We start from the raw sequence: 67412 nt of genomic DNA on the forward strand, positions 1-67412 counted from the left end.
GACTGATATCAGACACCCAAGAAGGGTCAACATGGCTATGTAACTGTGCCTTCCCCATTTCAGAAGTAGCATCCCTTTCTCTAGATGTTTCTCTTTTCTCCTGCTTGATTTCTAGGAGTTATCTCACTTTCAAAATTCCCCAGGCAGATCTCTTTGGGCCAGCTAGTCACCATCCAATATGGAGTACCCCTTCTAGGTACAATTCTGTCACTAGGGTGACTCATGGGACGCTCATCTCCAGCCAATTGACAGCTTCCTTGGACTCAAGTCCTGATTCCTGGCCTGCCAGTTGTGGCCAGAGGAGCTGAGTTCTAGACCACAACACCCAGAAATCACTTGCAAGGAACTGCCCAGGGCTGCCTTCCCTGGAAAGGCATGATGGGGTGATAGGCTCTTAGAGTCCTAGAGATAAGCACTTCAAATACCCAGTCTATGAAAACAGGGCGTTTGGGGCTTGTATAGGAAATTTGGGATCTAGAAGTAGACATGACTGTTCACTAAGGTTGGGGAGGGGAGGTGCAGTCAACTCATTACAGGCAGGAAGTACGACTAGACCAATAGAAAGAGAGCAAATCACATCCAATACTGCCCAAGCAGGGCCAGCCTAGAGAGACCCCACTACAGGGATCAAAGAGAGGAATGTAGTGATAAGTACCTGTGGGCACCCCAACAGACCCGGCAGCCAGGTGCAAACCAGCAGCCATGTGGGGTTCACTGGGAAGAGGAGGTGAGTGGACTGATAAGGTCAAGGGACAGATCAACGCCTAGATGGACTGGAGTTCCTGAAAGCACCCAGGAGGGACAGAAGCCCAACAACCCTGTGGACCACCTATCAGATAAGCAAGCCCTTGTCTCTGGAAGTGAGATATTAAGTCATAGTAAGGCCGAAAGCAAGAGGCAACAGCACTGCCTTTTACAGTTGCAGACCTAGCTCCCTATGTTTCCCCCAACCTCAGTTGGGATTTATTCCTGAATCAACTCACAGATAGCTGGACAGCTACATGGACTCATTTGTAGGGTAGGAAAAAGGGCCCTGAGAAAGGGGGCCCAAGAAAAGTCAGGTAATTCCAGACTGTGGACCCCCATTGGGTACCCCCAGAATGACTCCAAAAACTCTAGGTGAAACAGATATGCCTGTCCCCCAACCCCGACCTCCACTTCCACCTCCTAATTTGTAACCCATTAGAAATGAACATGAATTTCACAGATCTGTCAAGCAGAGCCAGTTGGGTTCCTGTTGGTAACCATTTTCCTTTCTACAGATTCACAATCTGTATTTTTATCTACCCACTCAAAGACCCTACTTGGATTAGGTGCCTTCTCTCACAATCCATCTCCTCTTCAGTTCTTAAATTCAGAATGTCTCTTGTCCAAGTGTCCTGACCCTCTCCCAGGTTCCATGAAAATTTGGCAGTGTACAACTGCACAGTTCTCCCCAGGCCTGCCAATCAGGACCTACTACTTACCAACAGGTTATCGGAGGAAGATCGATTGAGTGCTCTGGGGTGATATTGAGTACTGTCTGAGTCATCAAAAATGCAGTGATGGAACTGAACATCTGCATTGGCTCAGGAACGTTCACCTATGAGGTTAAATTCAGCCCAAGGACAATAGGTGGAGTCCCAGTTTGCTGTACAGGAAGGCTCCTGGGGGTGGTTAGCATATGAGCCAATTCCACACTCATTTTGTAAGGTCAAGTCCAAACTCCTCAGCCTCATAAGAGGAAATGACTACACTAGACAGCAGTGTTTCATTGTATCGCTACTGTGTATTTTGAAATATGACTATAAAGCAGTAGAGATAAGGTACCAGAAAAATTCTTCATTGAAAAGCCGGAGAGAGCCCTTGGGTATTGGAGAAGGCTGATGAATGCAACTGAAATTGCTCATCTCTTCCCTCTAAATGTGCTGGAAATCAGAAGTGGCCCTAGGCTGGAAGCAGGAGATATGAAAGTCCTAAAAGGACCATGAACTTGGACCAGGTATCTCATTCTCCCCTGGACCTTCAGCTTCTCCCTGCAACATGAAAGTTTCCAATAAACAAAACAAAAATAACTTCACAGATAGGGAAAAGGTTAAGTAAATTATAAAATTATCTCATATACGTTTAATTCATTCTTATTTAAAAATCAATAAATATTTAATATAACATGGTATAATTGCATCCTGCTGTTAATATTCAAGTTTTAAGTAGCATGATAGCTTTCATATAAGCATTTCTAAACCAACGCCAGAAATGTAGGCTTAAAAGAATCCAGTTTTTAAGTTTTCATTAATGCTCCCTTTATTTTTCATTCTGCAGAAGTCCTTTATTAATTAATTGTCTAGCTCACTGTCTGTTAGCTTTTCTTATTGTTTGGCTTTTTAATTTAATTGCAGTAGTTTTCAAGTCTCTGAATCCCTGGTCAGTCCAGTTTCTCTCTCTCTCTCTCTCTCTCTCATTGGGATAAATGAGTTGCACAAAGGGTTTTCATTGTGATATTACAGTCATGCATGCAATGTACTTTGATCAAATTCACCCCTCTATCACTGTTTATTACTCCCTCTTCTCTCTTCTTGCTGCCATCTTTTGTCCCCTTCCCAGCCCCCTTCTCCATAGTAGAGTCAGGCTTATTGCCTCCACCTCCTACATTCCCTGCCTCTATCACTCCAGAAAGACTGTTCTTCAAGGTCACCAAGTGTCCCCAGGTGCTTAATTCAGTAGAGGCTGTCATGCCTCCTATACATGACTTCTCTGTTGTGTTTTACACTTGGCTTCTTCCTGCTTCTTCTAAGGTCCCCTCCCTTTAATTCTCATCTCCTCTCTTGAATTTCTCCCAGTCCTCCCTAAGGCTCCCTCCTCCCAGGCCAGCTTTATGCTCTCTCCTAAGCACTCTTTTCCTGCAGCTTCTTCTCACAGATTCAATTCCATTGAAAGCTTATCCAAACCCCCAAGCACCTCAAACCCGAAAGGTTCAATACCCAACCCATTATCTTCTCCCCACGGCCACCACCTCTGCTGCTGGTGGTTCTACCCCCCCCCCCCGCAACTAGCCTTTGTGTTGGGTTGGAAAAGTGGGAGATATTCTTGTCCCTCCCTTTCCTTTACCTCCCTCAACCAACCATCTCCATTCTGTAACTGTCTCCTCTCTAGCTCCTCCTAAGATACTGTGTGTTCTCATTTCACCAGGACATGGTGTAGTCTCCTAAGTGGTCATGTTGACCGTCTCACTCTCTCTTCTCCCCATTTCTACCCTCACTTCAATTCATTCTCCACACAGGAATAATTTTTTTGTTAATAGTACTAGGGTTTGAACTTATGGCCTCCCATTTGCTAGGCAAGCACTCTATCACTTAAGCCATTCCCCCAGCCCTTTTTCACTTTATTTTTCAGATAGGGGATCAAGCTTTATCCACAGGACTGGCCTCTGACCTCAGTCTTCCTACCTACACTTCCAGATTAGCTTGTTAAGAAGGGAGTCTCACTAACTTCCCCCACCCCAGCCCCACACTGGCTTTCTGATCTCTGACTCCTAAGTAACTGGGATAACAGGTGTGAGCCACCACGCATGCACAGCTCAGAGTTGCTCACCTGTGCTGCATCAGGTCTTGCCCCTATTCAATCTTCCTCAAGTCCCCTTTAACTCCTCAAGCAGGAAATGGTATTCTCTAAGCCTCCAGGATTATTCCCAAATCCTATAATTGTGTAACCTTTGATGGCCAAGGCCTCATCAGCCTCTGGGAACAAACAGTTCACTCTCTTGAATTTCTTTGGTCCATGTCATGCAGGAATCTGTCATCTTACAATCTCTACTCTCAGGACTTCTATGAGGCCCTAGGAATGTCTCATTTGTGTCCACACGTAAGTCCAGTTGCCACCTAGTGGTCTGCTGGGCACTTGTCGAGGTTACAGTGTTGCCTTCCCAGCTTCCATTTCTCCCTTGCCCACTGTGTAGTAGACAAACTGTCTGAATGGTCCTGACCCCACCTCCACGCTCGGGGGTCCCGATTGGCCTGAGCCAGGGCTTTTCAAGCTCAGCACCACTGATGTTTTGGGGCAGGTGGGATGGGAGTGGGGTGTCCTGTGCATTGTAGGAGGGTTAGCAGCATCACTGTCCTTTATCCACTTGATGCCAGACACACATATATATCCCTCTGACGAAATGTACCAGACATTGCCAAATGTTCCCTGGGGTGCAGAACTACCTCTGGGTGAGCACCACTGTAGAACATTTTTAAAATGACATTTCCTTCTACAGATATTGGCTAGATTTGGACATATGACCTAAATTAGTTGAATTTGAATGAAGTTCAGGAATTATGTTCTGTGTTCACTGTTTTTTTTCTTTCTCACCTGCTTAATATATCATCCTGGGAACTGAAAGCAGCCATCTTGCAAACACAAGGTGAACCAACTGTAGGAAGAGACTAATACCATGGAAACAAAATAGAGAGATAAAAAGAAACAAAGTCTTGAGTGACATCCTGGACTTCAAGCTGCCTTAAGCTCACAGCCTTGCTGGACATCTCTAGACACTAAACATACAAATCCTCTTCATTGTTTAGAGTCTTGTCACTTGCAACTGAAGCCAGGATTGCTGCATGCTCTGTTTGGGCCAGCTCCACCAAGGACCCTGCACAACCACTGGGTACCTGGGTACTACTGCAGTTTCCCACTATTTCTGAGCTCCACCTCAAGTGTGGTCCTGCATGCAGCACTCACAGTGGGCAGAGCCACCAACATCCTGGATTGCTCAAATGCAAAGCCATCAAAGGTTCCAGGTGAGATGGAACCTTCCCTTTGAGTTCCTATCTGAGGGAGGATATCAAAGTTCAATGTTCTGGTCACAATAGCATTCAGAGTTGTAAGAAAGCAGATATTTGAGGTTTACTTGTATTGCAGCACTCCTCCCCAACGACAAGAGATCTTGGAACATGGCCAAGAACATATTTAAATAAGACTCCACCCTATATTAGACTCCTGTAGCCTCACCAAGGCAACTAAATCACACATGGATCTCTCTAATCTGAGAATATCATCTTTCACAGAAGGCTCTTCAGTTCCTCACTCAAATAGGCTCTGGTTTATTAGAGTAATATCAGCTTATCAATGAGTTTGTGCTAGTTTAGACCACAGTAACAAGAAATCCCAAGGTTTTTCCATTGTAATATTACAAACATATAAATACAATGGTTTTAGATGTAAATTTATCCAAGGTTCATCTTCAACCTTTGGGCATAATGGTTTCTCCATTCCAGAGTTCTTTATTTAGAATCATCTTTTGGTTAACTGCATTCCACTGTGAGGTAGTTTTTAAAGAAATATTTATGGGTGCAACAGTCCCATCATATTTTCTTGCCCGTGAAAGACTATTGCCTTTAGACTTGAGTGACCGCTTGACTGAATGACAACTTGTCAGGTCATACAACTCTCAAACCTCTGAGGATGACAATACCTCACTACCTGTTGCAAGTGAGTGTCACTGGAAATGCCAGAAGCCAGTGGAGAGTGCTTTCTCCTGTGAGTGACTTGTTTTCTGCCTGGGTGGCCATGTGATTCTTTACATTTATTGAATACTTAATTACTTCACAGGGATGTGCTTTTTTGTAATATAATGTACCCTTTCAAATTGTCCCTTTGGGTCTCCTTTTATAAAACAATTTTCTTTTTTTCAAATTTCGTCTACTTCATTTACTCTATCTGCTACAGAAGCAATAATTGGGTTTATGCTGGACTGCTGTCTATCTCTACCTTTGTTCTTCTCATAATTTTATGAGATTTTCCTCTGGCTTGCTTATTATGTATCTTATTCCACTTTCAAAAATCAATTCCACAGAACAGAAGGCCTAGATATGAATCCACACAGCTATACCCACCTGATTTTTGACAAAGGCACCAAAAACATACAATGGAGAAAAGACAGCCTCTTCAATGAATGTTGCTGGGAAAATTATGCATGCAGAAAACTGAAAGTAGATCCATTTCTTTCTCCCTGTCTAAGTATCAACTCAAAGTGGATTAAGGACCCTGATATAACTTTGAAGCTAGTTCAAGAAGGAGCAGGACTACTGGAATTAGTAGGCATAGGCAATGACTTCCTAAATAGAACTCAAATGGCTCAGCAACTAAGAGAAAGGATTCACAAATATGACTACATGAATTAAAAGGCTTCTGCACATGAAAAAAATGGTTTCCAAATTGAAGAGGCTGCCACAGACTGGGAGAAAAATCTTTGCCACTATGCATCTGACAAGGGATTAACAACCAGAATATACAGGGAACTCAAAAAAGTAAATCCCCCCCCAAAATCAATGACCCAATGAAGAAATGGGCAAATGAACTAAACAGCTTTTTCAAAAGAAGAAGCCCAAATGGCTAAAAAGTGCTCAATAGTCTGGCCATAAAAGAAATGCAAATCAAAACCAGTTAAGATTCCACCTCACTCTTGTTAGAATGGCTACCATCAAGAGCACAAACGACAACAAATGTTAGCAAGGATGTGGGAGAAAAAGGAACCCTCATACACTGCTGGTGGGAATGCAAATCAGTACAACCACTATGGAAAGCAGTATAGAGGCTACTCAAAAAAACTAAAAATAGAACTGCCATATTATCCAGCAATTCTACTCTTAAGGATATACCTGAAGGAATGTAAGTCAGGTTACAATAAAGGCATCTGCACACCCATGTTTATTGCAGAATTATTCACAATATCCAAGCTATGGAAACAGCCAAGATGCCCCAGTATGATGAATGGATTAAGAAAATGTGGTACTCATACACATGGAATTTTATTCAGCCATAAAGAAAAATGAAATTTTGTTTGCAGGAAAATGGGTGGAACTGGAGAACATCATCTTAAGTGAAGTTAGCCAGGTTCAGAAGGCCAAAAGTAACATTTTTTCTCTCATATGTGAAATACAGACCTAATACAAATACAAGAAATATTCTAAAAATTAGGTCATGCTAAGGGGAGTTACATATGAGAGCGGAAGGGTAAAAGAAAGAAGTTAAGGAAGTGAATATGGTTGATGTACTCTCTATACAAGAATGAATATAGAATTTTTAAGTCTATTAAAACCACCATAAGAAGAGGACTAAGGCAGAATGAAGAAAAACAGAGATGAACTAATTCACATTATAATACATATATACATGGAAATGGAAACTCCCTATGTAGCTATCTTAAACAAACGAAAATGTCACTTCTTTTCTTTTACAAAATAGGAGAACAGGAGGGTGGAACAGGTCCTGCCAGGGGAGTTAGCACCAGTGGAAGGGAGGAGGCTGTGGAGAAAGAGAGTAGGAGGGTGAATATAGTGCAAATACTGGGTACACATGCATGTAAATGGAGAAATGATACCTGTTCAAACTGTACCAGGAATGCAGAGGGGATAAATGAGAATGGTGGAGGGAGTCAATTCAAGTATGATATATTTGATACATTGTAAGAAGTTTTGTAAATGCCATAATGTACCCCAGCACAACAATAAAAATAAATAAATAATGTATTCCATTCTTGTAATTGCCAATAAGGTTTGCCTTTGTAACATATTAATTATTGTCTTACATTTCTGTAGCTTGTCAGCCTGCCTTTGACTCTGTCCACTCTCTTCAGGCTGCATCTTTAATCTCTTGTATCTCTTCTCTGAGTTCTTCTATGTTAGGAGCTCATGTTCTTGTCCATTCCTTTGAGACGATGGACAGGATATTTTTTTCTGAAACATTCCTCTGCTTCTTTTACTGATAAGCATTCTGCATTAGTTTTTATTTGTCAGGCGTCTTTTCTCTGTTGAAACACTTTTCTTGGTGGTTCCTCTCTGTTTCTTACTCATCCTTTTTTTTTATGACATATGTCATAATGTCTCTTTTGGAAATCTTTATGTAAGCCAATGTCACAAAGATTTTCTTCTGAGGGCTAGAGGAGTGGCTCAAGTTGTAGCACACCTTCCTAGCAAGCCTAGCAAGCATGAGGCCATGAGTTCAAGCCCCAGTACTGCTAAAAGCAAACAAAAATTTTCCTCTGGTATTTTTCTAGAAGCTTTAAGAGAGGTGGCATAAGCACCTACCTTAAATTTGCCTGTTGGCCTGAAGTATTTTTTATCCAGTCCTTTTAATGGAGAGAGTTTCTGGATTCCTGCTAAAGAATTTAAGCTTCAGCTAGAATTGGTATTTCACTCCTGGGGTGGGGAGGGAGGTTTATGACCCATTTAGAGTTAATTTCTGGATATAATGAAAGGTAAGGGCTGGGATTTATTCTTTCTACATAAGTATCCAAAACTTCCACTTGTTCTTAAATAAATTACTGAATGATTATTTAAGTAATATGTGGTCTGTATAGAGAATTCAGATATTCATACCTGACAAAAAAGAAAAAGCCCCCACAATCTCACTGACCAAAATTTAATACACTCACCTGTGGCTTATGAGCACCTTCTCAGTGCCCAAGACCAGGTATTCTCATCATTTTTGCTTTCAACCTGATAATGAAACTTACCTTATTTTAATCTGAATTTTATGATTGATATTAAAGTTTTCATGTTTAAGTCACTGTATTTCTACATTTGTTACTTTATGTCTTTACCTGATTTTCTCTTAACAAATTCTTATTTTTCTTTTTGATGTATACTGGTTTTTTATATATTAAAGATTTTTGTTTATGTGATAACAATATTTTCTACTATATCATTTGTTTTATATTTATCTAATAAATAACCATTGAGTACCACCTGTGTGCCAGGTACTCTATTAGATACAAAAAAATCATTGGGGAACAAAATAAGATTTAAAAAACATGTCTTCATAAAGCTTTAATCCCTCTCTCTTTTTTCTTTTCTTTTTTTTTTTTTTTTTTTTGGTGGTATTAGGGATTGAACTCAGGGCCTCAAATTGGTAGGTAAGTGCTTTACCTCTCTAGCCATAGCCAGTCCTTTTACTTTTAGTTTGTTTTTCAAATAGGGTCTTAACGTTTGCCCAAGAAGTTGGCCTTGACCACAATTCTCCTATCTCTGCTTGCCTGAGTAGTTGGGCTTACTTCTGTAAACCCAACTAAAGCTTTAACTTTAAGCCCAGCTACAGCTTAAACTCTTTAGCAGGAATTCAGAAACTTTCTCCATAAGAAGACCAGGTAACAAACACTTCAGACCAACAGGCAAATTTGAAGGAGGTCTTTGCATCATAAGGTAAAGAAATCTTGCTTCTCTCCACTTCTTTTTGGTGGCCTGCAAAGGGGCACATCTATGCCTAAGCATGTCTCCTACAGTCACTCTTCGGAAGGGAAGTACTGGGCTGACAAAGAAGGGCTGGCAGACAAGAGTTGGGGGGCAGCTGCAATGGTCTGTTTCAAAATTTCCCAGTGACAACAAAATCCTAACATATTTTGCTCCTCCAAAGGAGACTTGCTACGTCACTCAGGCAGCCAGTTAGAAGGGAGATAACTTTCTGACTTGCTGACTAGAAGGTGGACTGAGAGTCTACCATCTAATATCTGGCAGTTGTCAACACCGCACAGGTAGCAAACAGAGGATCCCAGGAGATGATATGGGAGGAAAAGAGTCACAGGAGGACCTTCTGACAGTAGCTCCCAGCACTAACCTGCCTGGGCAGGTCCTCCAGCTATGCAGAAACAGAATGTGGGCTGCATTTGGCTCATATGCTGCCAAACTCTCTCTAGATGAGTGAGACATGCAAAGAAAAGATAACTGAATATATAATATGTCAGATTATTGATGTAATATAGAAAGAAATGAAGCAGGGAAAAGGGACAAAGAGCTGGCAGGAAAAGAGGGATTTTATCTTTAGACAGGAAAGACCTCACTAAGAATGGCCCATCAGAGCAAACTTGAAGGAAGCAAGGAGACAAGCCATGCAGATGTCTATGGGAAGACAGGGAACAGAAAATGCAAAGGCCCCAAGGCAGGAGCATTCCTGGTGTTCTAGAGAGATAGCACAAAGGCTTTCTTGGTTGAAACATGGTAAGAAAGGGAGAAAGGAGAAGATTTTAGGGGTTAAGGATGAGATGTAATGGGACAAATTATATGGAACAGGGCTTCTCTGCACATTAGGACCCTCAGGAGCCTTCATGCACTCCCAATGCCAGGCTCCATCTCCAGAGACTCTCATTTAATTGATTCATGTCTAGGTATCTCTACTTCTTTTTAAATTTCCCACATTTAAAATTTTCCAGGTGATTCTAAGTGTAGACAGAGTTAAGAACCAATGGTGATGGGCCATAAAGGCTGTGGTAAGGACATGGGCCTCTCCAAGAGGAGAGCCACAGGGGACTGTGATGGAGGAATGATGAGATCCAATCGCATTGGCTGCTCAGCTGAGGACAGACTGTAAGGGGCCAGGGAAGAAGAAGGGAGTCTGCTGAGGAGGCTGGATGGTGATCCACATGAAATGTTCCAAAGTTGTGATGATGGGGGATGAAAAGTGGTCAAACTTGGATATATGTTTAATATAAAACTAACAGAATTGGCTATTTGATTAATGATGACATGTAAGAAAAAGAACATATTTGAGAATGACTCTAGAACTTTTGATCTGAGTAGCTGGAGGGATGAATATGCTGTTCATTGCATGGATAAGACCATGGGAAGAGTGAGCTGCGAAAGGGGAGGTGTTTGTGATGCACAGTGGACAACCTAGTAGAGATGTTAAGGTTTGAAGTCCAAAAGAGAGATCAGGTTGGAAATGCGAATTTGTTCATCCTCAAAGCATGAACAGTCCTTAATGCCATATTGGATATCATCAAGGGAGGGGATGTGTACGTAGAAAAGAAGAAATCCAAGGACTGAGCTCTGGAACCTCTCAACATTGTGCTGATGATGCTTCCTAAAGAAGTTCCTAAATGCGTGGAGAGTTAAATCTATGGATTTTGCCTTTGATAGTATAGTAAAAAGTCCTTTCTCACCCAAAGATTCATAGCTTTCATCTATGGCTCTTTTATGATGTAATTTTTTATTTAATTATGTTCAGGTCTTTATTTCTCAAAACCATTTCCAAATCAAAGGAACCTGAGTTCCTTAGAGAAATGATTGATTCCAAATCTAGGACAGGGAATACAAAATAAGTCTGGAACATCTTGTTGTGCCAGAAAGCAAAGAAGTGCTCAGAAAATGATGGGAACAAGTCAAAAGGGCACAGGCCCCACTTGCCAAATCTGGGACAATTTGAGCATTGAAATGAATGGACAGTAATGGGTGACAGACATTGAGTAGCCCAAGAATCCATGAGTCCATACTGAAAGGAAAGAAAGGAAAAGAGAAAGAGGGAAGAAGATAAAGCTCTTTCTTATAATAAAATGCCAACTAGTAAATAAAGAAGGGATAATAGTGTTTTAAAAAATCAACTTACAACAATCCTAGTAAAAGTTAGTAAAAAAAATTGGTAACAATAGCAATACTAATAATAATAGGCAAAAACAGATAACAGGATATTCATACAACTCCAAAGTACCTCCCCCAAACAGATTTTTTAGTCCCCCCAAAGCAAAGGGACTAACTTCACAGCAGAGAAATGTGTCAAACACTGTTTAACCAAGTATTCAAAGTTAACATCACCAATGACAGAAGGAACCTTTCAAGTGCCTCCTGGAACGATGCACTGAGAAGGACACCACAGACCTTATGCTGTGTTTCTGCAAAAGTGCATGGCCTGATTCTAATTAAAAGAAAGACCAGACACACACAAATTGTGGGAGATTCTTCCAAACAAATGACCTGTGTATTTCCAAAAATATTGGTGATATGAAAGACAAAGAAAGGCTGAAGGTTTATTCCAGATTGAGGGGAACTAAGGACCTGACAACTAAATGCAATGCATGAGCCTTGACTGGATGAGGGAGAGGAGATGCCTATAAAGGATATTGTGGGGAAACTTTGCAGAATTTGAGTATGGACTAAATATGATATAATAGTATCATGTCAATGATACAAATTTTGAATTCGATCATTGTATTGTGGTTGCTTAAGAGAATGCTCTTGTTCTTTGGAAAATCTCACTGAAGTCTTTCAGAATAAAAAATAAACATTCCTTGAAATTTTCAAATGTTGCAGGAAAAAATATACACATGTGTATAATGTATACACATATACACATATGCATGTGCACATGCATGTATAAGAAAGCAATTGTAATATGACAGTAATTGATGAATCTTTGTTAAAGATATGGAAAGAATTGTACTATTCCTACACTTTTTTGGTAAATTTGAAATCTTTTCAAAGCAAAGAGTTAAGAATAAAAATACACATAATTAAAAGCTAAGATTTTGAGCCAGTAGTAGTGGCACACACCTGAAGTCCCAGAACACAGGAGCCTGAGGTAGGAGGATCACCAGTTCCTGGCCTGAAAATAGCAAAGAAAAAAAAAAGAAAAGCTAAGATTTATTTTTATGTGAATTTTGAGAAAGGAATCTAACAAGACTTTACTTATTGACTAGTCACTTTCCACTTTCCAAATACATGGATTACCTCCATAATCAACAATAAATCCTCACACATATTTGGGTCCATTCCTGCCCTTCTAGACCTGCTTTCTTCCCCAGTAAGTCTATTTTAGTTGGAGCCTTTCACTGTATTCGTTATCTCACAGGACAAGCCTATCTACTTTGTTCTTATTCAACATGTTCCTCTCTGCACATCTTTTCTTCCCAAGAAACTTAGAAAACTTTGCCAAGATTTTCAGAGTTACTGATTAGAATTTTGTCATTTATAGATCAATTGGGACAACTGGAATCTTATGTTACTGATTCTTCTTTAAAAAAAAAAAAGACATTTCTCCTTTTTTGAGTCTCACTTTGGTTTACTCTGTAAAATCTTTTTCTGTTTTTTACATAAATTTTGTATATTTCTCGTTAAGTTTATCCCCACGAATTTTGTTGCTGTAGTACATGCAATATATTTTCAGGGTACACTCTAACAGCTTGCTCATTATCATGGAGAAGGTATTGGCTTTTATAACTAGATGTCTGTATTTTGTGACTACCACCTTTTTAAGTTCATTTGTTAGCTATGTGACATTTTCAGCCGATCTTTTGAGACCAAATCACAAAACCATATCCCCTGAAAATGATGGTAATAATATTTTCTCTTTGGGAATAGTTATGGCCCTTATGTTATCTTCTTATTTAATTCCATTGCTAGAACTTCCAGAACATTAATGAGTAACACAGCAGATAGAGGCAACCTTATCTTGTTCCTGGACTTCACTGGGATGTCACTATTGTTTTCACAGTAAATGATGATGTTGCTTTGGTTCAAGGGAGATGATCTTTGCAATGTAAAAGGAATGTTCTTCAATTCTTCTATTTACAAAAACATCGCCAGGGATGGATGGCAATGTCTGGGAATTTTTCTAAAACTCTGATTTACTGGGCTCTGATTTGGTGCCCAACTCTGTGCTGAGAGTTTTGTATTCATTATTGAATTACTCTTCATATGACCCTGACTTTCGATATCATTTTCCAAATTTTAAAATTGGAAAATAGACTAAGAGTCCACAGTTGGAAAGTGAATAAAGACAGGACTTGAACTCAAGCCTTCTGATTTCAGAACCTAAGCTCTAATACTCTGTGACAATGATAATAGGGTTTTCCACCTTAATCTATTCATATAATTGATCACATTAAGAAATCTAATACTGAGCATTTGCTTTGCTAAAATCAGCCTGTTATTGTTTGAAACATACGGCTGTGTTCAATTTTCTAATCTTTTGAGTCTGTGTTTGTGAAATTGGGCTGCAGTTTCTTTTGCCCATCTGGCTGGTTGGCTTTGGCATTGGGCAATACAAGCTTTGTAAGATGCTATGGGAAGCTGGCTGTGTTTGCCCAGGCACCAACACTGCTTAAACAGCACAAAAATGGTCTACTCATTATGCCTTAAAAAAATTTGTCTCTGAAACAATCTGGGTTTAATACTTCTTTATAACTTTTTCAGCTTTATCTAGGATTATTAGTCTCTTCAGCTTTTCTCCTACCCCTTCTGTCGAATTTAGTCACTTACATTTTCCTAGAAAACTATCCACTTCATTGAGATTTTCAAGTCGATTAACATGAAGTTATAAAACCCATTTCTTCATATTTTTCATTTTATTCTATCATTTCTCATTTTTACACTCTCATATTTTCTCTTTCTCTTGATTAGTCTTGCCAATGGTTTCTGTAATTCATTGGTTTTTGTAAAGAGCCAGACCCTGGTTTTATTTATCAATTTATGTTCCTATTTTCTAATCCATTAATTTCTAGGGCGTTTCATTATTCGCTTTTCCTAGTTTCCTTGGGGGTGGGGTGGCTGTTTGCTTTGCTCTTTTTCTGGCAGCTGGAAATAAATGTTTGGCTCATTTATTTTTCTGTGTCACCATCATTATCATTATGTCCTATTCAGCCCATTATTGACGTCTGCACTCCCTCGAAGAGTCAAGACTTACTTAGAGGAGGGATTTTTAATTTCCCAAGTGGCTTGGTGTTTTTGTTCTTTGCTTATCCTTTGGTTTTAAATTTCTAGTTTTCTTGAGTTCTGGTCAGAAAAGGTGCCCTGTATACTTTACATAACAGATTATTGATAACTTCTGTGACATGGTATAAGCAGTTTTTGAAAATGTTCTTAACAGTGACCATAAAGAATAAGTTTCCTCTGTAGAGTTCTCTCACATGGCCCCCTGAGCAACCTGGAAAGATGAAGCCTGGCCAGTCAAGTCCAGACTCTCAACACCAGAGAAAGGAAAATCGAAAGAGAGACTAGGGATAATGGATGGGCTCTGTGAGAAGCAAGATATAACAGTGACACCACCCGTGCTGTCTTGAGACAGGAATCAATGGTGACCTAGCAGCTCTCCTTCTGGATACTTATGGCAAGTATTAGGTGAGGGTACCGGGATCCCTCTAGGAACATTGTCTGACTACTTACTTAGGGTCTTGATTTTGTATTTGAATGGGAAAAGGCACAGGGACCACGTGGGACTCAAAGCATCATCCAAACCACTTGTCATTCACCATAGCCCCTCACCCCCTCCTCTCTGCTGGGAACATGCCTGCTCCTAGCTGACACAAGCTTCTTTCTCAAGGTGTGACGTTAGGTGTGGGGAGGGAGAGATTTAATCCTGACACAGACTCAGGGAGAAGAAAGCCTCACTGCTGCTGGATCAAAGGCTATGTTTTGCATAGAAAAAGAGTGCAGAAACACAGTCCTAGAAACCAAAAACGGGCATGATCGTGCACACACACACACATGCATGTTCAGGGTGCTTCCTCATGAACTCTCAGGTCAGCACCCCCAAACTCTCCCAAAGCATGGCCACACACCACCAAGGACCCCCCCGCAGTCCACTGCTGTCTGTGACCCGTCTTCTGGCTTTCTGCTGCCCTCCCAGTCCCTTATCCCCATCTCTTTCTGTATCTCTCATCTTAGACCCCACACATCTCTTGAAACAGAAAGGACTTAGCTGTCTGTCCAAAGACGACCCTTTGCAGACAAAGCCCTGACATTGAATGAGAAGGACTCTTGGGATGTCATCAGAAGGCTCCTTTATGTTTCCCACTGTCTCACTCCACACCTGCTTCTAGAACAAATTACCTGAGACTGGGTGATTTATAAATAATAGAAATTTATTTCTCATAGTTCTGGAAGTTTTGAAGTTCAAAATCAAGGAGCCAGCAGATTCATTTCGATCAATATAAAATAATTCTCTCTTAGGACTGGTGTGGTGGCCTACACCTGTAATCCCGGCTTCTTAGGAGGTATAGGCAGAAGTCCAGTTTGTAAAAAAAAAAATTGTACTCACGTTGGGTGCTAGTGGCTCATACTGTAATCCTAGCTACCTGGGAGGCTTAGATTTGGGGGCAGGGGATCATGGTTCAAGGCCAGCAAGGCAAATAGTTTGCAAGACTCCATCTCCAGCAAAATGGACTTAAGTGGTAGTGTACCTGCTTTGCAACTACTGAAGGCCTGAGTTCAAACCCCAGTCCAACCAAAAAGAGAAAAAAACAAATCATCAGGACCCTCTCTTAAAAACAAGCCAGACATGGTAGTATATGCCTGTAATCCCACCTACAAGGGAGGTGAAAGTAGGAAGCTCTTGGTCCTAAACCAGCCCAGGCAAAAATGTGAGTCCCTATCTGAAAAATACTAAAAGTAGGGGGGTGGCTCAAGTGGGAGAGCACTTTGCCTAGCAAGTGTGAAACCCTGAGTTCAAGTCTCAGTACCACAAGAAACCGCACTCTCTTCCCTTGAATTCCACCTTGTACACTGACATTACTATTATTGTACATCTGCTTTCTTTTATTTGCATTTTCTGAGTCTACTATTTCTCATTTCATTTGTCCACTTTTCCATGTCATTGCATGTTTCTGAAAACAGTATATATTTTGATATTTTTTACACAATCTAAAAGTTTTCATTTACTCACAACAGAATTTTAGACGTTCATATTTGTGGTGAGTCTAGCATGTTTAGCCCTGTTCCTGTAATATTTTGTGCTTGATTGTTACATTTCCTTGCTGATTCTTTTTCTGAGTTTTTTTAATTGGTCATTTTTCCTTGGCTCTTTCTTCAGTAATAATTTGAAAGTTATGTACCTGTGAAATAAGGCAAAGTATTAAAAGCAAAAATATTCTGCAGATTCCAAGAAGTGTACTGGAACAAGATAAGAAATTTAGTGCACTTTCACTTCTTTCTTTGTCTTTCCCTCATCTTAAATATTTGTCGAAATAATTATAGGTTTCAAACTGACATTTCTTTTCCTTCAAGATTTGTTTTCAATGTTGGCATTTGGTTTCATAACCATGTTCTAAACTGTGATTTAGACATTAACCATTCTTTACTGGCTTAATTACTCATGCTTATTTCTTTGTACCGCATATTCCATTCTTGAGTTCTTGATTTGACTCATTTCTTGGTTCATTGGTGGCTCTTTTAGGGCATTGTTTTTCAGACAGTTTATGAAAGTCCTGACATGTCTGAGAATGTCTTTCTTGACCTATATATGAGTGACATCATAACTATGTACAGAATTCTTTAGAATTTTGTTGGCCCTCAAAATTCAGCAGACATTGCTTCATTGTCTTCTGAAGTTTAAAGTTGCATAAGTGAAGTCCAGGAGAAGCCATTTTTCCCTCTGTGGGTAACCTGCTTCTTTCCTGCCTAGATAATGAAAGAAAATGCTTTTTCCTTTATCCTTGAAGCGTGAGATTTTATAAAGCTATAAGAATGTGAGTTCCTTTATATTGAGTTTCCCTTTAAATCTAATGGTTTACACTTTTTTTATCAGAAAATTTTTCTTCTATTATTTCTTTGATTAAAAAAAGTAAACATAAATACAAAAAATAAATGAAATTTTAAGTAGAAACTTCAAATGAGTATATAAAAGCCCATTAGTAAACACTAATGGCTTATAAGAGGCTCAATAAACACATGGCTTATTTATTGGTTGATTGATTGGGATTTGTTTTGTTTTGGATTTTTTTTAATTTTTGTTTTTCTTTTTTTTACAGTGCTGGGGATCAAACCCAGGGCCTTGTGCAAGCTAGGCAAGTGCTCTACCACTGGACTATGTCCCCAACTACCCGCCAATATATGCTGAATAAGTCAATAAACCAATACGTAGATGAATGAATCTTTTTACTCTCCTTTTCCTTTTTTCTCTCCATCTTCCTGTCATACAAATGTTGTACCACCTGGGTTCTCTTATGTTTTCCCTCGAATTTTTCAAGCTAGGTTTCTAATTTCCTTTGGATTAGTGCTATTCGTGGCTTATACTTTTAAAACTTTCTAATAGTGATTCTTCATGTGAAAGGATTTTTTTCTCATTGAAAGGGTTCCTTTTCATAAGTGTAATGAGTCTTATAGAAAGTGTAAAGAGAGCTAGAATATTTTACTTCGTTTCCTCCTATTTTGTTATCTCTTATTTTGTGCATTAACTCTTTTCCTCAGGGGAGCATCTGTTCCATTCCTTGCCGTGACCATCTCCAAAATGTTCCCCAAGGGCCCTGCCTTCTGCTATTCCTGACTTTCCGAATTGTTTTCCCCCAGGGAACCAAGGCTGACCTGAGAGACCAGCGGAGTCTCACCATGATGCAGAAGTGATGGGGTGTGGCTTTGGAGGCTAAACTAGGACCTTATAAGGCACTGTGGTTTCCCCTTGTGCCCTTGAATCGCTCACTCTTTGGAAAGATACCATCGTATCCTCAGGACACTCAAGCATCTCTGTGGAAGGGTCTACCTTGCCAACACCCAGCACCAACTTTCCAGCCATGTGAGTGAGTCATTGTGGAAGAGGATCCTCCTGACCAGTCAACTTGTCAAGCCTTCTTGGTAACAGCAGCCCTAGCGGTGTGTTGGAGGATTGTCACCTCATGAGGGTCTCCAGGCCAGAACCACCCTCCTCAGCATCTCCCAAATTCCTGACCCCCAAACTATTAGAGAGCAGACTATTTGTTATTGTTTGAGCCCTCTAGGTTTTGAGGCAATTTGCTAAGCAGCAATAAATAACTCATATTCTCCTTTCAAACAAAATAATTATTTCAGTACATGTCACTTTTTTTTAGTTTACTCACTATTGGGAATTTTCATAGGTTCTGTCAAAGACAGTGTGGATTTAAAATCTTTCATCTCTAAAAGAAGAGAAAGGCTGAGCTATGCAGTAGCTTTATTTCACCTGTCCAGAGGTCTGTGTGTCCACAGTGAGCAGAGCTTTCTATGGCTTGGAAGGCCTGGTGCCTTCACAGTGTAGGAGGGTTTTCTGTATGAGATAGTTGAATGCCAGCAGTAGCAGGGTCTGTCTACTCCAGCTGAGATTAAGCTCATCAGAGCCAGTGGATTCTCTTGGGCTTGAAGTCAGCTCCTCCAGGCTACCTTGAACATGAGGCAATAAAAGTCCTCCTTGTGCATAAGCTAGTTTGAGTAGGTATTTTATCATTGCAACTAGAAGAATCTTGAAGGGTACATAGGGCTTGCTTATTGAACATTTCTCCAGAGGCACAAGGCCCATTCTACATGTGCTGGACGATCTGGGAATCTTAGCTACATCCTTCAAGTGCTGGTTCCAGAGTAAGTGACTTACTGACTCAATACTCAGGACAGCATGGGCGAGTGGCCAGATGCTGGCCACAGGGGCCGGGGAAGCTAGGTTCCATAACTAACAAGCTGGCTGGCTATGGAGAAGTCACTTCTCCTTCCTGGGACTCAGGCATTTCAACTGTTAAGTGGAAAGTTTGGACCAAATGAAGTTCACATCCATAACTTCACTGTCCCTACAGTCACTAAGAAAGATAATGAGGCTGTGTCCCCTGGGAAGGCAGGGCCGCACATAGCACATAATTAGAGGGCATATGGGGGAGGGGTCAACTTGAGGACCAAACTCCCTGGCACAGGGGCACCAAGCATAGGCACTGAGAAAGGCCACCCACAGAGGTTGGGCCTGGGAGCACCTGAGGATTGGGAGGCACCAGGTTTATCCCCAGGAGCCACATGGTCCTACAGATTCACAGAAGTTTCTTCCATCTAGTTTCTGGCACACGCCTGGAAGGCCCAGCTGGAGTTATAAGTGGGTTATAGGAGAAGTGAGACTTTAGAGTTCCGATATGGAAAGCAACAAGCTGGAGAATTCAGAATCAGTCCAGCGGGGAACAGGGACACGTGTGGAGCTCCAGGGTGGAGGAGTTTGTGAAGCACGCCAGCTTTCTGAAGGGGCGCTGTGTCCTCCCCAGGTAAGACTCTACAGCATAGGAATTAAGGTCACCATCAGATTCTCCTCAAAGGCTATTACTTCTGTAGAAAAAGCTCAAACATGTTCTAACATCAGGTCTCCATTCCCCACAGCAGCTGGGCTGGGTTTGACCCCCAGTGGAGCCCAGCACTCTGTTGCTCAATTACATCCGCCCCCTCTATCCTTGCAACTGGTGGGATATCTGTACGGTGGGTGGTGCAGAGTGGATGGTTTGTGCCTGAGCCAAAGAGAGGAACAAGGTAAGGATGGATTTGCCCAAAACTGACAAATCCAATCCCTGCTGCCTGGTCTCCCAAAAGATAGGCTGGCTTCCTTCAGGGCTTCCCTAAATCTAGCCCAGCGCCCATGGCAACCAATCCTGGCAGGAGTTGGGGATGGAGTGGGTTTTCCATGCTGAGAGCAGCAGTACTCTGGCCCTGCCTGGTGGCATGGATGTTTTCCTGACGTTCTCTGCGATCAAACACACCAAAAGGCCGTGTGTGTGTGTGTGTGTGTGTGTGTGTGTGCGCGCACGCGCGCGCTGCCAGGTGACATGACACAAAGGGAAAAGACATTTCTCTGTGGGAGGTCTTCTGTTCTGAATTCTATTGAAATCTTTCTTATCAAAACACCAGTTTTGCCACAGTCTCCTACGTCCATTTAGGACTTCTTTCTGCCTTTAAATCCCAGCCTGCTGCCCTGTCCATAAAGCACCCTAAAAGAAAAGCTTCTCCTTCCAGTCCTTCACCAGCAATCCCAGGGAAAACTCGGACTGGCTGTAAAGAGGGACTAAGCTACATGATTGACTAGTGGGGCCAACTTCCTGCCCCATGGGGTAATGGCGGATAGAGCCACCACTATGTGTACCTGGAGTCAGCCAGGAAATCCCCACTGACCAGGAAGGAGGGTGGGACGGCAAGTGAGCTGAGCCAGCCCTTCCTGGGACACTCGACTTGCTGCTTCTCTGGGCATTTTGCAACTCTGGCTACAGCTTTGGCCCAGTCTAGCCAATGACCAGGAAGTCCTGACCCTTGTCAAAGAAAATTCCCTACCAGTCCTCCTCCCAGGGATTGAGAGGTTCAGGAATGAGGAGGAAGAGGACAGTGCACTAGACAGAGGGTGTTCCAGGGCCAGCCTTGGAAGGATCCTCACTCACAGGGGCTCTCTGGGGAAGCGGGCACCTTGGCTGCCCTCAGTACCTCCTTTTCCCAGCACTTTCACTGACTGTGGGTCTCCTGTCTGTCAGTCAGGAGCTGAGTCAGAGATGCCCCGGGGCTGGGGGCTGCCTGCCAGAGGCCTGACTCACAGAGTGGCTGACTGTTTTCCCCAGCCCCTGCCTCTCCCTGTCACAACACGCAGAGGGGCTGAGGACTGAGGAGGCATGTGGGCACCCCTCTTCTGGATGGCTCCTCCAGCACAAGGGACATTGGGGCCCCTCTGCCCTTGACAAGCCGACCCCCCGTCCCTGAACCTGGCCCCCAACCACCTCAAGTCCCTCTGCCTGGGTTTCTTCCTGTCCAAAGCCCAGCAAGAAGAACATATGTGCTGGGTACTCTGGGGTGCCTAAAAGAGCAAAACCCCTCACTCGTAGCTTAGAACTACACCCCAGCCCTCCCTAGTCCACACAGCCCCTCAGGCCCCCATTCTCCTCAGTTCCACAAGAAGTTTGGAAAATACACTAATGTTTACGCCATGCCTCAAAGAGGCTTTTCCCTGACATGCCACTTAGCTCTGAGTTGACATTTTATTTGAGTGAGAAATAACTCACAAACTTTCAACCTAAAGAGATAACAAGCCAGAGGCAAAGCTGAGTCTAGAGGTGGGGCCTGAGGACAGAAAAGGGCACTTCTCAGTCATAGGCAAGGGAGCAGCCAGTGGCCCCCCTACTCCAGAGCAGACATCACCCTTCAGAGGTCAGGCCCTGGGTGAGGTGGGGTTGACGCTGAGGCCTAAGCGAAGATCACTTCCTGAACCTCAAGCCTTCCACGCCCTGTCAAGGGCCCCACCCCATAACCAGTTCTCTTTGAGTACTGCTCACTACCTGCTTGAGGGGCCAGCCCTGACCCCCAGGTCGTTTTCTTAAGCATGTGTGCCTCATCAGCTTCCCCCACCCTGTATTAGTGCTGCCATTTGGCCCCTCGGGACACTTTAGCTCATTCATCCAGTGTGAGTCCACACATGCCCTGACTCTTCTCTGTACTCAGTCACCACTTCCAGCCTCCAGGCACAGCTCCCAGCCTGCTACTGTTAATGAGTTCAGAATGTCCCCAATCCCAGGGCCATCTAAATATCAGAGAAGGGTTACCTGGTGCTGTTCTTCCTTTAGTGATCTCTGAGTTCTGGGGACTACTTTACCCTTATTCTGTCTACTAGAGGGACAAGGCAGGCCATGTTTGACAGCTTTCTCTCCATCCTGGAGATAAGGCACCAGTGTCCTGGCACCAAGCAGCCACCCACTCCCACTTTCTGGCATTTATATTGAGCCAAAAAGGCCTAAGCCTTCCTGCACATCACTACCCAGCTCTACTCCACTCTGGAAGAAAATCCCAAGAGACGGCCTATGGAAGAGGGATTTGGTTTCCAGCTGTAGGACTCTGGGAAAGTAGCTTTCCCAGAGAAAGCTTCAGCCTCCTCATCTGTAAAAAGGGACAATTGGGCCTAGGACAGAGGGGAATGATAATTAAGTGGTCTATTACTATTTTGCTATTTGTGTCCAAAATGTAGAGCACTGCTTAACCTCTCTAGGTCTCTGGATCCCTTTGAAAAGCTATGGAAGCTATGAACTCTCACTTCCAAGAAGGTGCATATGTAAAAAATGTATGTGCAAATGGGGGTGCAGAAGGTAAAATACCCATGAGTCCCAGGTTAAAAACCCCTATTCTACAAATGCTGTCTGAAGCTAGGCTCAGTGTTTAGGGCTCAGTTCAAGACCGGTGTTCATGGGCACAAAGCCACGTCTCTGCAGCTCTGTCGGTCCATCCAGAAGTGGTGCTCTCAGGTTTGGGTAAGGGACAGGAGTCCCTGTGCTACTTTGATCTTAATGCTAACCAGGGCCCGGAGATGAAAGCAGCTCTCCTGGAAGAGCCATGGAAGCCTGTGGGTATGCAGCTCCCCCACACTGCTTTCCAAGGGTCGAAGTCTCCCTGCAGGCTATCTACCATCCCACAGCATCCTACACAGGTGCCTCAGGCAGCGTGGATACCCTGAGAGGAACAAAGTTCTGTTAACCATGCCTTATCTCCCTTGCATCTCTTGCCCAAGATAAAGCCCATGTTCTTTCTCAGTTTTTAAAGCTTTGTGAGTGTGAAACACACACAAACAAACCCATGGAAATGAGCATACAAAGACAAATGTAGGGCAGGGAGTAGGGTAGAGCACTTGTACAGCATGCATAACATTTTGGGCTCAGTCCCCAGCCAAAAAAAGGTGAGTGTATAATATTAAAAGCAGTTATAAAGCTGTTTTAAAAAATAAACTTGAGGCACAAAAAAATTTAAAGAATTTTTTTCAGTGACAGCCATTTATGAATCAGGCAGCTCCAAACCAGAAGTAGTTTGGGAGCTCCATAGAGAGAAGTGGGGTACAGGGTGTGTGGGGGGCGGGGAGGTTACAGGACAGACACAGAAAAACAAAGAAAAACCTGATTGGTCACAGTTATGCAGTTACCTTGTTTGGTTTATCTCACTGTTGACTTCCCACATATCATTGGACTGCTTCTATTGGTTGAGCTTAAGTTCTGATTTTTTCAATACAGACATTTACAAGAAATAGCTCCAGTTTTTTTGCTAGTGTTTTCAAATCAAGCAAGTTAGGTTACTTGTGAGGGCTAATAGGATATATCTGCTCGGGGGTTTTCAAGCATGGGCTCTGTTTTAATTTATTTTAACAAAGCAAACACTTATGCAACACTTGTGCAAGTACCATCAGAACCCAGAAGAGGCGATTCTCACGGGAAGCATGGCTTTCCTCCTAAGTAGAGTTTGCACACCTAGGAATGCATTCCTAATAATATACTTCATTTTGTCTGCTTCGAAATCATGAGTGTGTGTGTGTTTATCTCAAAATTTATACCTGGCTTCTTTTGATCAACCTTTGAGAATAATCCATCACAGCTGTACTTTGTTCATGGGCCATACTATGTAGCTGTGTGGAGAATTCTAAGACAGCCTGGAAAGATTCCTGAACTGTTGTGTACACCACGTCCCTCTTGGATGTGGGCAGGACTTCTGATACAATGTGATGTCACTTCAGTGATGAATTTAGGTTTTCTAACAAAGGTGAAGGAACTTTGTAATTAAGGCTCCTAATCAGTTGACTTTACATTGATCAAGATATGTGTGTGTGTGTGTGTATATTATGTATTATATATATATATGTATATCATCCTGAGTGAGCCTGACCTAGTCAGTGGTCTAAAGGTCAAAGACAGAGCAGGAGAAACACCTCCTGTTGGCCCTGAACAAGCAAACTGCCATGTTGTTACAGGACCATGTGGCAGGGATAGCAGATGGCTTTTAGGATCTGGGCCCTCTGTCCCAGCTTTGAGGATTTGAATTCTACCCACAACCAGTGAACTTGGAGAGAACCCTGAGCTCCAGATCAACAAAGTAAAAAGGTAACTCAGATAACGTTCTCCGTTCTCCATTCAATTTCCAAATAATGTATCTGACAAGGGGTTGACATTCAGAATACATGAAGAACTACTAAAAGCAACAACCAAAAATGAAAGGTCAATCCAAAATGGGTAAAGGACCTCAACAGAAATTTCTTCAAAGAAGATATAAAATGACCAAAAGCACACGAGAAGATACTCCACATCAGTAATCACTAAGGAAGAGTAAGTCAGAACTAAAATGACGTGCTACTTCACTCCCGTTAGGATAAATATTGTTAAAAAAAAAAAAAACAGAAAACGGCAATTGTTGGCAGGGGGTATGGTGAAACTGGAACCCTGTGACCTGCTGAGACATGCAGGTGCTATGGAAATCAGTATGGCAAGTTCTCAGAAATGAAATATCCAATTAGCATATGATCCAGAACTTCCATTTCTGAGTATAGGCTCCAAGAATTGAAAGTGGAGACTCACAAATATTTGTACACCCATGTCTATAACAACATTATTCACAATAGCCAAAAGGTAGAAATAACTCAGGTGTCCATTAAATAGATGAATGAGTAAACAAATTGGCATATACATACAATGGAATACCATCTGTCTTACAAAGGAAAGAAATTCTGACACATGCAACATAGATGAACCTTGATGACATTATACTAAGTGAAATAAGCCTGTCACAAAGAGCAACTAGTGTATGATTCCACTTATATTAGGTACCTAGAATAGTCAAATTCATAGACACAGAAAGGAAAATGGTGATAGCCAGGAAATGGGGGCAGGAGAGAATGGAGATTTAAAGTTTAATGAATAGACTTTCAGTTTTGGAGTTTGATGGGGGGTGATGGTTTTACAATGTAAATGTGCATAAAGCCTCTGCACTGTATACTTAAGAAGGATTAAGATGGTTTTATGTCATGTATGTTTTGCCACAATTTATACATATCATTAAATTACATATTAGCTATCTATTAAATCAAAATTAATAATGTATAAAATTAGACATCGAGTGTTTAAGGGTGATTCAACATTCAAAAATAACATAAATTACCATTTCAACAAGCTAAAGAATAAAAATAATTTGATCCTATCACTTGACAAAGAAAAAGCATTTTACAAAATCTACCACCCATTTTGATTTTTAAAAAATATCAATGAGGCACAGTGGTTTATACATCTAGTCTCAATTATTGGGAGGTTGAGATGTGAGAATTGCTTGAGTCCAGATGTTTGAGGCCAGCTTTGGCAACATAGCAAGACCCCATTTCAAAAAACAACAAAATTTCAGTAAGATAGGAATAGAGAACTATCTCAGTTTGATAAACAGCATCTATAAATACAACTAATATCATACTTCATGATAAAGCATGAAGACTTTTACCTAAGATTGAGACTAAGGTAAGGATATCCACCCTTCCCGTTGCAATAAGGCAAGAAAAGGAAATTAAAGGAGTATAGGTTGGAGAAAAAAATAGAACTGTCCACATGCTCAGATGGCATAGTTGTCCACAAAGAAATTCCAAGGTGTGGCTCAAATGGTAGAGTGCCTCCCAAGCAAGTGTGAAGCCCAGCATTCAAACCCCAGTAAAACAAATTAAAAAACAGTACAGTAGACCCTTGGTGTCCACAGATATATGGTTCCAAGGAGACTGCCATTGAAGGAAAATTGCAAATGCTCAGGACTCAAGAGTTCAGTGCTGTGCTGTGGATGCTTGATTCATTTTCCCCATATGCTACCAACTTCCATTAAAGAAATGCCACCTTCCAACAAATCTAAAACTTTCAGTTTATCACTTAAATTAAGCACACAAACTTTTTACCTTGCTTTTGGGGCACAATTTGCTTTCAAGGAAGCATATTTTCACATAATTAAGGGCAGGGTAACACTCAGCAGATTACATAATGATTTAAACACAATAATAGACATGATATAGCTATGATAATAAACAGGTAATGGGAGACTAAGAGCTTCTCTACATCAACTGAGCAGCAGGATATGCACAGGGGAACTTGAATTTTTTAGCTTTGGAATTTCTTTTGACTTTAAATTTTTTTTTATTTTTTTGACCACTCTTGGTCAAAACTGTGTGTAAAAAACCCACAAATAAGGCAGGCTTACTGTAACCCTAAGTCACTTCATCAAAGTTGCAGGGTATGAGAGCAATACCAGATATCAACTGCACATCTGTCTACTAGCAATGAACAATGACCATGTGGAAACTAAAAGTTTGAATATATAGCTTCATTGATAAAATTTGTTAATAATAGGGAAACGGTGAGAAGTGTAGCCTATGAGAACATGCTGTACTTCCTGCTCAATTTTTCTGTAAATCTAAAATTGCTCTTAAAAATTGTCTATTAATTGTTAAAAACCCATGCACATAGCATTTACAATTACACTAAGGGAAATTAAATACTTAGATAAATACTTAATGAAGCATATATATGACTTGTATGCTGAAAATTGTTAAATGCTGATTTAAGAAATTAATGAATACCCAAATAAGTGAAGTGGTATACCATGTTCATGGAATTCAAATAGTGAAGACATTAATTCTCCCCAAATTAACTTAAAGTTTTAATGCAAGTACTATAAAACTCTTAGCAAGGTTTTTGTCAACATACACAATCTTATTTTAAAATTTATATGAAAAGGCACAGAGTCTGGAATAACTAAAAATAATGCCTAAAAAGAAGAACAGAGAAGAAGAAATCACTCTACTTGAGGCTCCTTACATAAAAACAATAACTAAAGTAATGTAATATTAGGAAATAGGTAGACACGTAGATCAATGAACAGCAAGACAACCCAGAAATAAGTCCATGCAAATACACAGCTGACTTTTGACAATGGTACAAAAGCAATTTAATGGAGGATAGATAGGTAGCCTTTTCAACAAATGGTGCTGTAGCAATTTGATATCCTTAGGCAGAAAGGAAGGAAGAGAAGGAGGGAAAATGGGAGGGAGGGAGGGGGAAGAACTTTGACCTAAGCCTTGCATTCAAAAATTGTCTCAAAATGAATCACAAATTTGTAAAGTGTTAAAACTCTAAAACTTGTGAAAAAAATCAGAAAAATTTCAGGAGCTAGGGATAGGCAAAGTTCTTAAATTTGACATAAAAAGTTCAATCAAAAAAAGGAAAATTGATAACTAGGACCTGATAAAATTAGAAACTTTTGTTCTGTGAGAGACCCTGTTAAAAGAATGAGAAATCCAGCTACAGAGTGAGAAAAATATTTGCAAGACTCACATACAACAAAGGATTAGTTTTGGATTATATAAAGAACTCCCAATGTTCAGCAGTAAAACAAATAATAAAATTAGAAAATTAGCAAAACATTCATATCATCTGCTGTACTTTGGTTAGTGTATGTCCCCCAAAGGCCCATGTGTCTTGGTCCCCAGTCTTTAGTGCTATTGGGAGGTGCTTTAACAGGTGGGGCCTAGTGGAGGAAGTTGGGTCACTGGGGCATGCCCTTTAAGGGGATGTTGGGACAAGAATCTCTCCTCTTTCTTTGCTTCCCAGCCACCATGCGGTAAGCAGTCCTCTTCTGCCACAGACTTCCACCATGATATACTGTGCCACCACAGGCCCAAAGCAACAGGGCAAAGCAACCATGGTTCTGAAACTGAACCAAAATAAACCTTTCCTCTTTTTAAGTTGATTATCTCAGGCATTTTGTGACAACTGTCTAACATCACCCACGATGATTTACAGGTATCACATAAGCACATGAAAAGATGTTTCATATCTCTAGCCACTAGAGAGAAGCAAATTTAAATCATAGTAAGATACCACTATGAAAATATCCAAATAGTAAAAACAAAAAATAGTGACAATACCAGATGCTGATATTTGGAGAAACTGGATCTCTCATACATTGCTAGTGGGAATGGAAAAAAAGAAAAAAGAAAAGAAAAAAACACCCACTCCAGAAAACAGTTTGGTCCTTTCTTACAAATTAAGCATATAACTGCATGAGTGCAGTAATTGCACTCTTAGACATTTATCCCAGAGAAGTAAGAAATGTCCACACAAATACTTGTTCACAAATGTCAATAGCCCAAACTATAAACTACCAAAATGTCCTTCAATGGGTGACTGGTTCAACAAAACTGTGTTACATCCATTCCTTAGAACACTACTCAGCAGCAAAAGAAGCAAACGATAATGCATGCTCTTCAAGGCGTTATGCCATTATGTTGTGTGGGAAAAACCAGTTTCAAATCACTGCATATTGGATAATTCTATTTGTATGACCTTCTTGGCATGACAAGATTATAGATAGGAAGAACAGATCAATAGTTTCCAGAGAGGGAAGGGTGGCAATGCAACAGGGCTGCATCTCAACTGAGGTAGTTCTGTGAATTTACAATGTGCTAAAACAGCAAACTTAAACATGTACCTTGCATCAGTGTCAGTTTCCTTGTTTTGATATTGTGCTGCAATTATGTAAGAAGTAATTGAAGGAAACTGGGTGAAAGGTAGGATATCTAGTACAAGGATCTCTCTTGTACTATCTTTTTAACTTGTGGATCTATAATTATTTCAAAACAAGTACACACAGAGAGAGAGAGAGAGAGATGGACAGAGTCAGAGACACAGAGACAGACAGAGAAAGCAAGTCATACAAAGCTTTTGGGAGTATGACAGGCATTGTTTTCACCGCGAAGGAGTTGACATCATCGTAATACAAACCACCTCACATGAAGTAGTAGGGGCTTCCACATAGAGTTTCTTCATTGTCAAATGTCACTCACTGCTCACCTTCCTCCTCCTCTGTAGTCCCCACTCATGACTTCAGCAGCCGTGGTCTCTCCCCACCTTTTGAGCTCCTTCCCCTCCCACCTTAACTATGCACTGGAGAAATTTTTAGTTCCACTTGCTCCCTCCCATACTCTCTTCCCATCTCTACTTTGGGTTGCCCATTTTACACCATCCCTCTGCACCAAGGTGATCAATCAGAGGAAGTCATCTTCCCAGCCAGGGTATGGGCATGTGACTCAAATTGGTCAATCATAGTCCTTGCAGGGTGTTTCTCTTAGGCCTCTGCAATTATGGACTTGGTATGAAGCCCCCAGTGCACACTGCAAGGAGGCATGATTCATAAAGTGTTCTGTATAGCGTTTGACTCCTAGGAAGTCTAAGCCTGAGTCCCTGATGAAGAGGCTGTGAGGAGGGCCATACCAACCTGTCAAGTCTATACCAGGCAAGGTGAAAAGGATTTCTATGGGTGCAGACCAGGTGGGAAAGATGAGCTATAACCAAGTACCCTTACCTTCCAGGCTACCCACACTCCCTTCCAGGTGGGCCAAAACCCTGGCCACATGGCTATTGCCAGCTAAGGAGCTTCCACTATGCCTTAAACAGCCTCCAGGGCAGACCCAGCTCCCTGTGAGGAGGAGAGGGTCACAGAAACACAATTCATGGGAGCCTTTCTGGGCTCCCTTGTCATTCCCTGCTATGCAGGGTGTGGACTCCATTAGAGGGGGCCAGGCACTTAGAGTACTAGGGATTGGGAAAGTGGGGAGAGGATGCTCTTTGCGGGAGGAGGCCAAGGTTGAAGGGGCTGGAATAAGGGTCTTGGGAGGTCAGAGTCTGAGAGTACACAAGGCTAGTGGAGGCCAAACCCTGGGCCAGACCAGCCTCTTCCGGGAAAAGAGAAGTGTGATGGGAGATGGAAGAGCTGAAACAAAACACAAGCCTGCTATCCATCACGTCCTATGCCATGGTCAGCTCCCAGAGCCTTTACCAAGAACAGAGCCTGGCCTGCGGTGCCTAAAAACTGAGGCAGGGAAAGCTTCTTCTTTTATGTCCCAGCACAGACATGCATAGTCTCTCTCTCCGCCTCCCTTCTTCCTTGCCCCTCCTCCTTTTCTCCCTCCCCCTCATTCTTCCTCTTCCTCTTTCTTCCTCCTTCTTCCTCCTCTTCTTCTCCCTCCTCTTCCTCATTTTTCTCCCTCTTCCTTCTCTTCTTTCTTTTCCCTTCCTCCTCTTCCTCTTTCTCTTCCCCCTCTCCTCCTTGTCTCTCCTTTCTTCCATCCCTCCTTTCCCAAGGCACGTTAAGCAGAGTAGACCTGGCAGAGCTCTGCCCATGACCTCCCCTGATCACTTCACCCTGCCGGCCCCAAGGTCCCATTTCTCCCTGCCCTCTCCTGGCCTCCAGCCCCCTGCTGTCCCAGGCTGCCAGGCCCAGCCAAGGCTAAGCTGTTTTGGAAAAGTGCTAGGAGGTGGCAGAATATGCGGTCTCCAAGTTCCCTCCAAACTGGCGCCCCAATTCCTGGACAAACAGTGTCAGTGTTTGCCTGTCCACAGGGGCTGTGTTCTCCTTCCATGCCCGGCAATCCCAGGGCAGGCGGCTGGCTAGAGGGCAGCAGGCAGGCAGGCAGGCGGACGTCATTGACCCACTGGGTCCACAGGGGAGAGGCAGGGACAGACGGGTGATGAGAGGGCCAACCACCCACCCGCCTACCCACCAGTCAGTGGCAGGGTGGTCAGGCCAAGGGCAGCCTGGGGACTGTGCTTCCTTCACCTCCACCACCACACAGGACATTCCACCAGGAGGATTGGAATTTACACCCCGGGAAACTTCCCTGGCTTGTTTCCCTCACAATCTGGGCTTCTCACTGCTGCTTCTTGCTGTTGCCGAGGCCTATCTGAGGGAGCCAGGGCAGAGGCAATGGAGTGGGGCTTCATTAATGCCACTTTAAGACTCTGCATTTTATGGAAAATAGGAGACTCCCTGTATTCCTCCCTGCCCTGGGAATGCAGGGAGTTAGGGTTAGGACTCAGTGGGATAGGGAAGAGAGGAGCAGAAAAAGGACACAGAGTGGAGGAGAAAACAGTCAGGGCTTGACGCACCTCCTGCCCTGGTGGCACTGTCAGATGTCTGGGTGGCCAGGCTCTATGACCCAGGAGGGCGAGGCCTGCACCATGGGGTGTGCCTGGCAGGGTGAGCTGAGCTGTGGTCTGACTATATTGAAAAGGAACACTGCAGCCACAAAAAGACTTTTCTCAGGACAGCTCAGGCATGCACCATCCCGCTCTGGCTGGGATGGGGACCAGGGCATGGTCACAGCTAGGAGCAACCTGAATGTCTGAGGTTCTTCCTGGCTCCTAGTGTACAGCTTGGAGACCAAGGCTTTATCCCCACTGCTCCCACCACCACCTAAAGCCCTGGTCCTTGGAACTGTGGTGGGTGTTGCTTGCCTCAACAAAGGAGGCAGTGCCTCCACAGGTTCCCACCTCAGGCCTCCGTGACAGTCAGGCTGTAGAGGAGCTGTTCACAGAGTGTAACAGTTGGTGACAAGGTTTCAGTTGTCAAATAGGCTTGCAAAATGCAAAAACCTGTGTTCAATGACCATGTAGTACTCCTTAGGCGACAGCATCTGGGCTCAAGAGAAGTCCTGCAATGCAGGTTTATGCTAGCTTTGTTTAGCATATTTCCCAAAAGTATTTGACCATGGTATCTATTTGGTCCCCCAACACCCACGAAAAAGGCTTTGACAAGTGCCAACATGGGGCTCGAGGCTGGAAGTCAGAATGGAATCCTGCTCCATTTGTCATGTGGACATCAGTGTCCTTGCTCAAACAAGATGGGCTCTAAGGACAGGCCCTTGGAGCTCTGGGTCACCAGATCCAGCCCAGAGATACTTGGCACATCCAGTCATGGCCATATTCATCCAGAGGTAGTGGCTTCCCAGCTGCCCCACCCCCTCTCCAATAGGACAACCAGGGACATCTTTCCTTCTCCTGTGAACCTACTCTTCTCAAGTCCCTGCCATGGCCTTCTCAGTGCCTACAATACAGGGACGGTGGGCTGGCCTCCCAGGACACACATTCTAGGGAAGAACTGGACAGGATGGACTGAGCATTGCTGATAGGAACACTGGTAGCCCCAGAAGCCCCATTCAGTGAGGCTAAAAGGCAGAGACCAGAGAGGCAAAGGAGGCAAGGGTGAGTCCCCACGGTTTATTATGGAAGCCTATAAAAGAATCACATTGAGTATTTCCAAAATCACAAAATGCACAACATTCATTTTTTTAATATGCAACATGTAATATTATATACAGATTAAAACCACATGACAGCCAAAACACTCACACGGCACCAGTTCATATCACAACAAAACACAAGTGCTTTTTCAATATTAAAACAACTGTGATAAAAACATATTAATATTTTGAACCATGTTTACAATAGAGAAAAATCCATATTTTACTAAATAACAAATATTTAACAGCAAAAACTTTATACTAAATATCTATTTTGAATTACAACAAAAATAGCACTTATAATAGTTTATAAAGACAGACACAAAATTATAACATTTAAGAAAAAAAAGTTTTGTGTATAAAATAATATTATAGTGTTCTGGGCAGGGTGGGGATGGTGCCCAGAACACAAACGCCAGCGCCAACATCAAAAGTGCTTCATTCTGCAAGCCCGTCAGGAGGAGTTTGTGGGGTTTTGTCTTTCGTGTCAAGTTACAATAGTTACCAATGGTGAGGAGACATCATCCATCTAATGCTACCACTATGAAACACACACGAGAACACAGGGATACCAAGACCACAACACAAATCGACAGAGCAGAGATGGAGGCTTTGCAACAGTGCAATCCTGACATCCGGGCAAGAGCTCTCCTCCCTCCTCCTCTGTTGCCTTTGAGACCCAGTGGGCCAAGTGATCCATCCTTCCTTCCTCTCTCCCAGGGATCCCCTCAGCTCTTCCTTCTCTACCTCTTCCCAGGCTGCCCTCCCTCGCCACCAAAGGAAGGCCACTGAGGCCTCCCAAGCCCTCCAGCCCCTTGCCCCTCATCAGGCCAGACTTACTGTAAGCTACTTAGTCTGAAACAGTTGGTTCAGGGCAAGTAGAACTGCTTAAAGGAAAAACGAACCTTCCAGACACTGGGCTTTTTTGTGTGTAACAAATTCTGGTGCACCATGCAGCTATTTTGAATTCTTTGATGAGTCTTTACACATTTCGGCTTGTTTTTCAGAATTGGAAAGGGGACATTGAGGTATTGTACTGATTTTTAAAAATTTTTCAAACTATTTTTGCCAGAACTGTTTGTTCTGCACTGTTTTAGTTGTGAAAAGGTAGGAAATACATGAAACATTCGGGAGTTGGTGGTTGTTGTGTGCCCCATTTCTGTAAAGTCCTCCTTTTCAGGGGGGAAATGTAGGGTCTGCCCACTGGTCACCATGGGGGGAACTGAGCTGCTCATGGTGGAGACAGTTGGGGGGTCCATCATGTGCTGAGTTATTGTGTGTGCTTTGGGTTTTCTTATAAAGAGAATCACTGCATTAATAACATTGAAATGAATAGAGAAACACAGAAAGCAAAGAAAAATCTGAAACCAGTCAAAATTGCTTAGAGACTCACCAAAGGCCCCCAAACCATTCAAAGGAGGCATCCCAAATCGCCAACACTGAAAATGCCAGGGGCAGGAGCTACTCCTCTTTCACCCAGTCATCCTGACTGGCCCATTTGCAACCAAATCACTTCTGACAAATCTCACATACATCCTGCTCTTGCTGCAGCCTCCCTCCTGCAGTGTCTCTGACCACATGTGGTCCGAGTCAGCTCTGAGGGAAAACTGTCTCTACCTCACCTCTCTCTTGCTTTCTTCTCTTCCCACACCCCTGAGCTGGGCTTATGCAAACAGTGGCATAGAAGTGGAAGGGGCTTCAAGGACACCTTTCCAAGGCTAAGGGCAACGGGGAAGGGTTAAGGAAGGGAAGACAGAGACCCTCAAGCCCCATCAGAAGAAAGAACCCGTATCCTTCCCCATCCTCACTAGTGGATTTGGGGGGGGATGGGGTAAATAGTGGCCCAGAAGGAAATTGTGACAACCTCTAAATCCACATGACCAAGGCTTTGACAGGACAGAAAGGTGGCAATGGGCCACTTCCCCATCTCCACCAGGGGACATCAGGTCCAGATGCTGGATTTCAGCCACTGAGGTTAAACCAAATCATTTGTCTGGAGCCCAGGAGGGCTGTTGAACCTTCTGCCAGGGTGGCTAGGTTTGACCAGAGACCCTCTCCTCTTCATTTGCCCAAATCCTGCAGGGGACAGCTGAGGGGAGGAGATGCTTGCTCCAGACCTCAGGATGGCCAAAATCAGTGAATAAATACAAGCTGGGAGGGAGAGGAGGTGGCCCACGAGCCAAGGGCCTCAGTTAGGTACATGTAGCAGGGAGTGGCCTGGCTCAGCGGTCGGTTCCCTCCTGAGGGTGAGACAGGGATGTCAGTGCACCTGCCCAGGGCCACCAGGGAATGTACTGGGGAACAGAGAACAAGTAGCAGCAATAGGTAATTTCAAATGTCCAAACTGGTGGAGCTGGGTAGGGGGTGCACTCCAAGCTAGTGGCAGCCCCTAGCCCACCCAGGTTGACTAATGTCAGATTACCCAGGATGCTGTTCTTCAGCAGCCACAGCATAAGGAGCACTGTCTAAGCAATGGCAGGAGGAGGTGACAAAGGCTAAAGAGAGTGCCTAAAGAGAGTGCCAAGAGGGTCCCTCTTTTCCTCTCTCCCCTGCACAACCACCTGACCACCAAGGAAAAGACAAGGGAAGGAAGCGATTGATCAGAAGGTCACAAGCACCACAAACACACACTGCAGCACAGGGACTGGCACTAACACTGTCTGGGCATGCAGAACCCCAGCCAGGCCCTTTCCCAGAAGCTGAGCTGGGGGAAGGTAGGGAGACTTGGAGAAAGCAGGAGCCAGGAGTAGGGGCTGCCTTTAGGAAGGACAGGGCCTTTTTGGCTTTGGGTAGGGTTTTCCAGGGAAGGGGGTCAGGGAGGGCAAGTATGGGGACTGCTTGTCCTCCCATTCCAGCCCCTCCCACACACAGGTTTCTACCTCTGTCACCCCACCCCTGCAGGGCTGGGCTGAGGTGGGGTGAGGATCTAGAGCTGCTACACTGTAGCGCTCAGCATGGCCTCTGTCTCCGGCAGAATCTTATTCTGGTTGGAGTCCAGGCCAAAGAACTTGACACTGAGGCCATCAACTGGATGCAGGACAGGGACCAAGGTGATGCGGGGGAAGGTCCGGGTGGCCAGCTCAAAGCGGCTGGTGCTGGCCAGCTCCACTGCCAGCACCTTCAGGAACAGCTTGGCCAGGTGCTTGCCCAGGCAGGTCCGGACGCCACCACCAAATGGGAGGTAATGGAAGCGACCGTCCTTATCTTCACTCCGCGCCTGGCTGAAGCGGTCAGGGTCGAACACAGTCACGTCTTTGAACACAGGGGCTGTGTCATGGGTATCCCGGATGCTGTACATGACACTCCAACCTTTGGGGATTTGGAAACCCTGGAAGAAGATGGGGTCCAAGGAGTGCATTGTGAGAACCAGAGGAGGATAGGAGAGGGTCCAGGACTGCCCACCTGCTTGTCCTCACCCTCAGGTGTTCAAGGCCTGCCTCTTCCTAGAGACACTCCCTGGTGTCCCCCAGATTGGTACATATCACATGTACCTTCACAATGTGACACTCAGGTTGGCTTTACCCCACTCTGCATTTGGGGCTCTGTCTCTCACACAAACTCCCTGAAATCAAGCACTGTTCCCCTAGCACACTGAGTTACCCAATGAGCGTCCTTCCCACAGATCATCCCAAACCCCAACACTCAGAGCTTTTGACCCCAGCCGCATGGGACCCAGCCTTACATCAAGCTCGAAGGTCTGCAGCACAGTGCGGTAGCCACCAGAGATGGGTGTGAAAAGACGCATGACCTCCTTGATAACACAGTCCAGGTAGCGAAGCCCACCAAGCATGTCAAGGCGTAGGGTGCCCTCGCAGGGACAGCCACCACTATGCAGGATGCCCTGGGCCCGCAGCTCCTCCCGCAGCTTCTCCAGTACTGCCGGATGCTTCAGCAGCTGCATTATGAGTGAGGTGCTGGCACTGGCCGTGGTAGCATAGGCTGCGAAGATCAGCTCCAGGGTCCCATCCTGCAGTGGCAGAGAAGAGAGGTGCTATTGGCCATCTGTGGCCAGCCAAGTAGGGTGGCCAGTGTCCCCAGGGCCCAGGGCCACTAGAGCTGGGTCCTGCCTGCTTCCTGCTGCCAGTTCTGTTCCTCTGAGCCTCCTGTGCTGGAGCCTTAGAGCCATTGTAGGTCAGAGGCACACTGCTGTAACCCAGGGGAGAATCACTAGCCTGTAAATTCCTTACTGATGGATTCCTAGCCAGATGGGCAGAGGTTGTAGGACAGAGCTTAAGGTGTCACTAACTGGAAAAGGCTAGGGTGGTAAAGGAGGAGAGGCCTGAATTAGATCTAGACTTCCCCTGGGACTGAGGCTTACTCAAGCAAGCTCCCCTCTGAGCCTGGCTTCCTGCAACTGGGAGCACAAAATGAACTGGGTCCGTGAGTCCGTGAACTTTTACGGGGAAGCTTCAAGGGGACAAAGAGTCAACACAAGCCACTAACATAGCCTGTTCAGAAGGCTAAGGACCAATTTTCAGCATCTTCTTAAACACGGTAAATATGACTAGGGGCAGGACTGAGCATGTGACACCTGGCCCACTGTGGGGATTTTGCTCACCCCAGGACTGTAGTGTGTACAGCCCAGCACTGCCTGATGGATGGACCAGAATGGGTGGCCCTAGGGAAAGCCCCAGAACACAGTGTGGGTGCCAGTGCTGCCCTCTGGAGGAGTTGCCCCCACCAACCTTCAGTTCCTGCATGGTCATCTCCTTCCCATGCTCCTTGCTGCTCTCGATGAGGATATCCAATGCGTCTGAGTAGTCCTTGCCCTGGGTGCACTGCAGCTTCTCCCTGATAGCCTTTTCCAGCCCCTTCTGTAGGATCTGCCGAGCCTGAATGCCCTGAGGGGAGATGCGGCTGTCAGCCCCCCACCTGGGGGTGGGTTCCCTTCTGAGTCTCAGGACTGCCAGGGACGGGACGACTCCAGCCTGTCCTCCCATTGACACTTCTCTCTTCTGCCCACACATCCAGTTAGCACCCCTCCCAGAGGGTGGGCTCCTGGGGGCCCCATCTCCTCTCTTTTCAGGCTCGGCTGCTTACCCGACGGTAGCCACTGAAGGGCAAGTCGACTGGGAGGGAGAAGACATTCTCCACAAACTGTTGGTAGACCTCAAAGAGGTGTCCGAGGTCCTCCTCAGGAATGCTGAAACCCAGGAGCACCCGGATGGCCATACGGAAGGTGAGCTTCTGTGCCTCCTGGTACACGTTGATGGCCTCAGGTTGGCTGCTCCAAGCACGCAGTGTGTCCTGGATCACCAGCTGGATCTTGGGCAAGTAGCTCTCCAAGGCCTCATGGCTGAAGACCTTAGAGAAGACCTGGAGGGCAGAGATGTAGGTGGTAAACCTGGATCCTAAGCTGATGTGGTCCACACTCTGCCTGGCAAGAGTGACTGTAGCCAGGAAGCACTCCCATCCTCAACCCTTCCCAGAAGTGTGTGTCCCCATGTAGTGGCAAAGTCCTGGGGACTGCACAGTTCAGCTGCTAACAAGTCTTGGGTGTGTGGCTCTCCCAACCTTGGGAACATGATAGGGAGTTGAATGGGATAGGAGCAGAGAGGCTGCCCTTTCCTTGAGAATCCAGGGCAGAACTGGAGCACAAGTGAATGCCTGGACAGGGAAGAGGCAGGGAAGCAGTAAATGGCTCCCTTCTGCTCCTCTGGTGGAAGGGCAAGACTAAGGCCAAGACTAAGGTAATACCACAAGGAATTTTGTTTCCTGGGAACCAAAATTATCTTCAGTCCCTGTGAAACATCTGTTGGGTAGTGATTTTAGGAATCTCGACAGCTGTGCCATTAAAATGTTTTTGGTGTGGCTAAGTCTGGAGGCAGGAGGATAGAGGCAATGGTTTTGTACTCCAAAAGATCACAAAGACAATCAGAAGTTCATTTTAATTCCCTGCATGCTCCAGAACCATCTTAAGTAGCCAAGGAACCCCTGATTCCACCTCCCCTGCCTTGCATCCTCCTGATTGGCTTGGCAGACCTCTGCCCCCCCCATCCCACGGCACATGTTTTTCACACTGCTGTCTTAGTGTACAGGGGAGGGAGAATATTGTTTATTTACTGACAGTCTGTGGGTCCCACTTATAACCAACAACCTCCATTTCCCCCTGGGTTCAGAACAGAAAGGGGGTGCCCCACTGGAACCAAGGAAAAGGTCATGAGGGAAGACAGAGGGGGGAGGGGCAGTGCAGAGGAGGAAGGTCCCCCCCACCCCATGCAAACCACACACACGCGCCTGCCCTCCCCTCCTGCCCCCCAAACACAACCGCCACACAAACTGTAAATGTGAGAATTTCCCCTGCAGTCAGCTCGAGGAGGAAAAGGTAACATTTTCCTGGCCTGGGCCCTGCATGGCTAATAGGAGGGCTGGTTTGCAGAAATAACAGTGCTGGCCCTTCAGTGGCCCAGCCAGGCTCGCACAATAGCACTTTCATTCTAAAATTCCCCGGTGGGCAGGGAGATGGAGGGAGGCCAGTGAGGGGCAGAGACGCCCACACTGCTCAGGGCCACTCTCCTACAAAAGAACAGCTGAAAGGTAGAAAGGCAAAAGGAGGTCCCCTAGGTCAGTTCAGGCCTGGAAGGGTCATTTATACCTTGCCCAGTTTCAGGGGGGGTCTTAGGGAATTTCCAGAGGGGCATTTCAGTTGCTACCTCCTGTCAAAGGTTTTGGATAAAGGCAGTGCTGGGTGCCTCGGCCCCTCATGCTGGTATCCTTAAGATTCCAGGCTCAGTCTCAGGTCAGGGGGTCTTGAGGAGTGGGAGTAAAAAGCTACCTACAGAGCCCAACACCAGCCAACCAGGGCCCTTACAAAATAGCAGAGGCCACAGGGTGAGCAGAAAATGGTGTGTAGGAGCTTGGCGGGCTTACTGGGCTGTGACCAGACCTCAGTGGGAAGCTGGTGGTAGGCAGGAGGGGCTTATGGTGGCCACGCTAGCCCAAAATCAATCATAGAGGGGTACTATCATAGAGGGTAGAAGATGACTAGGGCCCCAGTGTCAGGAGATGTGGACTCAAAGATGGGCAGAGACGACGCTCACAAAGACCAACCAAAGTCAAAGTCATTTTGGGCTCTAGAGTGGGGTGATGGGAAAAGATAGACTGAGGGCCCAGAAACCTGAGTTTTAACTGGGGATCATTCATCAACAATTGTGTCACTGTGGGTAAGTCATCCACCCCTAAGCCTCCGTTTCCTTGTCTGTAAAATGGTGAGGCTGAACCCAGTGACCTCTGGGATGCCTTTCAATCCACAGAGCACCTGAACACCTACATCCATTTGCTCCCAAGACGATGCAAAGCAGCCAGAACTCAGCAATGCTCAAGCCACCTGGAGAGTGCCTACCAGGCCCCCACTCTCCCATTACATCCTGCTTTACTATGGCCCAGGAGGGGCTATCCCAGGGCTTGCAAAGGGCTACTGCCACGGCCTCCACCCCACACTGAGGAGCGGTCATGCAGGACCACTGACAAGCCCTGCCTGCCCTACAGGTTACATTCACTGCGCCCTCTAGCGATGGCCGGCTGTATCACCTCTTCTGGCTCCAGGACAACCCAGGAAGATCCAGGGGGACCTGGGATTGAGCAACGACTCCAAGGCAGGGTGTCCATACTTGATTCTCAGGTGGGAATGAGTCCTGAGCAAGGCCAGGCACCCACTGCCACCCTACACCTGCAGGACCCTGGGGCTTGAGTCCTTGAAAAAAAATTAAGCCAGGACTAGGGTTCATGTCCAGACCAGCCTGACTAGCTGACACCCAGCAGGACACTGCCCCTCTGGGGCTCAGTTTCCCCACTGGTTTCATGAGGGATCCAGCTAGTAGTTTTGGAGTCTCTTTCCACTTGACTATTCCCTGATTCTTCCCCTGAAGTAGAGAAACTACCCAAAAGAGAACCCAAGCAAAGGCAAGTGTCAGGCACTCCAATCTTGGGGGGGGCGGGGCGGGGAGGGCTTTGCTCAGAGGTCACCAAGTCCATGCCTGGGCCACTAGCCCATGTTCCAGAGGCATCAGGGCCTCCCAGGCACTGGGAAGGCTCCAGGGCTTCATCCCTGGGCCTGTGCCCAGGATTAACAATGAGGGCACTTCCCAAAGCCAAGGCAACTCAGAAACCACCTCCCACCACAAAGGACAGGCAGGGGTGGAGGTGTTGGCCAGGGCAGAGGGAGGCCCAGGGCATGCTGGGTCTGAAGCCACTGCCTGCTGGGGTCAGGACACAGACACTCTGGGAAGGTGCCTGGGAGTGGCTCAGTGTGAAGAGAGGAAGGGTTCCAGCCCCCAGAGTTGCCTGCCCTGACCACAGTAGTCACAGGAGCCAGGGCTGCTTTGTTTCCCTCTGGGGCTTCCCTGGGAATTCCCAAAAGTGAGCCAAGAATGCCAGACAAAAGTCATTGGGAACTGGCCCAGGCCCAGGCAAAGCCCTGCAGAGGGAGCCACAGGTATGGACTTGGCACCAGGGTTGTTGTTGGGGGAGGGCAAGGGCCAAGGGTCTCCCAGTGTACCTGTGGAAGTGACAGGGGCAAGGGCAGGCAGGAGAATGGTCTTAAGGGATGTCCTTGAGTAACTCCCCAATCCCCATCCATTTCCCTAACACCATAGTAAACTCCAGAGCCCACATCCCTGTTTTCTCCCTCCCTCTAGACCAAGAGCCTATTCTGTGGCAAGAGTCTGGGGACACCACCCTGGCTTGTCAAAACTTAAATTCTCTGTAATTGTTCCTACAAATGTTTTCTCCCCACAACCAGGCCTCTTTGCCCCTCCTGTCTCTCATCCGGTGACACTGGGGAGGTGGGGTTTCTCTGCAAACTGCCACAGCCCCATGTGACCAGATAACCTCCCACTTGTCTGCTGGCAGCTGTGGATGGATGGACAAATGGATGGGCAGCAGCAGGAATGGGCACAGCCTCTGAGGGAACCCACTGCCCGACTAGTGACTCAGATTGGGAGGAATGGAAGAGGCTGCCCAGGAGAGGTGGGGGCCCAGGCAGGCCACCCAGCCAAGGCCAAGCCATCAGAGCCATGGCCTGTAGAGTGGAAAGAATAACAGAAGGCAGGCAGCTGTCCGCACAGGGGTGACGCCAAGGTGTGTACTTTATTCTCAAGCAAGGAGGAGGACAAGAAAGGACGTCATCCTCTCAGCTGATGGCATTTCCACTGGACGGAGGCTTCACCTTTGACTGAGAGGGGCAGACGCAGACATCCCACTCCCCAGCTTGTGCGTGTCCCTTCCCTGCAGCTGTGGGAGCAGAGTGCCCCTCTACTGCTCTAATGCTTCCACCTCCCCAACCAAAGCATGTGGTGGGGGAGGAGGCAGCACTGGCAAAAACCTGCTGAGCCCCCTAATCCACAAAGGGTTGCCCAGCTGCTCCTACCCTCTCCCAGTCACCACAAAACCACCCTTGGAAAGCTGAGCCCAGAATGGGGGGAGGGTCTTGCCAAGGTCACAGTGGAGGGCACCGCCTCCCACCACTTCAAACCCCAATGAAGCTGCTCTCTCTCAGGCTCTGAATTTATCTGAACCCCGAAGGGGCTAAGTTGCTTCTATGGCCCAAGTTGCTTCTAAGGGTAAGGCCAGCTGTTCTGACTTGTTGTCAGCATTTCTCAGGCCCCTGGAGCCCCTTCTTTTAAGCCTGAAGAACCCAAGATGAATACAATAGCTAGTACAGGGGGCTTAGGGCCAGAGCAGACCCCAGCTAAGCCTCCCCACTCTTAGCCAAGGTCACAGTTGCCTTCCAAGGCTGGGAGAGTGAACAAACACAGCAACACCACAGCCTTGGACCCCTCCTCACCTTGGGAGAAGAACACAGAAAGGAAGGAAAACAGGAGGAGGGGCCCCCACGCCCAGTCCTCCCACCAGCCTGCTGCCTGGCACAAGGGCAAGCAAAGGGAGAGAGGTCCACTCCCAGACACCCTGGTGACTGACTGTCAGCTTCCTCCCCCTGGTGACCTTCAGAGAGATCCACTCCTGCCTCCCTTCTTCCCCCAGCCTCCTCAGCAGCCCCTGGGTCCATCCTTTGGTGCTACAGTAACTGTTCGGTGGACTTTAGCTGGCAGAACAAAGGCTCTGTGCCTATGCCAAAGGCTCAGTCAGAGTTCCCAGTAGCTGCCTGGCCATACCACCCACCTTCCCATCTAATCAGCTTGGAGCTTCTGCCCTGAATTGAACCTGGCAGCCATGACTGTGCAGTCAGAGGCTGCACATTGGTACAAAGAATGGCCTCCTAGAGCCAAGTGTGGCCTGGCCTTTCCCAGGATCCTGAAACCATGGGTATTCTTGGTTCTGCCCTCCTGGCTGGGGCACCTCCTGGCCTCTACACCCCCCCATAAAGTCCAGGATGTGCTTGGTTTCTGAAAGAAGTGCAATGACCCTGAGCCTGACCTCTACCCCATTCCAGGATAGGGCCCAAAGGCCAAGTCAGTGAGGGAATGGCAGGTGATTAAGCAGGGCTTCTTGATCTCTACCTCTAAAACCTGTTCCCCAACCTCAGCTTCAGGCACAGACTGGGTAGGAAGGGCGAGAAGATGACTCCTGGGCTCCCCAGCCTCTCCAGTGCTAAATGAATCCCCTGAGATGGCCTCCAAGTTCCCTGAGAGTATCTCAGGGCCACTGTCTGGGGTGCATTGGAGCTGCTCGTCTCTTGGTGCAGAGAGCCAGCCTTATCTCCAAAAGAAAAGAGGACATACCCAATCCTGTTACATGGGCCTGGACATCTGAAGTTTCTAGAACTCTCCCCCCCAACCCCAACTGCTTCTCTATGTCTCTGACAACCCTCTTCCCAACCAGACATCACCAAGGCAATACCGCAGCCTCTCTACACACTCTATCAGTCACATGACCCCCTCCCAGAGGTGAAGGATACTAAAGAAAGAAGGAGGAAGTCTGAGGCTTGGCTTCCATAGGTGATGCTGTTAGACCAGGTGAGACTTTCTCTTGGCAACCCCACCCCTGCTGGCCTTAGACCACCAGGACATCCAGGGCAAACACCTGGAGTGTAGTGATGGCAATGAAGAGTCCCCTCCCTGCACATCTGGTCAGACCTCTCAGAGAAAGGGCGGATCATCACCCCAATGGAAACAGTGACACTTCTAGTACCCAGCCAGCCAAGGCCCCAGCACACCTGGGCCCCACTACCTGCACATACATCCTAACCAGGCTGGAGCCTGGCCCAGCAACCCTCTCTCCAGCCAGGTCCCTGACTACAGCATGAGCTGGATAAGGCAGTGTGCCTGGTACCCAGCAGCCCCTACCCTCAAGGCTCAGATCCAGAAGACCAGAAGATCTCTCCAAGCCAACATGGAAATTCAGAAATAAGGCCACTAAGTAAGTCCTCTCCTCTTATCCCTCCTGCCAGGCTCTACTTCTTTTTGAGGGGTGAGCCTCTGGGGGTTGAACTCATGTCCTCCCACTTGCTAGGCAGGCACTCTACCACTTGACTCATTTCACTAACACTTTTTGTGTTGGTTATTTTTGAGATAGGGTCTTACTTTATGCCTGGGTTGGACTAGACCTCATTTCCTCCTATTTGTGCTTCCTGGCATAGCTGGGATGACAGGCTCACAAAACCGTACCCAGCCATAAGTTGAGATGGGGTCTTGAGAACTTTTTTTTTTTTTGCCTAGACTGGTCTTGAACCCTGATCCTCTCCATCTCTACCTTCTGAGTAGCTAGGATCATAGGTTTTAGCCACCTATCCCAGCTCAGGGTCTACTTCTTGAGGGCAAGGTTCCTACTTCCCTGTACCTAACCCAAGGCCCTCTATGTAGTTCAGTTAACTTAAGTTCATGGATTAAGGAGACTCTGGGGAAAGGATCTTTTTGTCCAGCTCATGAGATCCACACACATCCCACACACATCCCACAAAGAAAGCATACAATACAGAAAGAGCCTCTGCATTCGTTTCCCATTCCTCTGTCAGAGGAATGGGAATTCTGGCAATTCTCCACCTCCAAGGACTTAGAGGGCCAGGTGTTCAAAAGAGGGAGACCATGGATCCATGCCTCATGTCCCCATTTTCTTGTCCCACCCCTGTCCCATCACCATTCTTCTCTCTTACTACACTATGTATTTGTCTAGCACTATTCATTTGGGCTGTCTCCTCACCTCCAAATGGACAAATAGGCCAAAACCTTGGGCCTTTCCATGCAGGCACTCCCTACCTGGCACCTGAGGGCTCCAGGCCAAGCCAGGTAGAAGGTGGGTGGGTCTCCAAGGCAACAGCCTTATCCCAAAGCCTGCTGCACCCCCAGGATTTCACACTCTGGTCCCTGGTCCTGGCCAAGCCTTCTTCCTCCCAGCACTGCATCCCCACCCCAGCCTTCAGCAGCCCCAAGTGGGCAGTACCTTTTCTTCACAGCCCTACCTGATTCAAGTCTCACTTAAGCTAGGCCCATGCCCCGGTCTAAATCAAAGCCTCTGTAAGAATGAAATGGGAAGCAACACATGGTTTGGATCTGGGTTCCTGACTTCACTCTTTGGAATGGGCCTCTGGTGGAATCCCAGAGACCATGGGAAAAATCACTGTCCAACGCATCTGAAAAGCCCCCTACAGCCCCCTCCCCTTCTCAAAACACAGCTTGGGGACACTGCATTAACTGCTTCCAGCTGAGTGAGGCAGATGGGAGAAACCTTTGGGAACTCCCTTTCCAGTTCCTGAAATACCTACGTTATCAGGGGATAGGTAAAGGGCACACACACCAGTTTCTCCTTTTGAGTTTTCCTTCTTTGTCTGCCAGGGAGAACTACTGCCCTTCACCGGCAGTTCAGAAAACATCGAATATTAGGGGGTGCGTCGGCGAGTACAGCACAATCCCTCACATTCGCCAAGACCACCTCGAACACAGACTTTGGTGGAGGAGGCTGTTCTTCCCTCCCCGCACATTGTCTCCCTCCCCTCCCCTGAGCTCCACCACTCCTCCAGGAGATGAGAGGCCCTCCTTCCTTTCCTTTAGGTTCCAAACCTGGGTGAGTCCTCTGACCCAATGGAAAAAACTGAGTGGAGGAGCCGGGCTGCCTCCCTTCTGGCGGCTTCAAGCCCGCAGGCCGGCGCCCCGCCCGCCAGCCGGCTCAGCTTTCGGGTTACTGCAGTTCAAACAGCACGTGCCGCCCGCGCTCCAAGCCGCTGCTGCGGCGGCCGCGGCGTAGCGCTGGGAGGGGGCGGGGAGGCTGGTTCCGAGCGCGCTGGCTTGCCTCCTCCGCCTCTTCCAGTCGCTAGGAAAATCCACAGGATAAACACCCACTTTCTCTTCCTCTTTAGAGGAGTGGTGGGTGTGATTTGATCCTCCGCGCGCGACTCGGCAGCTCTCCCACCTCTCGCCTTTTCCGCCACTGTCCAGCCGGCGAGCGCAAGGCCTCAAAGCTCACCGAACCGCCAACCTTTGCTCACAGGGTACCCCTTGCTCCCCCAGCACAGGCCTGCTTCGCCCTCAGCAACTTGTGGCTGGTGGTCCAGGTTTGAATGTAGAATGATTTGGCCTCGGAATTCCCAGAGGAAACCAGGCGAAAGGGGAACGCTAGCCAACTGTCCCGCCCCGCCCCCTTCTTTTTACAGTTCTGTAGAACACTGGAAGCACTGGCGTTGGCCACTCCAGACCTCGCACGTTCAAGCTTTGTCCAAACCACCCCCAAATCAGCCCCTGTGGAGTCTGGTGTTGCCTACCACGCAGTCCACCAGCAAGAGGGTGAATCCAGAGGAGGCCTAAGCAAGCCCTGGATTCGGGCTGGAAACCATCTAGGCAGTGCTCCTCGAGCATGATACGCAAAGCGGTGCACTCCCTCGGCTCTGTAAACTTCTTAACCCTGGGGGTCTGGTGCACGAAAGAAAAAGGTCAAATATCTTACCTTGCGCTTGTTACGGTGGATGTCGCCAATGGAGTTGGCCACCGTGTTGGGGCCAAGTAGCATGCGCGCGCTGCGCGGCCATTCGGTGCTCACGAGGTGATGCTCACCCATGAGAATCTTGCGCACGTTCTCTGCGCCCGTCACCCGAATCAGCGGCCGCCCCAGCAAGTGTGTCTTGAAGACGTTGCCATACTTCTCCCTCCGCGACGACTGGAAGCCGGAACCCTGCGGGAGCCACACAAGAGACCACTCTCAGGGCTCACAGACGGCGTTCGAGGCAGAGACCTGGGATCCAACCCTGGGCGCCGGGCACCTGCCCCTACCAACACACACAGACGCGCACGCAGGTTTTGTTTATCATGGCGTGCACAAGATCTGGGAAGTAGAGCCTAGAGAATAATATATAATGGAGGAGGCGGGAGGTCCAGGGGCACCCACGGCAGGCTGATTTTCATTAGTGATTTTCGGGGAAAAGGTATACCGGCTGGCTGGACCTGAAGCTAAAACCTCCGCGCCCCCCCCCCGCCCGCCCCCCACGCACTCGGGAGCCTCTTGGAATAAATATTTCCAGGCTCCAGGCCACGGGCTGGCGAGACCCCGCGGGGTGGCCGCAGGCCAAAGATTATTTATAGCGGTGAGCGATCCCGGCCCAGAGGCAGTCATTAGAGATGGGGGTTGGAGTTTCCTCTGTTCTCCGGTGTGGCCCGCACAGGGACCGGCGGGCCCTCCGAAGGCTTTTAGGGTGGGGTCATGGGCCAGATCCGCGACTTTCCTAAAGCATTTAGTCCTGGAAATTACTGAGACCGACTTTCGTCACCACCCAGAAGTTTGGAACAGGAGCGCGGCTGAAGGCGCTTCCCGCGGGGCGGGGAGGGACCGGGCGGGGCGACCCGCGCAGGTAACTGGATCCTCGGCGTCCGCGACCGAGGATTGCGGGGCCCCGGCCCCAGTCTTGCGCTTGAAAGACCAGAGGTGGCGGAGCCCGCAGTCCAAGGGTACCGGAAACCGAGGGGACCTCAGAGGGGCGGGGGTAGGGGCATCTTGCTCCCCTTTGACGTCTGCATTCACCACCCCAGCCCACGTTAACCCTTCTCCTACCAAAGCAGCACAAGGTGAAGAGAGGAGGGGCGCCACCTGTCCTCCCTTCTGCGGGTCTGCGGACATACGGGCCGGGTCATGGGCCCCCCCAGGGAACCACTCGGCTCCCCCTTTCCTGAATTGGTCCCCCTCCTCACTTTCCTTTCTTCCATGTAAAACTATTCTCCAGCTAGATGTGCACACACCCCAGCACAGCGAAAAGTGACTCTGCAGAACCAGGATTCCTAATCGCTTTTCCACATGCGCCTCCGGCCCCGGCGCGCGACAGGGAGCGAGCCGGGAACTCCCGCGCCGCCAAGAGGGGGGGCCGGGCCGCGGGGGACGTCGTCCCTCTCCAGGCTGAAGGGTCTACGAGAGCTCCCTCTTCTGTGATGCCATTGTAGAAGGCGCCTACTCCTTTAAGAAAAGTCAAGGCAGAGGTGGGATGCGAAGGGGTGGGGGAGACGGGGTTCCCTTTCTCCGTCTGCAATACTGTCTCCCTCGCTCTTTTCCTCTGTTTTTCTTTTCTTTCGACACAAAAGTTGGGTTGTGAATTTTCCAAGGTCGCCGCCGCCTTGCCCCCCACCCCCGCCTCTGATCTGCCTAACTATAATTAAAGTGCGTTTTTTGTGGCATTAATAAAGAGTTATTTGTCCGCCGTTTCCACGGTCTTCACAAAGAGGACTTTCATAGGGGCTGCCGCTCGGGCCGCGAGTCCAATTTATACAAAAATGTTGTATTTTTAGCCCTGGGCTCTGTTTAGATGGCGCTCAGTGGAAACGGAGAGCCCTTGGAGGTCCCCCCGTAAAATCTGATAAATGACTCCGAAAAAAATAACGCTGAGATTCAGAGGGCTTGCATTAACCCATTCAGCACTCCTCAACATGCACCCACTATCCCCCCATCCCTCCAGATCTGGTGCCCCAGGGCACATGGATGGGGAGGCGCAGGTCTCCTCCTTGCCAACTTCTGTGCGAGTTGGGCATAGACCTCTCCCTAGGGGCCCTAGTGAGATTTCGGAAAAAAGGTCAAGGGGACATGGGGGGGGGCGGGAAAAGGTCAGGAAACGGGACCGGGCCGGGGAGGGGGGGTGGGGGGGGTGGGGGGGTGGGTGGGCGGGTAACCAACAGGGGATCCCGCAGATCAGCTTTAACCAGGAGGGAGCCATTGCCCATGTGAGTTATTTTATTTTCTAAATTCTCGGCCAAAAGCCTAGACCACCCCCGCTGTTAACCCTTTAAAGCGTTCGGGCAAAGAAGAGGCTCTAGAGATTGCTTTGCGAGGGATAGTCCAATTGGTTAAAGTGAACCCCACCTCACGGGCGAACAATCCCCGAAAGAGATGGACCCGCTGCGCTGCGTGACACGGAAAGATCAGAGTGTAAAGGAACTTCGCATCCCCCTTTCCCGCCCCCGCTCCGCTGGCCTAGGGCCCGGCGGAGGGTGTGTGCGCGCGCACGGATCGCACGCGTCTGTTAATTTCAAGCCAAGCTTTCTCACTTCTAAACCCACAGGTCCCCGCGCTCACCTTTCACTTCACCTCTCCCGTGTCCAGGTTGTCTGTTTCAGGGTATCGAGGCTTCCCCTAGCGCCCATCAGCACCCACTGGACAAATATGCGTACACACAAACCCAAAAATACCTCCCATGGTTACCCAAAGGTACCCCCCACCAAGGAAAAACCGGTGTGCATCAAATTTCAAAAGCGATTGCCTATCATTGACCAAGTTAACGCCGTGTTAATCTGTTACTTACCTGGTTCTGGTCCTTAACGGCCTACCCACGTCACCACCAGCGGAGTGGGGTTGTGTGACATCTAACAACAAACACACTCTATGCATCTCCTGCACACTTTTCTGAAGTTTCTTTCTCCTGCTAAATTGTCCCTTCCCAGTTAGTAAATAGACCCGTTTCCCCGAAAGCTGAGAGCCCTCAGGTCTCTTTGCCTCTCGTTTTCCTTTAGGCTACCTTCTTCCTCTCCCACCACAAAACACACCCACTTGCGGGAACAGCGGGCCAAGGCAATTGTACCTGGTGCAGCCGGCTACACAGCAGGAATGCAGCCTTGGTCTTAAAGGGACAATTCAAGCTGTTATTAGTCCCCTTTCCTACTCTCCGGACTCAATTTTTGGCTCCCAGAGACACCGTTAAAGCCCAGGAAGCTGAGGGCGACTGGGGTGGAGGGTGGGGGGTGGGAACCTGGAATGCGAAAAGGAGGCAAAAAAGCAACCCAAGATCCGACGCCCCTTTGTACTCGCACTGAGCGAGGAGCCCCCAGGGTTCTTCATGCAGCCCAGCTCGGTCGCCAGCGACCAAGGCACGTCAATCTTGGAAGTCTCCTCTAGTCTGGGAATCCCTTTTAGCAGTCCTCGTAGTCCGGCGCGCCAGGCGCCTGTGGTGTCTGAGCCACTCGGCAGGCAGGCAAGGGAAACCCGGACGACGCGGGCTGCGAGAAGGGAAGGGGCGGGGCAGGGACCAGTGCTTTCAAGCTCCAGGCGCCCCCTGGTCCGCCCGCCGCTCGGTCGGCACCGCGCTCGCAGCTAGCGGACCCCGGAGAGCAGCAGAGCGTGCTCACCCTTACCTGTAGCAGCCAGTGGCCGGTCTCTCCGATGAGCGGGAAGCCCATGGAGCCCTTGGGGATGGGCAGCTTGCAGCTCTTGTCGCGGGTAGCAGCCCAGCGCAGCTGCCACAGCTGCTGCGAGACGGCCAGCAGCAGCGTCACGGACACCAGGCATGCGGCAAGGGTGGCCAGCGCCGACACCAGCTCCAAGCCCTCAAAAAGCATGTTGGCGGTCGCTGGGGGATTGGCTGTGCTGGCCGCGGCGGGGGAGGGGAGGGCCGAACCAGAGCGGCGGGGGAGGGGAGACTGCGGCCGGGGGTCCTGGCACCTCCAGCCAAAACTGGGAAGGAGGATGGGGCTGAGGGAAGGGAGTGGAGGCTGCGAGGGGAGCGGAGAGAGAGGAGGTGGGGAAAAAGATTGCTTAAAAGAAGAGAGGAGACACGAGGCCACTGGAGGTGTAACTTGTTTGTTTGTTTGTTTGTTTGTTCCTTTACAGCGGGCTTAGGGGCTGCTCAAAGGGTGATGAGATGAAGCCCTGAATCAAGCTGGTGGATTTGCTCTCCCCGCAACTATCACACTCGGAAAACTTTGGAAAACTTTATCCAGCAAGAGCCTCTCATAAGTCCCTTCCCCTGATCGAGGGGAAAAATTAAAAAATAAAAGAAGGGGAACAGAGAGCTAGCAGAAAGTGCGATCGGTTTGTCAAAAGTATTTCCCCCAAATTCCTATTTAAAAAAAAAAGGAAAAATTCTGAATTCAAAAATTCCAACGAACCCAGAAACTTTGGGGGCGAGGGAGAAGACTCCCCAGCTGACCGAGTCCCTGGGCTGCTCTGGGTGGCGCGCCCGAGCCCTGGAGCAGCCGCGGCACCTCGAGGCGGGCGCAGCGGACGAGGTGGCGAGGCGGGCGAGGCGGCCCGAGCGCTGGTGCGGAGTCGGCGGGCCTCGGCCGGGACGGGACGAAGCCGGTGACAGAGCCCCGGGCGGGCGCTGGGGCGGCGGCGGCGGCGGCGGCGGCGGCGGGCAGGCGGGCGGGAGAGCGGGAGGGGTGAGGCGGGGTGGGGTTGGGGGAGGAGGTGGAAAACCGGAGCCCGGCTATTGTATCAATTAAGAAAAGGCAGTCCGTCCCGGGACGCAGTCTCTCGGCTCTGGAGTTGCTGTTGGGGGAAGAAAGGGGAAGGGGGGGAAGAAAAGAAAAGAAGGCAAAAAGAATGAAAGAGGGGGAAAGCAGAAGGCAGGATTTCAGGGCTGGTGGTTTGAAAAGCGTCTCTCAATATGATTTGCGTCCAAAGCGAGGCGGTGCGTGTGTTTATATAGAGGCGGGAGGCTGCGCCGTGGGCGCCCCGCCATCAACCCCCCTCCGCGGGTTTACAAAGCCGGAGGCGTGGTGAGAGGCCCGGCCCGCGGTCGGAGCGTGTGAGCGCCCGCTGGCCTCCAGCCCCGCCCCGCCACCCCGCCGCCCGCCGCCCGCCGTCCGCCCGGGACCCACTTGTAGCCGCCGCTGGATCAAACTCAGTTCACCTCTCGCTTGCTCTTCCTTCTCGCCAGCGTCTCGCCGAGCCCAGCACCGTCACCTACAGACGGACGAGAGGAGACACGCGCGCGAACACACACACGCACACACACACACGGTGCGCACTCGCTTGGTGCCCGCTTGGCTGCTAGGCCACTTCCCTCCCACTTTTCCTCCCGGGTCCCTGGCCCCCTCCTCCTGCTTCAGGCAGTCCCGCGTGCGCCATAGTCCCCGCAACTGAGATCCCGGCCAGACTACCCTCTCAACTAGGGGGTCTCCAGGAGCCTCTTAAACCTGTGTTTAGGTTTCGGGGCCCCCATGCTGCGGGACCACGCGGGCTCCTACCTCGTATAGGAGGACCCCTTATTTGCTACTCCCAATACTTGCTAACCTGGGTCCCCATCCCTGATCCCTGAATCCCAAAAACCTTAGGTGCCAAGGTCCCCCTTCCCTCATACCCTACAGAGCCTGGAGGTTCCCCTATCCCCATGTGCGTCCGGGGCTGCCAATGCCGCAGCCCCTTCTCTCCGACACTTCTGAGGCACCCCCTTCCAACACACACATACACACACACACACACACACACACACACACACACACACTTCGTAGTCCATGTCCACCTCCCGCAGCGTCGGAGGAACCCCGATCCAGGCGAGTGTCTGACACCTGGGACAAAAGCGGCGGCCCCTGCACCCGGAGGCGGGTGGTACCGGGTACAAACGTTCATTGATACAAATGAGTAAATAAGCATGCCGGGTGAGCGCGGTCACCTTCTCAGCGCTGGCCGCAGAGGGTCCGGAGCGCTTGCTTCTGCTCTGTGAGATGTGCGTGTGGGCGGGGGCCGCACCTGTGTGTGCAGTCCTGCATCTGCCCTACGACTGTGGAGAGAGGTGGTTGTCTACAGGTTTTTGTGTTCTCTCTGGAGCTGTCTGTATGTCTGCACTCATGCATCTGTCTGCACCATGGCCTCTCCAGAGAGCCTGTGATGGAGCTGTGCACACCAACCCAGACAGACATCTGCCTGGCTAGTACGCGGCTCTCCCTTTCGCGTGCATCCTGTTTTCCTCAACATGCCTCTGCACTTTAGCACTCTCGGAGCAAAAGACTATAAACATCCCGCCTTTAGTTTAGGGTGGTGTGTGTATAAATGAAACTAGATTCCCCTCTAACACCTTCCCTGCACCCAGTACGGGTTCTGCTTTGGTGCTCAGTAGAAAAGAATGAGCGTGAGCGTCTAAGACGCTCGCTGCGCGTATGTGTTGTCCCTCGCTGAGTGAGCGCTTCTGAGGTTGAAGCGGCCAGCGGAGAGCTCAACGCTGGGCTGGTGCGGCAAGCGCTGGGTCATCTGGGCTCTCACTCTCTGCCCTGTAACCCCACCTGGTGGACAGCTCTAGTACTACAGGTCCAGAGGAAGCAATTCCTGCTTTCCCTTCCCTAATTGACTTTCCTAATGGATGACAAGGGCCTACGTGCAGGTTCTCACAAAAGTGCCGTCAGACTCCCCACCCCCAGGGCACTTAGGACTGGGACACCCACGAAATCCTTGTGAGAACCAATGTGACTCCAGAGATAGAAAGCTAGGGAGCACCCTCCTGGGAGATTTTTCAGGACTGTCAAATCTGGCAGTGGCCACAGGGAGCCATGAGGCCAGCACTACTCCATTCCCTATCAGAGGATAGTACTGGGGTAAAACTGGGCTGGGGGAGGTTGTTGAGGTCGTGATGTCTTGAAGAACTCTGAGAATCTAGCCAGATTCCCAGTATTATTAGCACAGAGGTGGTGAAATAAACAAGATGACCCTGGGGAACCCATTGGTGGATGGACATGGACATGATGGGACAGAAATCCAAATAGATGCATGGGCAGATACGGAGCACATGCAAGAGAACATATACATAGAGGTCTGCTGTCACAGAGCCAGGAAACACCCACCTCCTGACCACCAACCCAAGAGTCCATTGAGGATCAGAAGTCCCCACACACTCCATTTGCTTTCCCCTCACTCCCTTTCCCCTGGATGGCTTTGGTACCCTTTCATCCTCCCCTACCTGGTCTCTCTTCCTGTTCACTTGTAGAGTGGGAGTGGGGACAGGGGCATGGAGAAAAATTCTAGGTCCTTCTTACTGTCCAGCTATCAAGTGGGGTCCTGAGGAATATCCACAGAGACACACAGTCCTATAGCAATAGATGCTGTTTCCTACTAGGAACCATCTCTCTGTTCAAGTTGTAAATAGTACTGAGGAAAAAAGAAGAGGAGAGCCATGCTGCTTTAACTCTGTAAGACTGCCTGGAGGAGGTTGTACAGTGTGGGAACGCTGAGACTGTGGAGCAGGTTGTTAAGAGAGTGGTTGGAGTCAAGCATGTTGGTGCACATCTGTAATCCTAGCACTCGGGAGGCTGAGGCAAGAGGACGTGGAGTTGAAAACCAACCTGGGCTACACAGTGAGTTTAAGGCTAGCCTGGGCTACATAGTTGGACCCTGTTTTCAAAACAAACAAACAAAAAGGTGGCTGGGACAGAGGAAGGCCAGTAGTCAGTCAGATCCTATCAGAGACACTATTTGGGCAGCCTGAGGTGGACTTCTGACGCCCAGTCTGAAGCCTAATCCAGACCTCAGTCTGATCTATAACCCTGTCCTAAAACAGACTCCTGAATTAATCCCAGACTGACCTTTAACCCTGGTCACAGACTGACCCTGTTCCTGACTCAATCCCACTACTAGCAAGCATCACTCAGGCCCCAGCCCTGCATAGATTGCCCCAAACCTGGGGCTCAACTCAAGCCACAAGATTCTGAGAGCAGGAATAGGCTCTAGGTCAGAATATTTCTTGCATTCTGATCTTAAAATGATCTGCCTGCTCTCGGTGAGCATCCCCTTCCCTCCAGGATGGCTGTAGGTAATCACAGGAACTCCTGGACACTGCCCCTTCCCAAGCAACCCTTTGTCTAGCCCATGACACACCCCAGGGCTTGCAGTGTCTCTGTAGCCCTCCTAGCACTTTGAAATCAGTGAGAACAGACTGGGACACCAGTCTGGGATGCTGGTTCAAAGTTAGTTCTGCTTGGATGAAATTCACATCCAAGCAGAAGATGCTGGGAGAATATGGAGGACAGACCTCAGGCACCATTGGGATATGCAAACCATGGACAAGGCACACCTCAGTGCTCAGAAAACTCTAGGGGAAGATTTGCCTGGAGTCCTACTCCTCATCAAGGCACAAAGCTGCCCAGGAGTGTTGTCTGTCCTGGGCCTTCTACACCCAAAGTGAGCACTTGTCCCCTTTCCAGTCCTTCTCATGTGTGCAGTCCAGTGCAGCCAACAAATCTCTTCATTTCACATCCACACGGCACTCTGAGGTATCACTGTTCTTAGATATCAGATTTAGATATCTCATCTTGTACTGACAAGAAAACTGGGACCAAGTCCCTCCTGCTCATCTCCATTGTTTGGTCCTGTTCCCTTTCCCACGAACCAGAACACATCCTGTGAGCTGTGAGACCCTTTGTTTAATGTCCATGCTGCTGACTTCTAAAGCCAACATCAGAAGAAATCTTTAATTTTATGCTCAATTTTGCATATTTTTGGCCCTGAATTTTTTCAGTTGCTTTTTATTCACTTTCTTTTTCTTAAAACTACCTTTCATTCCTCCAGCCAGAACCAAACAAAAAATGGGGGAAGCCCAGGATAAAAGTGAGGGCAGTCTCCCCAAGTGCCCAGAGTGCAAAGACTAGGCAGCAGTAGATAGGAAGCAGGACTGTGTACTCAGGGTCTACAGGGGTTTCACAAGGCTTCCTACTCACTGTGGGCAGTCTAGCCGGAAGGACAAAGTCCAGGATTCCATCTGAGTCTTCTCTATTCTCAGCCCTTTCCTGCTCTCTAGGACCTAGGCGTCCTTGGAAAATTCAGTGCTCAGCAACTCATTATCTCCCCCAGGGCCACAGGCTGGTCCCATTCCATTCTAAGGCCTCTCTATACCCTTTCTGACAGTGCTGAGGCCACTTGTCTACAAGTCCAGGACAGTAGATCCTTCACCATTGGAGCAGAAACGGAGAAACAAGGAGGATCCCTTGTCCCTGGGTCCTAGCTGTGAACCCAGATATTCCTCTCCAGGCCTGTTTCGCCTCCCTTCTCCCCCTCCACACCCTGGCTCCAGAATAGGCACCATAAGGCCGGCCATAACCCTCCAGTGCCCAGTCCTCAAGGACAGTTTAGAGGACATTCTCTGACTGTGCCCTGGCTATTGCAAGAGGGGCTGGACCCCTGATGTCTAGGTTGGATGTAAAAATCACCACAGTGCCCAAGATTCTGTCTTCCTGGCACCTGTGGGGCTAAACTCTCCTCCCCTGCAGCTTCAGGGGCTCTGAGGCTATTTAGAGAATCTACAGACCTTTTCAAAAGTACCTTCTGCCAGAAACCCACCCAGCCTACCACCTCTTTGGAGATGGAGTCTTGTCATTTGCAACACTACCAAATCCAAAGTCACATCCTCCTTCTATGAATTGAATTTATTCCTAAAAGCTTTCTAATCCCCATCTTCTCGCCCACCAGATACTTTCAATTCCATTTTTTTTAATGTTTTATTTTATAGATAACAATTACCGTCCAAAGGGCTCCAGGTGGCAGAGGGAGAAGCAGGCCTGGCCTGACTCACTTCCAGCCCTTCAGAAAGCCCCTTACCCACCCCTCTTCAACACTCTGAGAAGGGGGTAGTCCTTGGGAAAAAACTTTCCTGCTTTCTACTTTGCCTGAATATGGAGCAAGTCTCACCTCATATCTCATCTCAGAAATCTCAGCTGTAGACACTGGCCCCAGAAGGATTATTTTTTGTAAGAAATGAGAATCTCCCATCCTTCCCCAAAGTCCCCACACCCAGTCCTTCTCCTCCTACCCCACTCCCAACTCAGCCCAAAAGCAATCCAAAAAGAGACTTGCCAATGGAAGGTAGGAGGAACGCAGCTGACAGCTGTGTCCAAATCGGCACTGCCTGGAAAAGAGTAGCCTGCCCGGTGGCGATGGGACATCGGCAGTGCCCCAAGCTGGCTGAGGCTGGCAGGGACACTGCAGCAGCGATGGACCTCCCTCAGGCCCAGGGAGCCAAGAGCCCTTTATAGCCTGAAACCTGCCCTGGCACCGCCCCGTGGGCGGTTGCAACAAGGGCCTGCAACTAGGGGAGTCGCTAGGAGCTGGGAGGGCATCTGTCTCAGGACCCCAGGGCCAGGCCCCCACCCACAAGAATCTGGGATTCAACCTCCTGCCTCTCCAGGCAACTCTGTGTCCTGGTCTGTGTGTGAGGCAGTGTGTGTGTGTGAGTGTGTGTGTGCGCTCTTGCTTAAATGTCCATTCAAAGACCTCAGATCTCTTTCCCTCATCCCCTTTCTCTGGCAGTAACAGTTTTTGAAAGGATGGGGAGAGCAGTGTGTTTCTGCTCAGTTTATCAAATTACACTCAATGACAAAGGACTGAAGTGCATTTTCTTGAAGGCTTGACAATTGGGATCCAGGAAGAAAAAAGAACAGCACGACAGAGAACCCAGAGCTTCTGTGGAAGGTAAAACACCGTTGTGAAAGGCTGGGGATGTGGCTGGGTGGCTCTAAGCGAATTTGCCTTCATGTTGCTTGGTGTTAAAAACTGCTTCCCTCACTCTCCATCCAAGCTGCTAAAATCCCATGGATCCCAGAAATTGTGAGATTGTCGACTTTTAAAAGGAACACTGTTCATTATTGCATGAGCTGAATGAGACAAACTGGAGTATAGCCTTCTCCCTCCCTCCATGGCTCTCAGGGGTCCCAGGTCCCCTTCACAGCTCCCAGTGCCAGGGAAGCCTCCTCAGAGAGGTCACTCACAGAGGTACAGTGCCCTCTGTCCTCCCATGTGGCCTGTCCAGCTGTACCCCTCTCCTTAGGGTTACAGTTGGGATGGGAATAGGTTGGGCTTCTCCCTACTAATCAAAGTTCTGTAGTGCACTTGAACTTGGAGGATGGCTAGAAGGAGAAGGATGGATTGACTGACCTTTATGCCTGAAAGACAGTACTCAAGGAGTACTAGACTGCTCGTCTCAAAGGTTTCCATTCTTGGGGATGAAGGACAAGGCAGCTACCTAAGCCTCAGGTGCAGAAGGTAAGCCTAGGAGGAAAAATAGCCACTCATTCAGAGCTTGGAGACAGTGCCAGAAATAAGTCCACCATCCACCCTGTCTTCCCATCCATGCTGGCTTTTGTTCAGAGGCCTCCAGCAGGCAAGCCGGCCAACTGACTAGATCCTTTCTCAGAGCTAACCTGAAGGCCTAGTTAGCAGGGCTCTGTACTTCAAGTAAAAAACTCTACCAGCTCATTTCCTCTTGCCCATGACTCAACTCTTAAATATTCCCTCCTAGAAGGAGATGGAGAGGTGGAGTTCAGAGGCTGTGTGGTTGGCTACCTGAGCATTCCCCACCTTTCTTATCACACCTATACCTCAACCCAGCTTCAGGTTCACCTGAGACTTAGATGCTCCAACTTTATCTAGTTCCCTTCCCAGGCACTGGCATGGTGACCAAAAATAAGAGGAACCATTCCTAGAAAGAACTACCTCTTACCATTATTGTGGCACATGCCTGTGATCCCTCCAGGATTTTATCTGGTACCTACCCTGCAGGCCCTGAGAGGTTCTTAGAAGGACACCAGCTCCCTACCATATTCTGTCCACCAACATTACCCCAAAACTCTATGTTTCCTCAATCCAGATTCATTATGTGTTCTCTACTCCTGACCCCCACAAGATTACTACCCTGAGATCCTGCCTATGTGAGAATGTGGAGCACCTTGGGTGCTCCCTTTAGATCTTCCCTCCATTGGTTTCATTCCTTCCTCACTGTGCTGCTATTCCAAATTCACTCATTCTTCACACTTGCAAGCAGGCAGGTGACTGAGCAGCTGAGAAAAAGGGCTCTAGGGTGGTTTGAACCTACACTCAAATCTCCACAGACCTCAGTCTGGACCACAGTTGCTTCTCCAATGTGCAGAGTGGAGAAGAGGGGAAGAGCTGAGTCAGGGAAGACTGTTGGGGAACCATGGCAATAACTCAGGCAATAATGATAACAGTAGTAACAATAATGAATTAATAATAGCCCACACTTACCTATGTGCTGGGCCCTTTATGAAGTACTTCTCATGTACTGTTTTACAGCAACTCCAGGAGGGAGAACGCTGTTATCCTCAGTTTACAGGGGAAGAATCTGAGAAGTCATGAGGTTCAATGATTTGTCCAAGTGGCTCCATTTGCACTTTGGGGGCTGAAATACAATGTCCTCTAGAACTCAAATCAAGGGAATCTGCATTAGAGGCTGAGCCTGTAATCCAGCTCACTAAATGCTAAAGCCAGCTGTAGCAGTGAGGATAGAGAAAAGGGCACAAATTTCAGAAGGATTTAGAGTTGAAATCCAAAAGTGGACACATTTGACAACTGCAGTGGGAGGATGGGATGGGGTCCCCATCAGGGAACTGGGTACACGGTGACGAGATATCCTGAGCTGGGGATCTCAGAAGGATGCGGCTTGGAGGTAAGATGATGAGTTGGTTTGGGGCCAGAGTAGGTTCTGGGTGGTTATGGGTTATTCTGGTGTAGTTGTCTGGTGGTTGTTGGATATGTAGAGGTCTGGAGTATAGAAGACAGATCTGGCTGGAGAGGGAGATTTAGACCATCTGTGTTCAGTTGTTGATGGAAGACATAAGAGTGGAAAAGCCAGCACAGATAGAAAAGCAGGCTAGGATAGAGCCCAAGGAGCACCAAGACTTAAGGCAAACTGGAGGAAAGAATCTGTGAGACAGGGACTTCTTTCTTTGTCCAGATACACGTCCTAGTTAACTTCACTTAGAATCTCAAGTTCTCAGGGAACTCAGAGGTTAGCAATCTCAGCTCCTTCTCAACTGAGAGACCCTGACACATGCACACACAGAGGCATGTGCATCTGGACACACAATGCTTCCTGAACTGTGCACTCCCATTTGTAGGATTCTATAGGGAATCCTACATTTGCGCAGAAAGCCACCTATCTCACTTAGGCTTTTCTCTATACCAGGAAGTGGCATACATTCTTTTAGAAGTACCTCCTACATGGGTATGGGTCTCATTTGCCCCCAGACTGTGTCTTTTTCATCAGGGTGGAGCTCTCACATTGAAGGACATCCTGATGCACAGCCTTCTGTTTTATGCTCAGGGCTGAGATAGCAAGAGGATCTGTGGGAGCAGGGAGGTCAAAAGAGAGGGACCAAAACATAATACATGGGGTAGGCATACATACACCCCATGTGGGACTGGAGAATGAAGAAAGCATGGAAAGAAAACAGGCAATGAGTGGGGAGAAACAGAATCCTTTCCCTTCTCACCCACTGTGGGAGTGCCCTGTATTGGAGGAGGAGGCAGAGATTAGAGTCCTGGCATTTAGAGGCTGGAGACACAGGCTTGGGGTATGGGGGAAGGAGAACAGGAGCCAGTTGAAGGAGAATAAGGGGATGGCAGTGCTTTGCAAGGCCTCTCCAAGATGACACCAGCTGTTAAAGCTCCAGCCCTAGGCTGTAACCTCTGGGAAGAGACAAGGCATTGCCCTCAGGACAAATGGCAACTGTGAGAAAGATACATGGCAGAACCATCAAATGGAAACCCAACCAACAGAGGGAAGTTTGGGCCACTTATCTCCTGGGTAGATGCATGCATTCTCGTAGCATAGGTGTTCTGACACCTACTCCCAGAGACAAGCTGTCCTCTGCGGTGTCACGCATGCTCAGTTCCCCTCCCATTCTGCACCAGCTGGTCAGGGGCTTAGCTTCATGTTCCTGAGATTCTCATCTGGCAGCAGGAAGGCCACCTGCCACTCTCGTCACCTCAGTACCCAAATAAGCTTTGGTGCAATGGAGCCTTAGAAGAGCAGGGATGGAGAGGGGAAGAAGTAGGGCATGCTTCTCGGAGAAGCTTACCTTGCTACCAAGAGGAGGCTGCATGGCCCTCTACTCGAGCCATGGATATGGGCATCCAGCTCTGCTCAGCCCCAGAGCTTGCTCAGCTCAGATAAGGGCCATGGTTAGATTTGGGGGAGGCATATGACTCTCCATTGTAGGGCAAAGGTATCCCCAAGCCTAGCGCACCCACCACTGAGCCCCACTGCTCTGTTACAAGAACCCTTACTTTTTCCCTATTCCAATTTCCACCTCTATGCGGTCACTCTCCAAGCCCCAGGACAGCTGCAGCGCTGACTGTAGAGCAACTGTGGAGAGAGGAGACTCTTGTTTACAGCTTGAGGGGGACCTGGAAAGGAGACATTGGGATCAGAGGTCCCTCCCAGCCTACCACATAAGTAAGCAACTCAACTCAGGGCAAGGGATGGTCGAATGAGCACAAGCCCCCAAATCAATGGACCTAGTCCCAGTCATCATTCTGTCACTTACCAGCTGTATAGTTTTGGCCAAGTCACTTCATCTCTCTGAAGATCAATCTTCATATTAAAATGGGGAGATAAAGTCTTGCCTTGCTGAGCAATTGGCAGATGTGAGGATTCTTTTTTCTTTTCAGATAATGCATGTAAAATACTTGGCACAGTGTCAGAAGCAAATTCATAGTGAGGCCAAGGAAGCTAAAGCTTTAGGTCCTTCACCCGTACAGGTGCCTCCAAAGCCCTAGGAGGGACCCTAGCAGGCCAGAATTTTCCATGGTTTTTTCTTACATAAGGTCCCTTGAATCATACAAGCTTCAGGTCCTATGAGTTCTAGCACCTGAAAGACAGTTGTTGGCCCTGTTATCATACTCTGTTCTCCATCCCCTCAGACATTCCTATGCACACAGGGACAGTCACTCAGGCTGGCCAAAGAAAGTTAAAGTGATCCTCAGCAAGGTTTAGGCTGCATGGATCTCACTCCCAAATGGTGCTTGCTGCCTCCTCCTCCCATCCTCTGTTTGTTAACCCAACCCAGGAAGCCAGCTAAGTGCACTCTCTAGGATTTGCAACTCTGGGCACTGTGTCCTGGTCCTAGCAGGGGCTTTGCTCCAAAAATTATGAACTTTTAAGAAGCCAGTTTTAGGGCTGTGCTAGACAACACAGGGGCTGAGGAATGGGTCTTTAGGAAAACAAAGGCAACTTGGCTGGCTTCCCCATTAGCACCTGTTTCCCTAAGGAGCCTTGGAGGGAGCAGGGACACAGGGCTCCCTCCTCAGTGTCTGGGAGATGGATGGGACTGATTTTTTTCCAAGATTCCTCCCCATAAATCTGATTTGGCCCCTCATGTGTCTAGACCAGTCTCCATGGAGGTGTGTGGTAGTGATGAATGGGCTGCCTGACTAATGTGACTGGCGTGGCAGGGACTTGGGAAAGGGCTCTGCTCTGATGGATGGTCCTCATGAGGGCATATTGCATTAGACACCTATAATGCAATCAGCAGGGCCATTACAATACCAATTTGTTGCTCTTCCTCACCAGGGTGGGGCAGTGAAGCTGGAAGATTAAGGAGGAGGTCAGGTCTTTGGAGATACCTGGGGGGATTTGGGGAAGTGTAAGATTTCCCTATTGGGGGTCATTACTAGGGAAATACAGTAATATGGAGCCAAAGAAAGTGCATGCTGGAATGGGAAGAGAGAGAGAGAGAGAGAGAGAGAGAGAGAGAGAGAGAGAGAGAGAGAGAGAGAGAGAAGGTGTGACCTGGCCAAGGTCACTTTTGGAGCCAGAGTGAAGAGCTGGAATTAGAACCTGAATCTCCCGCTTTCTGTGTCAGGATACTTAGGCAGGGAGAAGAGAATGGGATACCAAGAGAGAGACTATGTCACTCTGGCCTCTATAGTCCTCAAGAGTCTACTGCTATGGCTGAAATCAATGACTGCCTCTTCCACAAGAGAGGCCTACTGTGTGTTTCTGCACTGACCCTAGATGGCACCCACAATGGATCACCTGCAGTGTTGCTACCCTGCCTCCTCACACTAGTTCTGATCACTGCCCCTTTCTGCTGCACTTTAAAGCAGGTTCCCAAACACTGCTCTACCTCCTTATCCTCTAGCTCGCCAGGGGGCTCTTTCAAAACACAATGATCTTCCCATTTGAAAGCTGCTCAGCACCAGGCTACTACTCCTGGTTGCCTGTTCCAAGCCTCAGCTCTGGGCATCTTGTAAATTACCCTGCCTTTTCTGTGGGGAAAGCTCACTGTACACTCATTGCTTCTGGGTTCTTCGGCAGGAAATTGGTCATCACACTCCTCAGCTCATGGATATTCTAATCAGTCAGGTTGCCTCCAACCTCCTGTCATCACAGTGTGCAGTAAATGTCATTTCTCTGGCTATTTAACCGAGAGTGAGCTTACAGGGCTCTAGGAGATGTGCACATACAAGTTAAGTTCCGCTCCAGAGAGGCTGTGCTAGTCTACCCTCAACGGAGTGCAAAAGTAGTGGTTCCTTGAATCTTCAACTTGCATCATTTAATTTCCTCGTTTTGCCAGTTTGATGGATGTAACATGATCTAAGCATTCACATGTACCAATCACCACTGAATTGAAAACCTTCCTTTGAATATTTCCTTTAATACCCCTCCACTTTAAATACTCTCCTTTCACTGCCTGCTAAACTCTTACTTATCTTTCAAAATAATATCACAGCCTTTGTGAAGATTTCCAGCTCATTATCCCTTCCCTGGTGCTCAAGAACATTTTGTACAGATCATCCTAGCACCTCTATCACTATGTGTGTGTGTGGTTTTTTTTTTTTTTTTTGTGGTACTGGGGTTTGAACTCAAAACCTTCACCTTGAGCTACTCCAAACCTATTTTTGTGATGGGTTTTTTTGAGATAGAGTCTCATTAACTATTTGCCTGGGGCTGGCTTTGAATCATGATCCTCCTGATCTCTGCCTCCTGAATAGTTAGGATTACAGGCATGAGCTACCGGTGCCCAGCTATGTGCATTTCTTATTCACACATTACCATCTACTTTGGAGATTAAGGCAAATGTAATTCCTTCCACATGGAACTATGGGAGAGTGGGAGGGAAGATGTAAGGGAGAAAAGTGGTGGGTTGTATAGGTAGGAGCTGGGAAGTCAGGAAATTAATTACATGTTCTTTTGATGCATTAAAAGAATTTCAAGTACAGAAAGTGTATTCTTCATGGTCCTTGTATCTATGCTTTCAGTAACTGTTTTTCTGTATACTTCCTCTCTTGCATACTTCAACACCTCACTCACATAGGTTTATTCTAGATATTTTGCAATATTTCTTCCCTTCTGCCCATAGCCAAGCCAATCTCTCTCAGCCTGGAAAGACTTTCCCCTAATACTAATAATCTCTGGGCTGGCATCTCACAAAGGAAGGGATTCAGTGGAAAGAGCATGGTAACCGGAACTGAACCACCTTGGGGAACTGGCTTAAGAGTTTCTGGGCCATAGGTTTGCTATCTGCACAATGGAGATAGGTTAACTGTAAAGATGACAGTAACCATGTGATCACATCCCATGTTGTTCTCTTTCCTTCATCAGTCCTCTCAATGATATCTTCTACACATGTCCAAAATTTCCCCATCTTCTTGCAAACCGACACTCTACTGGAACTTCTTGCTTCTAGCAGCCCTGTTATTTTCACACATCTTGGAAGTTTAGTTAACGAAAGTCATTAATTCACCTTTGTGTTGATTCTTGAATATAACCTTCATCTCCATCCCTGTTGCCACTGACCACAGAGGAATGCTCAGATCAGATATGATTTTGTATAGAGACAATATCTATATGGAAAGTCTGCTGGTGATTGGTACCCCTATTACCTAGCCCCCATTTATACTCATCTGATGATCTATATCATATCAGATGAGTACTTTCCCCTGTCCCAGAGAAAGTTAGTTTTACAAGTTATGTTGTGGAACAGATAATTCTTGATACACCAAAGCAAAGAAAAAGATAAGACCCTCCCCCCGCCAAATTCTTCCTGCATATCAAAACAAAATCTTTTGGAGGCAGCACAAGAAACAAACAAGTCTTATTTATGAATATTTACACAAAAAATCCTAAATCAAATGTTACCAAGTAAGATCCAGAAGTTCACCAAAATAAGAAGACACCTTGACCAAGTAGGGTCAAACTAATAAATGAGCCAAAAAATGTTTCTTTTGTTAGAACTTTAGTACATTAACAGGTTAAAAAAAATCATTCCACATGGATTTGGTGATTCGTGCCTATAATCCCAGCTTATGGGAGGTGGAGACCAGAAGATTGTGAGTTTGAGACTAGCCTGGGCTACATAGTGAGTTTCAGGCCAGTTTGGGCTATGAGGCCCTGACATAAACAAACAAATATTTGATCATTCCAATTGATGCTGAAAAAAAGCATCTGATAAAATTCAATGCTAACTTCTTCTAAAAACTTACAATTAGCTAGGAATAAAAGAAAACTTCGTTAACTTGATTATAGTTCTGCATATCTTATACTTAACATTAATCGTTGGAAGCACATTGATTAAAGCAAGGGAAGGGCAATTCTGACCATTACCACTATTATACGACAGAATCTGATTGTCTCTGTCAAGTAAATTAGAAAGAAATCAGAAAGGCAAGGAAAAATCTAAAGTATAAAATTAGAAATATTAGACCAAGCTCTGGGACACTTTTCTCAACTTCTTTCGTGATTACTGGTCTTTGGGGCTTTGTCTTCTGGTTCAATTTTCACCATATGTATATTTTTTCTAGAGGCATCATCCATCTTTCTTTAGTTTGACAGATTTATTTCCACAAAATTAAAATACCCAAACATTATTTATATTTAAATTATTTCTTAAGTTTCCTCAAGTTTGTGATTATTTCCATTTTCTGATTCCTAGTTTTGTTATGGATTTTACCCTGTTTTGCCTTATTAAGCTTGCTTAGTTGTTTTTCTTTTGCATCCCTCCACCAATAACCAGCTGTTTAATTTAGAAAAGAAATAGGGAATTGTCATTTTCTTCAGATAATCAGGACAGTCTCCAATGGAATTTTCTAGGGAATCAACTGAAACCTATTAGATCTAATAAAATCATTAAGTAACTTGTTCAGGTACATGACAAACATAATAAATAGCTTTCTTACATGTTAGCAATAATAAATTTGAAAATATAATTTAAAATATGTAATGAATAATGTGAATATTCATGTAAAGTGAATTCATGAATAATGCAAGACTTATTATGGGAAGAAAACATAAAACTTTATGAAAGACATAAAAGAAGACCTAAATAGAGACTTACCATGTGAGGAAGGCATTTTACCACAAATTGAATAAATTCAATGTGATCCTCATCAAAATCCCTAAGGCATTTTTAAAATCCACCTTCACAAATTAATCCTAAAGTTCATCTGTGAGACTAAACATACAGAAGATCTAAGAAATGTTTGAAAAAGATCAATGACTCTCCTTACGAGATAGCTGAACATATTTTGTTACAAAAATGAAAATGTTCTCGTACTGATGCTGAAGCAGACAAATAGAAGAAAATAGAATCAAGAAACAGAGTCAGGCATTGCAACTCAGTGAGGAAAAGGCTACCTATTAATAATAGGTGTCAATCTTTAGATAACCATTTGATACAAAGGTTATTCTTGCATTTCATATAGCTTGAAATAAAATCCAGATAGATTGAATATCTAAATATAAAGTAAAACTAAAATATTTTTATAATCTATGGGTGGTTGTGGGTAGGAAAGCCTTTCTAGGCAAGATACAAAACTCAAGAGCTTAAAGGAAAAGACTACATAAAATCCAAAATTCCATATAACGAAATCTACCATAAATAGAGATTAAAGTGCAGTGTACAGGTTAACAATTCTGAAACTGTGTAAGTAAGTAAGTAAATGGTTGGTAGATGGTAGGAGACCAGATCTCCATCTTGGAGAGAAATAAGAAATAAATAGCCTGTGGTACTGGATTAGATTTGGAGATATCAGTCTGAAGTCATGTTATAGTATGCTTTATCACACACACACACACACACACACACACACACACACAATGTATAAATACAGAGACAACTAGAGATATCTGTGTACATGGGTTATCATACACAATAGATACCCAATAATGATAAGTGCACCCAGTACCAAGATCTTGGTTTTAAAATATCCTCCAACATCATTTTAAGTGAAGTAAGCCAGGCTCAGCAAGACAAAGGCCACATGTTTTCTCTCATACATCAAAGATAGATGCAAAAGAGAAATATATACATAAAACAAACATGATCATATACAAACTCACATGTATAACATGTTTGTAACAGTAGAAACTACTCTATGGAACTTGGGAAAAGAGAGAAAGGAAAATAGAATGATCAAGCATCAGTAATATCATACAACGTAACATCAGTGAAGGTAGATGATATAAGGATGTGTACTGAAAGCCGTTGAAAAAGGGGGGTGGTGGGAAGTAATGGAAGGGGTTGAATGGACCAAAATAAAGTATACCCACAGTGGGGATACACAGTAAAACCCCTTTGAACATGAATTTAAATATTAAAAATGAAAGACAGGACTGTAAAATAGGTAAAATGTATGTCTGGGGGGCACTAGCAGGAGGGGGAGGGTGAAAGAAGGAGATTAAGGTGAGGGTATATGGTTGGTGGGCTTCAAATACTTATATGAAATAGAACCAAGAAACCTCTTATAATTGCTTTAAGTGGGGCAGGGAGGGGATTGAGGGGGAGAGAGATGGAGGTGATCCAACCAACATACAATATAAGCCTAATTGAAATTGTCACTATGAAGCCCCTCCTATATAATGAATATAACCTAAAAAATTTTTTTATGTTAAAAAATAAATACAATATCATCCTCCAACAAAAGGAACCAGGAACCCATGAAGAACTGATAGGGAGAATGCAAGATAAGTTTGTAGCAACCTGTAGTATCTGAAGCAAGAAAATGGTCTAAAAATAAGAGGTCCCAAAATCCAACATCATTTTAAGTGAAGTAAGCCCAAAAGGCTCATGTGTTGAAGGCTTGTTTCACAACTAGGAGTACTATTGAGAGGTGATTAGATGGTGAAGCTACAAACCTCATCAACGAATCAATCCATTGATGAGCTAATGGGCTATTAGGGGGTGGGGCCTAGTTTGAGGAAGTAGGTCACTGGGGTATAGCTTTGCAGGACGTATCTCCTCCTGAGGTCCTTCCCCTCTCTG

General features: G+C 47.0%; 1 protein-coding gene and 2 long non-coding RNA genes across 4 annotated transcripts; 1 reads left to right on the plus strand and 2 right to left on the minus strand.

Annotated features, from left to right (window-relative positions):
• Window positions 1–32258: 32258 nt before the first annotated feature.
• Window positions 32259–50266, minus strand: Cyp26b1 (cytochrome P450 family 26 subfamily B member 1). 2 transcript variants are annotated; one of them, XM_020179353.2, is made up of 6 exons: window positions 49785–50266; window positions 46129–46353; window positions 37336–37611; window positions 36981–37136; window positions 35978–36262; window positions 32259–35623 (listed from the first exon to the last, which is right to left on the minus strand). In XM_020179353.2, exons 1-6 carry the CDS (start codon window positions 49986–49988, stop codon window positions 35231–35233), a joined length of 1539 nt encoding a protein of 512 aa, XP_020034942.1. In that variant the 5' UTR covers window positions 49989–50266; the 3' UTR covers window positions 32259–35230. The 2 variants fall into 2 exon arrangements, with proteins under 2 accessions (XP_020034942.1, XP_073906061.1); XM_074049960.1 differs by lacking the exon at window positions 49785–50266 and adding an exon at window positions 47227–48193.
• On the plus strand, window positions 49793–50438 carry LOC141414838 (uncharacterized). Its single transcript, XR_012439759.1, has 2 exons — window positions 49793–49934; window positions 50260–50438. It is a non-coding gene; the product is annotated as an uncharacterized lncRNA (long non-coding RNA).
• Window positions 50439–50789: 351 nt separating this feature from the next.
• On the minus strand, window positions 50790–59196 carry LOC141414839 (uncharacterized). The gene is made up of 3 exons (XR_012439760.1): window positions 58393–59196; window positions 51252–57399; window positions 50790–50919 (listed from the first exon to the last, which is right to left on the minus strand). It is a non-coding gene; the product is annotated as an uncharacterized lncRNA (long non-coding RNA).
• Between the last annotated feature and the right edge of the window lie 8216 nt (window positions 59197–67412).

The sequence above is a fragment of the Castor canadensis genome, chromosome 12 (assembly GCF_047511655.1).
Source record: "Castor canadensis chromosome 12, mCasCan1.hap1v2, whole genome shotgun sequence".
NCBI lineage: Eukaryota > Metazoa > Chordata > Mammalia > Rodentia > Castoridae > Castor > Castor canadensis.

Bases quoted from the DNA above. Each gene is read 5' to 3' on its own strand.
- Cyp26b1 (XM_020179353.2), bottom strand. From the start codon at position 49,988: ATGCTTTTTGAGGGCTTGGAGCTGGTGTCGGCGCTGGCCACCCTTGCC. The intron at 46,354-49,784 runs GTAAGGGTGAGC...TGGCTCCCGCAG, and splicing joins CCGGCCACTGGCTGCTACAG to GGTTCCGGCTTCCAGTCGTC. The intron at 35,624-35,977 runs GTAAGGCTGGGT...ATCTTCTTCCAG, and splicing joins TGCAGACCTTCGAGCTTGAT to GGTTTCCAAATCCCCAAAGG.